We start from the raw sequence: 55646 nt of genomic DNA, 5'->3' as shown, positions 1-55646 counted from the left end.
CTAACTAGTTTGATGGTTCCTCGATGCTCAAGTCAATATAAGAGGTTGGAGTGGAAGTTTGATTAAAGCTGAGAAAAGAAATTTAAATGGTTTATTATTTTTATGCTAACTAGAAAGACACAATGCATGCAGTTCCAATAAACAGATCAGCTTCTATAACCTAGAAATCACATTGGCTGTCATCATTAATTATCTTGGTTATTTTTAAATATATATAATTTAGACTATAGGATATTCACATTAAGATATGGTTGTTCTATATGTTATCTATACATGGCTTCAAGAATAGGTTACATTTAATAATTATTGAGAAATGCAACGTACATGTCTTGTAGTTCTTAGTTTTTTTAATTTATTTACAAACGAGTGACAATATAGTTAAATAAAATGGGGTGTGAAAGAAGATACGCTGAAGATTATAACCAATATCATATTTACTTATCTAATTACCAAACTTAATACTTATACATGTAACAATTTCCTTAAAAATTACTATAATTAGTTAAAAATGTCATTACCTTGGTGTTCATCAACTAATGGGACACATCTAGGCACCACACCGATAAAACAACACATGACTCTTCAAGCATTCACCAACGGTAGCTATGGGCAAGGTAACCTCCAATCAAAGTTGATTAGCGCTAAAATCATTATCCACCGTGATCAAGTAAAGTAAGTAGGGATGAGCAGAACCTGACCCTACATGTTCATCGAGTTTGACCCAATCCGAATATAGTTGATTTCATCGGGTGTAGGTTTGGATATAAAAATTAGACCCAGACAATATTTAGGAGTGATAAGGGAAAAATATGATCTAGCTTGACCTGACTCATTGTCTCTTATTTATCATGTTTGTATGTATATCACGTGCGTAAATCACCTCAATTCATAAGGTTAATTTAACACCTTTTAATTCTAAATGCTAACATTATGCATTCACAGTTGGAAATTTGATGAATCGTTGCATTAATCTTTTGATTTAAGTTTCCATCACATTTCATGATATTATAGGAGTAAAACAAGTAATGATTGGTGCCAACTAGCAAAAAGCAAGCAAAACCACAAATCAGCTGACATGTGTCCAACGCAGAAATGACGCTCAATGCAAGTCGTACTGAGCATAGAAGGTGCGCTAAGTGCAACTTGTCAAGGTGAAGTCTCGGGTCAGACGAAGAGTTTGCGCTGAGTGCACCGCCCCTGTGTCCCACACAAGCACCAAAACTCAGAATGTTAAAAGGGGTCGAAAAAGCAAAAGATGAGGATGAATAATTCGATTTTTAGTTTCCAACTAAGTTTCAGTTAATTTTAAGATTATTTTAATTTCCCTTAGTCATTGAGATAGTATGTGCTCCATATGAGATGTAAATGTGAGAGTATGAGTGACGAGATTGATATATGTTCATAGAGGATGTATTACTTCTTTATGAATTGTAATTTTCTACATTATTCTGTAACTTAGTTTTGTATGCAAACTCTTTTGTTTTGTTTGATTGTAATGTTCATTTGACATAATGTTTGGAATTGATTTATGAATAATTTGAAGTATTGATTTCTATGAATTACTTTGTAGTGCTTGTGAATACCCAATTTTGTCCGGCCCAAAATACATTTTTCAAAAAAATAACAATAAGATAAACATTTTGGGTTTATATAAAAAATAACATTTTTATGTGTTCCAAAATAAAAATGATTCAAATTTGAATTTATGACTTTTATTAAATTTGAATTTTAAACATCATAATAGCATAAATCAAATTTTTGAATTTTAATTAAAAGCAAAAATCAAAATCTCCTTAACTTTCTCTTTGAAGTTAATAGGGGATTTGATTTGATTTTCAAACATGTGTCAAAATTCAACTTTAAATAGACATATGAGACATGAAATCAAGGGGCTTGAAAAAAATCACCATCCTCTAAAAAATCATTCATCTAAAAAACTCCTCCATCAAATTTCATCTAAAAAAATCTTTCATTCATCACCTATTCCCAAGAATCATCAACCAAAAGATAACCAGAACCATCCAAAATGTATAATCTACTACATCACAACAATCCTCTCAATCAAAAACAATTCGCTTTTCAATCCTTTCTCTCTTCTCTAGACATTATCTTTCACATATTCATCCAACAAAAAACCAAAAAATCCACAATAATTCAAGATCTCTCATACACAAGAACACCGCCCAAAAAATGAGGAAAAAAATACAAAGAAACTCAAGAGAAGTTATAATTGCATTAGTATACATTGTAGAGAAGGTTCATATACATGTCCAAAGCGATGTCTCTGAGTCTGTGCTACACAAAGTCCCTACCTCCACTATATGTCTGTTTGCATTGGTTAGCCTTTTTTGCACCTTTTTCGTGTTGCAACATTTCATTGTTGTTGGATTCGCTATGAGAGGTATGTAATTTTCATTACTTTCTTGTATAGTTGTTTTATTTTTGTTATCAATAATTGCATTAGTAATAATAATTATCACGATTGTAACATATAATTATAACTACATAAAAAAGGTAAATGCATAAAAAATATACTCTTTGTATACATACTACAACATTTTTTTAATAAATATTTAGTTTTGAAGCAAAATATATAATTAATTAGTTTCTCATTATATATTAGTTTAAAACATATTAAAAAAAACAAAAACAACAAGCATCCATGAGTCAACAAAAAAAAATGAAATAATATTTAACTCAGATTGTAAAGTAAGATGCGGTGTCGGACGTAAGGGCTACACTTCACTTCCTTATGATTAATAGGACTAGTTATATTTTCACGTCTTAAAAAGATTTTATTTTTTAAATAAAAAAACAAAAATTCGAATTTCTTAACCAAGTTTTAGTATGAGATGCGGTATTGGACGTAAGGGCTATGTTTCGCTCATATATTTTTTTCAAAAAAAGAATTTAAACTTTACTATTTTTAATAAATAAAATTAACCTAACCAAATAAACTTTTTCTACCTAAAGAACTACGTAAGCTTTGATTCCCTTAATAGGGATACGTAGGACCGGGGTCAATCTTGTCAGGCACAATAATAAAAACAATTTTTTTCTTCATAATAATTAATTAATTAATCACACAATTAAATAGAATAATAATAACACAATTAATAATCCATGCAATATAATAGGGTACCGTTCAAACGGGCAACTAGGGTGCTAATACCTTCCCTAGGGTGTAACCGACTCCCGAACCTGGATATCAAAGTCCAAGGCCCAATGTGATTGGGCCAAAAGATTTTTCTATATTTTTTACTAAAAAAATGTAGTGGCGACTCTAATGAGGTCGTGCAGCCAAAAATCGGGGCGCGACAGTGCTTAATGCTTATGTTGTGAATGATGATTTAGGTCTATGGTCGAGTTCAAGTTCAAAAAATGATACAATCAATATTTGAATTGGGTAAGAGACAAGTCTTATCCAATTTAACTTGATCTATGCTCACCCCTAAGAATAAAGATCATTTCTGATACTTAAGAGAAAAGTACTATCAAACATAAAAGTGAAAATAACATGTCAAAACATTTATATTATTTTATTTACAATAAAAGGACATATTTATCCAAAATGATATAGAATTATCCCACAATCATAGAGAACTCTCAATGTTAACTGAAGAATCTATTTATAGCATTAATTAGAAATTGATGTAGGATGGTTGCTTTTGAGTAGTGTGAGACTTCAACTTGGTACTGTTGTGTTTCCTAGTGAACAATCGTAGAAAGATCATGGATATGCAACATCCATCCGAGGCTTAATCCTTTTTTGTTGCTGATTTTTATACATTTTCGTCATTTTTCATTTTCCTTAACTCGAGTTTCCATTTTTTTTATCAGCAATGAAAACTTTATTAATCAAGAGGTAAAATATTAGGAGAACAAGTGGTACTCCTATCCACTGAATTCCTGAAATAAACAAATAGAAAGACAAGTTGATGGATGTCTCATCCAATCAACATAAGAGTAAGAGAATAAAAGAAGTCGGACAATAATAAGGTTCTACCAAAGTTTAAAGGGTATATTCTCATTAGCAAAAGAAATTTTATTACAAATGTATTGAAGTTACATAAAATTTACAATAAATTATAAAATTACAGAAGAAAGAAATGAAAAATAGTTAAACCATGTGAAAGTCTATATTAATTATCAGTTTTCTTTATCTAAAGTCATGTTTTAATTTTGTTGAGTTAACAATGTGTTGAATGGAAGACTCTTTAAAATTGAAGATTGTCTAATTTCTAATTAACTAGATAGACCAGAGTATTGCTAGCCAAATAATTCACCAGTAAGAAAATAATGGTAAGATGTTTCTAAACACAATATCGAACCCTAACCAATTATAGAGAATTTACCACATCAAATAGATAACCTTACCAAATCAAAAGATTATTTTCAAAATTATCACACTTGACTAGTAGACTTAGACAAGATATTAAAACTTATGACTTATATGTTTGAGCTTGGATTTGGATCAAATTGAAGGTGCAATGACAAGAAATCCTTTGTTGTTTAAATCCTTTGTTGTTTGAAATTATTGTATGGCAATAAATCATAATTGTTATTCGATTAGTTTTTTTAAGGAGATAAATTTTGTATAGAGGTAAATTATGCTTGTACTTATTACTAGTATATATATGATAAAAAAGATAGATATACCATTACTTTTTGTGTTAATTAATAGTATTCTTCATTTTCTTTTGGAACATTTGATTACTCCTACAACAAGTATCACTTTCTTCTTTATACTATTATTTTGATGAACTCATATGCATTATTTTGATTTATCTAAAAAGACATGCATCATATAATAATAATATGTATATGTATCTTCTTGTTGCTTCCAATATTGTTCCCATTCCACGAGGACAAATCATGTACCAACCTATATTCACATGTGTGCCCATTAATCATCACAACAAAACAATATCCTCCATACACATATATTTCGTTCCTACATTATATTGTCTTTTACCTTCCATAAAAAATTGTTTTTCTAACTCTCCAAGAGTACTCTTTTATATTCAATTTACTCCTCAATCTTCATCCTCACCCTACAATCATAATGCTTTCTTTGGAGCCCTATGCATCAACTATAATGTTATTTCTCATGATAAAGATTATATTCTCTCTAGTACTTTATAATGAAGTTTTGTAAAAAGCAATAGTAAAAATATGTTAAGATAATTTTATTATTTTATTTTTAATGATAAGACAATTTTATCCTTAAAGTTAAAATTAAAAATAAGAACGTGATACTTGAAAATATATCATTAGAGAAAAAATTATACATGTATAAATCTTTACCCTATCAAATCTTTAGAGAAAAATTTATTTAAAAAAAGTAATACAATGAATGGTGGAAAATGAATTGACTATATATAAATTTTTACACTGTCAAATCTTTACACCGACAATGCATAAATATTACATTCATATCTTTATTTGCTTCAAAATAGGTTTAGTGTATTGATAATCTATTATTTGTGAATTAAATGACTCTTAGGGGCGGTTTGGTCGGGCATAATGACTTTTATTTATAATTTTATGTTTTTATTGATAATTTCAAAATTGGTAAATTATTTTCAACCTATTTCTTGTATTAAATATTTATACAGAAATGGTGAAAACTATAAAAAGTTTGTTTCAGTCAATTCCTATATAATGTTTTTAAAATGGAAACAATATTATATTTTAAAAGTATTAATAAAAACTGAAAATAGAAACAAAGAACATTTTTGTAAACTAACCAGGTGTTTAGATTTTTTAAGGGCTACCATAGAAAGTGTTAAAATAAAACAATTTGTATCTTCTTAAGTAAGCAATAAGGGTCCTGATTAAGAACTTAAACTTATAAGTGATACTATAGCTTTCAATATTGTTTATAATTAGTGTTTTCTTATAAACAAATAAATAAGTGGACATGTATGGAGATTTCTTTTCTCGACATTACCATATAGCATTAAAATATTAAAACTTTTTGCATAGCTAGAGGATTAAGGCAAAGTGATTTAATTGCACCTTTTTTGTTCCTTATTGTGGCTGAAGGCCTTGGTGGTATTATGATATCAGCTATGTTCAACAACATTTTTAGAGGTTATCAGGTGGGCAAAGATGATGTTATTATCTCTCATCTGCAATATGCAGACGACACCTTGCTTATCGGGAAGAATTCTGCTGATAATGTCATGGTTCTTAAAAGCATTCTAAAATGCTTTGAATTGGTGTCTGAGTTGAAAATCAATTTCCGTAAAAGCAATTTTATTGGTGTGAAATCTAAGCGAGACTTCGTCCAGATGGCGATTGAAAAATTATGTTGTGAAGCGGGAGCCATTCCAATCAAGTTTCTAGGCATTCCTGTTGGTGCTAATCCGAAAAGGCTCTCCACTTGGTCTCCTATTATTAATTCTTTAAAGAAGAAACTCTCTCTTTGGCATCATAAACTTATTTCTTTTGTTGGACGGATAACTCTCCTTAAGTCGGTACTATGCTCTTTATCTATCTATTTCTTTTTCTTTCTTTAAAGCACATATTTCTGTGATAAATGATATTAACAAAATTCAAAGACAATTTCTTTGGGGAAGGGGGGAGAGTAAAGGTATACACTGGGTGAGTTGGAAGAAAGTGTGTAGGTCTACAGAGGGAGGAGGACTAGGAATAAAATCTATCTTTGTTTAATCTTGCTTTTTTAGGCAAATGGAGGTGGAAAATATTATTGGAGAGAGATTCTCTTTAGGTGAAAGTGTTAAGGTCTAGATATAGGAGGAGATCTTTTGTAGTAGTGGGTTTGGAGACCATGATTAATTCAAAAGGGGATCATCATGGTGGAGGGATTTAGGTAAACTTGGTAGGTGCACGGAGTTAACACTAGTTGGTTAGTTGGTTGGGGGATGGTATTAGAAGGAATGTGGGTTTTGGTCAGATCTTTGGGTGGGGGAAATTTACTTAAAAAACTCTTTTGTAAGATTGTTTCAGGTGACTTTGGACAAAGAGGCAACTATTAGCTCTTTGGGCGAATAGAGAAATGGTATTTGGTTTTGGAATCTTAAATGGAGAAGGAGCTTGTTTCATTGGGAACAAGAGGAAGTTGACAAACTTGTAACAGTTATTGAAGTTGCAAGACTTGTTCAAGACACCACAGATGGTTGGATTTGGATGTATGACAAAGGAGGCCTATACTCAGTGAGTAATGCTTATAAGGTGCTTGTTCACGAGAGTGTACCTTATGACAAGGACTTCTTTAATCTTTTATGGTCTTGTAATGTACCGTCAAAGATGAGATGTCTAGCATGGACAATTGCTTTGGAGGGTGTCCCAACAAAATTGAATCTTGTTCGCCGAGGAGTCTTAGGAACTCAAGACCCACCATCTTGTGTTCTTTGTGGCATGGTGGACGAATCAACAAATCACTTGTTTTTCTCCTATCCTAAATCTTATTGTGTTTGGCAGAATTTCTACTCTAGGTTTGGTCTTCTTTCAGTTATCCCTAATGATGTCAAGAGCAACTTATATTTACATGTTAATATGTTGAGGATAGACAAAAGGTGCAAGAAACAATGGATATCACTATGGTTCGTCACTATATGGAATAATTGGCCGGTTAGGAACAAACTATTATTTGAAAATATTGTGGTCCACATAGATGAGGTAATGAATTTAATTTTTATGCATTTTTGGAACATTCTAAATGCATGTTTCCCTAGCTTTCTCTTTTGTGGAATATTTGTCAAACCCTTCTAGTTGTCTTCTTGTATGTAATATTTAATCAATTTGTAGATAGGAATATCACTTATTCTCCTAATATTTTCCTCTTTTTATTTAATGAATATTATTGCTGATAAAAAAAACTTACCTACATATATTCACCTCATAAACTCAATGGCACATCATGAAAAGTTGACAGTACCAAACAACAATTGAATGACCGTGACTGAGTTATTATCCATACATTTTGGTTGTATCATGAAAATGTGGCAAAAATACAAAATTATACAGGTAAGAATTTGTCAAGACACTTAAAACTTTATTCTAGCAACCTTAAGCACTGTATATATACTTTGGTGTTTCAGTCAAAATCACATTCCATAGCTTTGGCTCAGCAATCAATAAAAAAATTTGGTACTACTAAAGGTATCTCTTTACTTTTTTTGGGTAAGGAACTAACCCCTTTCAGAATTAGTAGCTGCCCTTCCCAATAAGTATTGTTCACAAGAATTAAACCATCAACTTTAGAAATCTAATGAAACCTTATTTCACTAAACTAACATCTTATTCATACAGTCAATAATTGAATATATAATTTTGTGGGACAATTAATTAATAAAACAAAAAGTGTACATACCCATCGATTAAGTTAATAATTACAGGAGTCATCGCTGGAGTCAAATCAGGTGGTTAACCTCCAAAATTATTATGAAATGCAATGAGTAGGGCTTAAAAAATATTTTTACATAAAAATTATTGTATGAATGAAATATATGTTGTACTTTTTAATAATGATATAACTTGATTTTTTATATGTTATTGTTGAATAGACATATATGATGTTTTAAATTAATCATGTCTCTTACAACGTCGAACCACAATAAATAAAAAACAACAGTATTAATAATTATTGGACCTAAGTTATAATTGAAGAATCTCTAATTATTATAGAGTCTCATTGTTATTTATGGGAAGACACATTTTGAACCAAAACATTAAGATATTAGTTTTATGGACTTTTTCTATTATAAACTTTTTCATTTCTCCTATTATATTCAGTGTGAAACTTCATACTTGAACAAATCAATTGTAATAATAAAAGTTTAAATTTTTTGATTGATATAATATATTTTTATCACCACTAGACATCGAATGAATGAGACAACATGTTAGTCCTAATTAATAGCTGATTTTAGCTGGAGTGAGAGGCAGTGTTCTTCTTGGAGGACTTATCGATCAGTTGCAATAAAGTTGGAAAGGAGAAGATTCTGTTTTGGATTTGATTGTTCTTACTCACATGTTCCATGAATGATGAATATGATATATGGTGGAATATTGCTTTGGTATAATTGGAGACATATATAACATTTTATATTAAGTTGATTTGATGCAAATTACACATATTAGAGGGACCTATTATTGAGAACATTATATAAAATTTAAGTAAGTGATATGTTATGATGAATAATTGAATAATATTAATATATGATCAAAACCAATATTATGTATGTTCTTAACCTCCATTTGTATAATAAGAGCATCCAACCAAAGCATATTCCTCAATTTAGGAAAAAGGTATCAGAAAATAATTTGATTATTGACACAAAAAAAATGAATTCAGCTAATACCAAACAAAATGTATTATGGACAGTCTTATTAAATTAGGATCGGTCAATGACTTAGTTAGAGCATTGAGTTAATAAATCATTGGTTGGACAAATAGGTCAATGATTAAACTGATTGACTCAGTTTACATTACAAATTCTAAAAAACTCATAATATTATTCAACATTATTTAATAATTATATACTCCAAATTTAAAAACATTATAAAATCTAATTAAAAAATCAACAAATAATATTCCACTACTAATAAATATAAAAAATAAGTTAAATATATCATTAAACAACACATGTTATGCTTTAATTGCAACAAAGTCACACAAAAAATTTAAAATTTAACTAAACAACGACAGTTTTGCTATAACATATGTTAATAAGTGACAAACGTAATTACAAGTAAGTTAAAAGTGTTTGTTTTTCTATCTCAAAACGGCATCGCTTTGGTTGTTTTTAAAAAATATTTTTTTTATTTATTAAGTTGGTCCAACTAGTCTAACTATAGATTTTAGGCTTAAATCGACTGAGTCGAATCAAGTCAAACTTATTTTGATGCAAAATCGATTAAATAAAAGGTGCGGATTAATTCGACGCTAGGTTCACATTTGAATGGATTGGACACACCGATCAGAGTCAAGTTTTATAACACTGGTTGTACATTTAGTATTTACCTTGTAGCTTATGATTCTTCAATTTTGATTTTTATCTTTTGTCACCTTCTTATTTTCTTGTTACTCAATATGTAGTGTTGTAATATTGTATAGCATTATTCTAGGATTCATGTGATTTGCTAGCTAGCAAAACTCACGTGAATTGCACTTTGAAAAAGTACATTCACATGCCAATATATATATGACAATGAAAACAAAATATAATTAAAGTATAAAGTTAAGTGATATATGCTTCTATAGTTCATGGACAGGGTGAAAAGACGAACGTGTTGCATTTGTGGCAATTCAAGAATATAATAACAAAGATAATATATACCAAATAGCCAAGAAAATGGGTTGAATTGATTTATGCATGTACATGTAACAAATATGTGTTAATGAGTATTGAGATAATGCTATGTTTGGCTAAAATTAATGAAGTAACATGCAAATAATTTTCATATCCTTGCCTTCTTATACAGAAACATAGAATTATACTTATATTATATATAGGAGGGGATCCACAACTTTAGAAGTAAGTTAAAAAATTTACTTTATATTTTAGTAATTTATTTAATGAAAATCTAATGGTTTAGATTTACTAACTAATTCAAATCATGTGAAACATTAGATTTTCATCATTAAGACGTATAGTAGATTTTTTTAACTTATCATAGATCTCTCTCAATATATATATATATATATATATATATATATACTTTCATTATGGTTTGTTGTTGTATGATGTTGATTAGGAGAGTGTTAGCTCTTTAATTATATAAAATAAAATATAGTCTTTGCACTTTGGACAGCTATACTAGTTTGTCATTTGTCTATCATATTTTTGTTTACATCAATATCAACTTTGATATTTATTTAATATTGTAAAGACCCTTTGTTCTCTTCTATATCATTATTCATTGCCTACAAATTCTAATCTATAGACCTATGACCACAATATTATATTTCAAGCTTTTAAGCTTAATGTGTAGCTATTAGTAGGATGGAAAATTGCATCCATAATTGGGGATTTGGGTGAGAACTAATAGAAATTTCAAGTGTGAGTGAGTAATGAGTAAAAAAAGTATTGGAGATGAATGCATAAGACAAGAGCATATAAGTGGAAATACTTATAAATCTAATATCTTAATATTTAGACTTATGCAATATCATATGGTAAGATGTAATGTCGTATTCACATATTGCAAATTTCTTTATTCCATAGTTACATAATTCACTCCTTTGTCTTTCCTATCCTAACAAGTAGCATGAAAGTTAATACTTCAACTAAGCAAGTATTATGGAGAACCATATATGTGGCCCGATATGGAAGCAAGTTGAGTTCTTATCGAGACAATCAAATACATTAATACTATATTTAGTTAGGGAGAGAAAGTAGAAAAAAAGAAATATAGTAGTAAATAAGATAATAATTTTATTGTTTGGTATAATTGAAAATGAAAGAAAAGTGAGAGAAATAAAAAAATGTATATTTATACATAATATATTTATATAATTTATAACGAACAAAATATAATGTTTAAAATGTCTAATTTTATTATTGCAAATTACATAAATATAATATGTTAAAGAATTCCACATGCATCTTTTCTATACCCAACATGTAGTTTTCATTAATCTTATGCAAATCAAGAATATATATTATTGGGTTTGCTAACATAACTAATATTTTTTAGTTAGGTACATGTTAGTCGTGTGTACCAAAAAAATGGTTAAAAATATCATTCATTTGTTTAATTCAACTAAATATGATTCTAAGGTTAGTTTAGCAAATAAATTAAAATTTATATACCTTCCAAACTCAATTCATTCATTAATTTCTCTTCTGTCAAACTCAATCCATAACCTCTCACCCACCTTCTACGAACTCTTTAAATTAAGTAACAGATGATATTTTTGACTCATTTTTTGATATACAATGCTAACATGTACCTAATCAAAAAAAGATTATCCATATTATCAAATCTCATCTATGATATAGGAGTTAACTACCCACATGCATGTATCACATAAATTAGGTTAAAATCCGGTTAAAGTAATATCTATATACTGACAGTGTACATTATCAGTATATCATCCATTATTTATTTACAATGTTTATTTATTCAATGGTTAATAATGATTGAAAATAAATAGTAGACTATGCACTAATAGTATAAGAAACTCTTACCCATGTTTTTCTCCCTACTTTATTGCACGATTACATTCTCTAGATTTTTCATGAGAAAAGATATACTTATTTATGAGATTTTCCACACTTTAATTGGTCCATCTCCTCTGATTACTTATAATCTGATCCAGGCCAGGCTTATAACTCATCGGAGCCCAAGTCCAATCATATAATCACTATTCTAAACGGGTGAACATCTTTTGTCCCAAGAAAAAAAAAAGCGTATCACTCTATTGTTTTACGATTATTAAAAAAATAATTAATTATTAAAATTTTAATTTAAAAATATTTATACTATTTATGGGACAGCAGATGTGTCGTCCGGCCCGATAAACAAAAACTAAACACTTGTCTAAAAGAAAAGAAAGCGTTGGCACAATACTGAATGGATTAATTTCATATACATAGTTGATATCTTAATTATAAGAAGAAAAAAACAATTCTGAAAGCATTTTCCATAAGCAGTTTTGGACTTGGTCGTCAACAAAGTCTATCTTTGAATAATTTCCTTCTTCTTATTCTTTAAGCAACAATCTAAGCTTAGAGATTATTGATTAATCGATTAATTGAAAATCTGGTTTGAAATGGGCGATCAGTTAGCGAAGGCAGAAGAATTTGAGAAAAAAGCAGAGAAAAAGCTAACAGGTTGGGGCTTGTTTAGTTCCAAATACGAAGACGCTGCTGATCTCTTCGATAAATCCGCCAATTCCTTCAAACTCGCCAAATCATGTTTCTTACTTCTCTCTCTCTCTCTCTTCGACTTTGTTCGCGATTTCAATTTTTCTATGGATGAATTAGATATAGCTCTGTTATTATTATTATTCTGTTCCTTTTTTATTTATAATTATTGTTAAGTGTTGATTTTAGATATGATGATTGCCAATTTTGAATGCTGAATTGTTTTCCTTATGATTTTGGAGCAGAAAACTTCAACTAATCTGATTTTTATTGATCAATCAACTAGTTGCAAGCAAATTAGAATCACAGAATTTGTTATGTTCTGGAATTTATTAATGTTTTGAAATTTTGTGAAACGTTGTGGAATTTTTAACTTTGGAATAGTTGTCATGCTTTATGATAGAACATTGTGGTGTCGTTAGCCGACTCAACCTAGTTGGATAAAGGCTTGGTTGTTGATAGAGTATAGTTGTCATGTTCGATTGTCGTCTGTGTATTAGTGTTCGAAATGTATGTGTATCAGTGTACCATAGTTGTGTCACTGTGTCTGTGTCATATTGTATCAGTGTCTTATGTTGTATTCATGCTTCCTCTTTTTTTTAAAATATGATTGTGTTACAAAGAAAATGTGTTACGTGATGAAAAAGTTCTGTATGTTGTTCTTGATTTGATCTGCGGTATTTTTTTGGTTAGGGGACAAAGCTGGATCTACATACCTCAAGTTAGCCAATTGTCATTTGAAGGTAACAGGGTTATATTTTTAGGAATTTCTCTTCTGTGTTCAAAAACTTGTCTTTTAAATTTGTAACGCCAATGCTGTTTTCTGCTTTTAGTTGGAAAGCAAGCATGAAGCTGCACAAGCTTATGTTGATGCTGCGCATTGCTATAAAAAGACTAATATAACTGGTATGTTGGGATGTGGTGTTACATACAATCCTTCTATGGTTGCTAATTATGTCACTTTATTTTCGACCTGCTATTGTGTTGAAATCCTATGCAAAAGCAGCTTTTGTGTGAGATATAATAATCAGTATTATTGGCATTGATCATCCACTTCAAGAGAAAACGACATGTGGTGTCAATTCATAATCATTTTGGTGGTTTCTCTTCTTTTTCTGGGTTCCTAATATGTTCTTTTGCTCGTTTTTTGGTTTCTGTTTTAAATGTTGCTCTTGCCTCCATGCAGCATGGCCAATTCCTTTTAGCCTCAGTATTTCTCTATACTAGTTTTAATAAAAATCATATTAAACAATTATAGCTTTTGAGGATAATTGAATGATATGAGAAATCTTTGCGTTATCTCATTCCTTGAGCTTTCCATGTTTACGAATCAAAAGCTTGGCTTTACATGTACTGCATATGAGCTCTAGGTAGTGATTTATACTATTATTTCATCTTGATTTGTTTAAGTCGGATGATGAAATGAATTTGTACATATGTGCAGCTTTAAGTTGCTTACGTTTGAGTACCATCTTTTATGGTTGTCCATGTGTCATATTTTGATTTTTTATTTGCTTGGTTTTTTAAATTGGAATCCTTGCTTTACTATAGTAAGTTATTTAGCAGTCTAGCTTGTTATCACTTGAATTAGTATGAACTATGAAGATAATAGCATTTTAATATTAAGATCCTTCTTTGTCTTTGAATACAGAGTCTGTATCTTGCTTAGACCATGCTGTAAATCTTTTATGTGATATTGGAAGACTCTCTATGGCTGCAAGATATCTTAAGGTATATCACTTTAGATTTTTATTTCAGTGTGTCTTTTAAATTAATGGCTTGAAATGCATATTTGGTTATCTATGGTATCCAGTCTCTTGGGTATCCTTTTGGAGGTGTTCCCTTATCCATGACATTGATTGTGTAATTGAGTACATTGAAATTGATGAGGTTTCCGAATCACCATGAACAATTCATAACTGTGTTTTAGTAATATACACACAGGAAATTGCTGAGTTGTATGAGTCTGAACAGAATATCGAGCAAGCTGTTGTTTACTATGAAAAGTCAGCTGATTTTTATGAAAATGAAGAAGTGACAACATCTGCAAACCAGTGCAAGCAAAAAGTTGCTCAATTTGCTGCTCAGCTAGAACAGTAATATAGACTCTACTTTTTATCTCATAATGTTTGCCTGAGACATTTCTTCAACATGTTTTCTTTGTTTTTAGTAATAAGAAATCAAAACTAATTTTAAAATGGGAAAATTTTATCATAGCCCAATTTTGATCATAAATTGAATATTGACTGTTTCTATTTTATGATAATTATTCAGATATCAGAAATCAATTGTGATTTATGAAGATATAGCTCGCCAATCTCTCAGCAACAATTTGCTGAAGTACGGAGTCAAAGGACATCTTCTTAATGCAGGCATTTGCCAACTCTGTAAAGGGGATGTCATTGCTATAACCAATGCATTAGAGAGATATCAGGTCAAAAAAATTTCAAAAATTTACATTGTGACAGTTGAGACTGGATATCTTACTCGTTGTTTAATCCGTTGGATATGTATTTGTTTTGCAGGAATTGGACCCAACATTTTCAGGAACACGTGAATATAGATTTTTGGCGGTGGGTTACTGGTTTTGGAATTTCATTTAGTTTTTAATGACCAAGTAAAATGAAACAGAATATTTTTCAACAGCTACCTCTATCATATCTTTTTATTACCTTTTTGGACTTTTGGTATTTATTATGTCATTACTGAAGTATTTGCTGGATGTAATACTGACATGTTGTTTTGTTTGTTCTGGGGGGTGTTTAGGATATTGCTGCTGCAATTGATGAAGAAGATATTGGAAATTTTACTGATGTTGTCAAGGAATTTGATAGCATGACCCCTCTGGTAAGCTCCGAAAGCTGTAAAATACGACATGTTTTAGTTGGTATAATTCCATTCTAGTTTACATTCAACTTTTATAGCAGAATGAACATACCTTATCATGATTGAGACGTCCATTTTGCAGTTACTAAATAGAAGTATTTTCATCAACTTAAATCTGCTTTGGAATTTTGAATTTTCCTCGGGAACTGATTCAATTGGCTTCTTCTTCGTTTTTTTTTTTTTTTGCAATTCCCTTATTCGATTCCCTAGACTGAAGTTTTGGTATTCTTTCGCTTGGCAAGTATACCATGTATTTTGATTCAAGCAGTCTTGTCTAGAATGCTAAAACAATGTTTCATGAGGTCACCAAAATTGGTCATTTATACCATGTCACTATGTCAGCATTGCCATGTTTTTCTGTTATATAGTAAAATGTTCAACTTAACTGTTTAAAGGGATGACTTGCAAGACAGTGTTTATTTACGAAACTAATATGATTTCGTTTCATCAAATTGTACATATTAGTTGTTTAGTGGGATAGATATTTTAACTAATGGTATGAACTGTTGGTTTTTTATAAGTGAAAAGAAAACCAAGGAAAATGATGATTAGTTTCATTTGTCTGTGATCAACTATGTATTAATTGTGATTATAAACACCTCTTTATCCTCCCAGTAATTTTATGCTTGTTATCAAGTGCTTATGCTTGTTGGATGTGAGATTAGGTTTTCTTCTTCAAACGTATCTCTGCTTCTTTTATAGTAATAATATCTATGTATCCTTTGATGAAAAGAGAAGGCTATGTATTAAATTTTAAATTAGTAATTTATTTATGGGTCTTTCTAGACACTAGTTAAGGAATCAAAGGTAGAAAATCTTTACTTTCTATTGGTAAGTGCTGTCTTTAGAAGTTGTGCCCATAGTACCGTACCCGAGTCATACTTTTCATCTTTTGATTCCTTATCTAGTGCCATTTGCCATATATCATTGCTTCTGGAGCAGTGGATGTTGTGCTCATAGTACCGTACCCGAGTCATACTTTGTCTGGATTCGTTAAGATCCGGTTTTGACTTATAAATCCGGCCTTATTTGCCTGTGCAGGATTCTTGGAAGACAACACTACTTTTGAGGGTGAAGGAAAAGCTGAAAGTCAAAGAACTTGAAGAGGATGATCTCACTTGAATTGCACCTTACCTTAGTCTTCTATTGGTTGGACTTCATCTTTGGTGAATGGTAATTTACATTGTACTATGTATGCCTGTTCAGTTTTCATGGTAGGTATCTACTTCTTATAAACTGTACTTGCATTGGTTTCAATTGAAGTGGAGAAATAAGTTTTTGAGGAGGTTTCTTGCTTGAGTTTTATTGGATTTGCATATCACTGCTACTGCATATTTAGTTATTTACTAAAGATTTGTACTATGTATTATGTATATTTAGTTATTTACTAAAGATTTGTACTATCTATTATGTATTTAATTAGCTTGTTTGAATGGATAACTATATTATCTTCAGTACTTCTCATAGCTTTATAGTTTATACAGTATTAATCCATGAGTAAGGAATTAATTTCCTTGCTTTTTCCAAAAAGTGCCTATTCTAGGAATTGAATAATTGACTTTTTAGTCTATCTGTATATTTAATGAGGTCGTACTTTACTATACCAACGTCCTGATAACCGCATTTTATTTATGGGTATATATATATATATATATATTATATAGAATTATTTAAAAGAGGACCGTAGTAATTGTAGTAATTATATGTGAGACTTTATGATGATTAAATATGAATTATGGATAATGTAATAGTAGTTCGAAAATTTCATACTTTTTTTTAGTATTATCATAGGTATCATTCATTTATCTATTCAGGATTTATATGGTTGTCTCTCCCAATAAATATAAGTGTTTATATATCTTAAGGACATGTTTAGGAGCTAGGAGAAAAATGAAAGGAGAGAGATCAAAGGATTAGGAAGTAGAAGGAAGAGAAGAAGAAAGAAAGACAAATCTCTCTTTGTTTTGGAGTATAAAATTTAGATAAGAGAAAAATAAAATAATGATAATATAAGAATATTTTTTTATTTTCCTTTAAAAATGAAATTAATAATAGGACATCAACAACAGTTTTATCATGTAATTTTATTAAAATTATTTAGGTATTTTGTCTCTAGAAAACCCTAAAATTAGGGGAACTATGAAAATAAACACATAGACGGTTTTAGAGGGCTTGAAAAACTCTCCAAAATTTTCATTTCTCCTTCCTCCAACTTCCAAACAAGAATGAAACTTTTCAAAGTCATCCATTCTGTTTATCTCCGAATCACAGTCCCAAACCAAACTGTTAAAATAGTATGATTTAAGAATTAAATTAAGAAAGATAATTTTTTTTGTCTAGTTTGGTATATTTGGTTTTTTTAACAGCCTGACTCGTTTTTAATATGTAATTTTTTTATATGTAATGTCTTGTAGCTTATCCGTGTGAACACGAGGTCTTTTGTTTCTCTCTTAAGAGTGAATTATCTACATTTAATTTTTTTTCTTCAAGAAAATCATTTGAAAAGCATGTAAAACATATATAAAACGATTGTAGAGGAGAATAATGCTTATGTGGTCACTTGCATAATCAATCATAATTTAAGAATATATTTTTATTGCGCTTTTAAATTACTATTTTAATAACTCGTTAAAATCTAATTGGTCGTGTATGAATAAACCCTTATTCTACAATTTTCGCCCTTATTGATGCATTTGATCAGTTATTATGAAATAAGAATTTTAATTTATTGATTAATTTTTTATTTATTGATTCGTTTAATAATTTTTAGAAAGAGTTTAAAATTTATATACTGGCAGTATAAAAAAATTTATATTGTCAGCACATCATCCGACATTGATTTCTATTACTTTTGTTTGAGAGTCAACGATAATTAATAAATCAATAATGGATGATTAACTAACAGTATAAAAAACATTATTTACAGTGTCAATGTATACATACTAAATCAAATTCGAAAAAGTAATGCAAAACGAGTTAAGCAAGCCCATAAAAAGAGAAAAGAAAAGCAAAACGAGTAGCGGAAGAAAATGACACGCAAACGTAATGACATGGACTTGTTTGCTTTGTTACCATGTTTTTGGCTTACTGTTTCTTCATTCAACCCACATAATCTCTAACTTAAACTCCACCAATCAATAACCGCCACATCATCACCATGAATTACTTCCTCACCCAATTGAAATAGAGATATGCTTTCTCAAATTATATCTCACTAAGTTATTAAACAATGATAATAAAACAAAATATCTATGTTTAAATTGTTATTTCATGTTTTTATTGGTGTGAAATAGCACATAAATAAAATAAGAGACAATCGATTTATCAAGAATACTTATGTGAAAAAATATCTATATAGAGATAAGAAATAAATTTTTAATAAAATTTTAATCCTAAATGATTATATTTGTTTCTAAATATGATAAGTTGGATATGTTAGAAATCTCTCTGCTGCAATGGGTCAACAAAAACAAGCTCACAGTAAAACAAACGCACCGAATCAAAGCCCTCCCTCTTCACCTTTCCTATAAAAACCCCTCATTCCTTATCTTCCTATCAAGTAAGCTAATCAACTTTATAAAAAATCACTTTTTTTATACAAACCGCTTAAATCCCCTCAAGAGCTGGCTAATTCTTCAGGAGAAGCTGATTCCAGGAATCAGAAGCTAGTTCTCACTCTTTATGAAGCCTTAAACTCTTCCGATTCCGACACCGTCGTTAAAACCGTCGCCTCCGATCTAGAGTGGTGGTTCCATGGTCCTCCCTCTCACCAATTCTTGATGCGATTACTCACCGGTGAAACCGTCAACGATTTCCGTTTCGTTCCACAATCCGTTGTCTCGTTCGGTAACACCGTTATCGTTGAAGGCTGTGACGGTAACCGTAAAATCTGTTGGGTGCACGCGTGGACCGTGTCGGATGGGATAATTACTCAGGTTAGGGAATATTTCGACACTTCCCTTACCGTTACTCGTATCGGAGATTCCAATTCTGATTCTGATTCCGATTCCGGTTCGGAGATTGATACTTCTAACTCGGTTCGGTTCGCTTGTGTTTGGGAAAGTAGTGTCTCGAACCGGGTCGGGAAATCTGTTCCCGGTTTAGTTTTGGCAATTTAAGAATTAATCATAATTTTGGGTAATCAGGTGTTGCCGGTTCTAGTAATAAATAAAGAGGGTGTACACGTGGCAGTTGGTGACTCGTCCAGAGAGATGTGAGATCCTTTTGATTTTAATTTAATTTAATTTTCTTTCTTATTTTGGGTTGTGTTTGTGTGGAACTATTATGGGTTTATTTAGTTTATGGTATGGTTATAAGTGTGTGAGTGTCATGTGGTGTTGTAATAATGATGCAATAAGAATATCTATGAATGTTTGTTTTAACAATTGTGTTATAGTTACACATGTTGGGAAAAAAACATTTAACTCCTTTTAATATGTTTGAAAAATGTGTCGGCGAATATTATAATCATAGTGGCTGCTATGACCCATGAGTATTAGATCCAAAATGAAATAGTTTAGGAAAAAACTATTCTTATTCGTTGTTGCATGAAGCCTCCATTTAAGAATTAGTGAGGAAAGACATTCTTGTGATTACTTTAAACTTATAATTTGTATTTTTCTTTTATGAAGAAAATATCTAGTCCACTAGAATATGAGCATTTATACATCAACAATCTCAACATCGACAATTATTACCAATCTTCGTCTTCTATGATCTCATTGAGAGCGATCCATAATCTAGCATATAAGTAGCACTTTCTAAAATATAAACCTTATGTAATAATTCTTCCTACAAATCACTAACTCTCTGATTTTGTGAAATCTTATATCAACATGTTTGACACTGTTCTTTATTAAGAAGATAACACTTTTAGTTGTCACATTGCAATGTGATTACACATTACTTAATGTCCAATTGAAAACTCACTTGCCCGCCATTGGAAACGCCACTTCTCGTCTAACCATATATTTTGTTTTAGCTGTGAATATAACAACAAAAAACTAAACTAATGATCACTTAATTAATACTATTATAAGGGTCCATGTTGTGGGCCTTCTATTATCCAAGTTTTCCAAATAGTCTAAATCAACATAATTAACAACAACAAAAAGTTCACTCTATTCGCTGCAAAAATGATATTGAGACAAGTAGTCTCATTCAAATATCTTAATCCCTTAATTAGTTTTATATAAACAAAAAAGCAAAGTAGTGGAGTAATGGTCGGTGCTAAAATGAATGCACATTCCACATTGGTTAAAGTTTATACACTCCAAAAGTCTTGACCTAATTAATGAAAAATGGGTCATAGAAGAAAAGTAGAAGGTGATAGATGATTCTAGTGGAGCACTTGCATGCAAGGGTTAAAGGTGACCAATAATGTAATGAAAGTGAGATCATACATTACACTACCATGTATTTTCAAAGGAGATGAAAACATAGTAGGTAGACCTACCTCCATGCGTTGAATGCAATAATGCAATAACAACGTGTGATTGATTTTTGTATGCATTTCTAAAATTGTTTAAAAAATGTTGGATTGAGTTTCACCTATCTCGTATATTTTTCCGTCGAGTAAGACTCATCTCTATTACTGATAAGGATAGTTATATTTTATAGTGTATTATATTTTAAGACTAAAATTGTAACTTCAATATAAATTAAAGGATATAAATATTATTGTTTTTGATTTTTCATTACATTTTCTCACAATTGTCCTGTCTAGAGAGGAGTTTGACTCCATTTTCCCAAGTCTCCAATAATTTTTTTAATGTCTAAGATCTTTCAATTCCAAAATATTTGTTAGTGATCCTTCATCCAAGTATTTGCTAACAAGGCTAACAATAATCCACATCAACAATATATATTTGACATCATACTTATATATGCACCACTATTGAAAATATTTTTAAATGAAGGGTAATTATTAGATTATTTATATAATTTTTAGAGATTATTTATAAAAAAATATACCATTAAAATAATTTCAAAGAATATTCAAGTAATGTCGAATGCAAGCACATTTATCTTTGTTGATGTAGATTTTTATCATTCATATATCACTTAGCTTTAACAAAGGAACCTCCAATAAATGCTTTACGATAGTGATGACTCCACCATGAGATAAAATTTGGATAAAGAGAAAATGGCACCTACTTATTGTCTGGTCATTAATTACCTCACTCATCAAATTATTTAGTTATCATTATTCCTAATTAAAATGATTATAATTCTAACATTATAATCATTCCTTTAAAAAATTATACTACTTACAATTCAAGTATTCCAATATTATTATATGTAAACAACTATTGTTCATCTTTTATATCTCTTAATTTTTAATGTTAAGCACATAGTTTAATAAATTATTAAATGATATAGAATTTGATGTAATTTGACTAAAATAACATTATTTAACACATATTGAAAACTATATTAAAAGTAAATGAAGAGATAAAAATGAAAAAAGGAAGAGTATAAATAATGATGTAATTGAAAAATAAAATATAAATTTCTATTGACTACCATTATTAATGTATAGTTTGTTCATTTTTTAAAGTTATTTTTACTATGCAAATTTTGTGCATTGAATATCAACTGAGTAATTCAATGATAATTTTTTTGATCATTTTGAGAAAATTGAATGACTCTATTAAATGAGGATAATCATCTTTTGCGTATATCTCTCTATGTACTTAAAGTATATTTATTAAAAAAATACATCTTTTATACAACCCTCACTAAAAAGGTATTTTTTTACAGCTGAAAAATACTCTATTAGTATATTGTAATTAAATCCATAAAAAAATTAGAGTTCCAAAATCATAAACGTAATTATATAAAATAAAAAGAAAGTAGATTTGGTCTTTTTTCCGAAGCAAGGTGATATATATTTTGATAATAAACTACTTTCTTATACCGGAAAAAAATGTATCATTTCCAACCAGTAAAAGTATAATATGTATACTGTTTTGCTTAGTTTTTAAAATATTTTTGTAGAAAATAATTAAGTAGGAAACATATCATGATTTTATTGGTTAGAAAATATAATTTATCTCTTTATATCATGAGATACATTATTCTCATGTATTTTTTGGTTGAGTGTGATATTTATATATTGTCCATGTAAAAATTTATACATATCAATATATTATTCATCATTCATTTGTATTACTTTTGAAGAGTTAATGATATATAAATCTTATTTTGTCTGCATATATTTTTTTCACTTTTGGTTTAGGGAAATATACTTTAAGAAAAAATGTATATATTGTTAATATATGAGTTCTATACACTATTATTATATCATTTACTATTCATATTTAATCATTATTTAATATTTATATTTAATCGTCATTTTATTCGAAGTATATAGATAATAGATATTAGATTATATTCATATACTTTTATGTTTAGGAAAGAGAAGAAGCTTTACTGTAGAATGAAACAATGTCTCATGCATGAGTCGACAAATTCAACACGTGTGAGTCGTTCACTGAATTTGAATTCCAAGCTAAGACATGAAGACATAACCAATAATTCACCGATTCTTATTTTTTCTTTTGTCCCATATCTATCTTTGTATCGGAGATAATACTGTCCGAGTCGAGAATAATTACAAATATGTACGGTTAACTTTTTTAGCAGATATTTTTTTATTCACAAAACTTACCCAAAACCTTCATTAAGAAAAATCAAACATGTATTACTTTAACTAAATATTTCTTCACCGATTTTTATTATGGATGAGTGCACAATTCCAACAGTAGATAGTCATGGACCTGGAATTCAAAGAGAACACCACAAACAAACAAGGCAATGTATTCAATCCATATTTTAGGATAATATTCATGCATTTGAATAATTTCAACCATTATTTAAACTCTATTCATTGTCCTAAAATCATTCTTGATATTTATTATTTTTATTTGAGAGAAAAATGTTGGGACAACAGTGTAAAAATTCCTATTCCTAGTGTCAGGGTATAATAAAGATTTTGTCAAAATAAAAGATATTAAAGAAAATTCATATGATATCAAATCGCAACCACAATTATGACATTAATGGCTTGTGCTTGTAGAATAAAGATATGTTGTCTTAAACTATATTTTGTAAACACTTAGTTGCTATAAAAGTCATTCCCACATTATATTTTTTTCTTTTGGATTTGGTCCTAGCATGAAGTTTGGATGAAAAACTAACATTACCTAACTTACTTAAATATAAAATCCCAAATTAGAGGCATTAATTAAAATCAAATTTCTCCTTCTATTTAAAATAACATTTTATAAAATAACATATTTTTAAACCAAAAACCTCTTTTTTCTTCCTCACCTCCCTCATATTTTTTTATTTAAAGTCTCTTCTTAGGTGCATAATGATTGCAAGTCTCAATGATAATAAAGGTTAGGTGGTGATTTTGTTGTTGAAGATTGAGTGAGCTTTTTTGAAGAATATACTAATAACCAACATGAAGGTATGTTTTGTTGATTAGTTTATGAACATAGATTACAAACCATGCTACTTTTTACAAGAATATTCGTAGATTAGTTAGGAATGCATGTGCATGTCAATATTCCTTGTGTTATTCCTTACTAGTGGGTGCTCAAACTTTTGGAGAGAGATCACATGTCTTAAATGTTGTTTCGGTCACTCTATGTCTCAAGTCAATTAGAGTGTTCCATTTTACTACTTTTTGTTTTTTAAATTTTCTTTTATCCACGTGTTAACATATGATTGGTTAGAGATAGAAAATAAAACACGGTTAAAGACAGATGATCTGAACCTTTTTAGCATATTGGCCTAAAAAGTGAACTTTTTTTAGAGGCATAGATACCATGTTTGTGATGAGTACTTTGAGGGATGTACATGAGATTTACTGTGAGACCTTTCTCAGTATCTTATAATTCAAAACGTGTATTACGCAATCAACAACTTTGGGCAAATTTGGTAGATATTAATTAAAATTTTAAAGTAAACATAATTTATACCAAATTCCCCTAAATCTAAATTTTAAAAAAACGATAGAAAGCAACCCAAACTTTAAGGCCCAATGGTGTTTACCCCGGACTTACCTAGTCCATTAACAGTAGTCACTCGATCATTTATGGGTCATGAGTCATGACTTGTGGATGGAAAAAATATTCTCTAAGAGAGTTAGCACATATGCTTATTGATGTTCCTAGCTCGGATATGATTGCCTTCAGTGCAAGGATAATTGTGGGAAACAAAAAAAACATGTCATATCGCATCTCATTAAGACCTATATAAAAATATTCAAGAGATAAATGTGTGTGTTTTTTATTTTAGTTTCATGGGATATGTTCTAACCTAATAAATGAAAGGTTTATATCTTGGAATATAATCAAATGCATTGATAAGGACACTTCTTTAAAGTGAGGGGAAGAGATTTTGGGTTTGATATATCATGGGTTATACTTTGTCAACTAAACTAATTCTTGGGATATAATGACACCTATAAATAATGTCTTTAATACAAATGAATTCATAAATTGTATGAAATTGACATATGTAAGAGACTTGAACCCCTTACATGATAAAACATTACTTCCATGGTTTTTGTTACTTTTCATGCTAAAGAATTGTGATATGTAGAAAAACATATATTTAAAATATTATTTTTTACAAATTACATGTCACTCATATGGACAAACACACATTAGAAACCAACAAGAAGTTGGTCTATAGTGTAAGGCATCGTTGAATCCTCAAGGTTGATGGTTCGATTATTGGGAGTGACATGGTTTGATCCTAGGAGCGACATTTGTTCAATTTCATGGGCTATGAGCTGTGATTGGTTGAAAAATGTATTTAAATTAAAAAAATTAATTATTAAGTATTTTCTGATCAAACACATAAGGTGACACATATCGTGATAGAAGATATCTTCCTACGACTTAAAGGGTGCTTGTGTCTTGAGTGGAGTGGGCAATGATGTAAAATTAGACTTGAATTGAACATAGTATGGGATTGTATGGTCCAAGAAATTTTGTTCAAATGACTTGAATTAAACCAACAAATACCATACCAACCATAACTCATCTTGCCTCATCTCTACCAACTAGTTTCCACCAAATGAACCATATATGTATGAGGTGGTCCCTTCTAATATTCAATAAAGGGAAGATCTTCACATTGTTGTTGATCACAAAATGTACTTACAAAAAAACTCAAAGGGAATGTTGAGGCATTATGGGGCAAAACTAAATATTAACCAAGTGATGCTAAATAGGTCTAAATCTTAATGTTGGTTATGTCAAGTCTCTATACTTTTTGGAATTGTGGAACATGTGATTAGGTATCTCTATCACCACCACCACAACCACGAATACTCTAATTACACCCACTATGGCCACTACCCTAGTCACTTTCATAATGGATGTTATAACCTCCACCACCACCATTACCATCCAACCATCATAACACAAAATACCACTTCTATCCATGGGGCAAAACCATTATCATATCAATGTGGTGGTAGTACACAATAGACAATGATATACTGTCTCAAACTAATGAAAATATATTATATTAATTAAAAAAATGAAATTTTTATTATTATTTTTTTGTTTTTACTTCAATATCATTAATCCAGGACATGATTTGAAACACTATTTGAGAAAACATATCTTTGTCCATAGATAATAGTGTAAGGTGTTATCGAGGTGAGCTCAATTAAGTCATTCCATGTGTTACTTAATATAATTAGTTAAAAAATATATTTAAATTAAAAGTTTACTAAATAAGTAATTTTTTAACTGATCATATCAAATGAGAAATGAAATGATATATTTAAAAAGATAGAAATGTACTCCTTGGTTAAGGAGGTAAACATTAAATAGTGACATTGTAGTAGAAATAATAATTTTGAAATAACATTTAAAAACTAAAAACCACCAAAACTTGAAAACTAAAATTATAAAACTAGAAACTAATTTTTTATTTTAAATTTAAAACTAAAGACAAATGAACATGTGTTATTACCTAACTTTAGTATCAACCTTATTGTTAAGCAAAATCTATGAATAAATCCCAAAAATCAGATCCTCAATTAAGTTAATTTATTAATAGATTAATTTAATGAAAAGATTAAAAGCTCCTCCTCCTATATGTGCCGCCTCCAACAAAAATAAAGAATAAAAATTGAATCTTTTTTCCAATTCTCAGTGATTTTATGGGTAAATCACTTAAATCTGCGGCTAGGCTTCAAGCATTATCAAGAATTGTCTCATCTCCAAAACCCCATTTACATAATAGGCCAAAACAAACCAAACATGTTGATACTGTTAAGGTTGAACCTCCAAAGAATCAAACTTTTGTTGTCGGGGAACAGTGTCGGACACCACTAGCCACGGTGGTCGGTGATTGTACAAAACGGTGGTTTCAGGATACACTCAAAGAAGCAAAGGGTGGTGATATTTCTATGCAGGTTTTGATTGCTCAAATGTATAATAATGGTTATGGTGTTCCCAAAGACCCTCGAAAGGTTCTTCTTCATTCTATTCTAATACAAGATAAATATACTTTTTTTCTTATCTATGTAAGTTTGAATTAGATGTTTTTTTTTTTACTAGAACCCCCTTTTTTTGTTGCAAAATTATGTAATTATCGATGTTGATTTCGAATCCTGGAAACTGACTCTTCGTTTATGAGGTAAAGCTGTGTACATTTATACTTTTCGGATTTCGTGCAATGGGTTGCCTGAACACCCTTTTTGTAGGATGTTAATTTTAATTAGATTGTTATTATTATTACCTTTTAAGTATGCATAGATTCATCTATAATTATTGGGTGCAATTGTAAGCAAGTTGTGCTCTCAAGGAGGACCTAAGTTCATAGCAATTGTTAGAAGGGCTTCTTAGGTCGCAATAGCGCGAGATAGTCTTCGAGTAATTCTTGTGAGGATACCCTTATCGAAGACTAAAGGTGCGGATTACACGAGGCTCCGACCAACAAGTGGGATGTTGGGAGGGTAACTTTATCCAACCTTATCCCCATATGCCAACAGGCTGTTTCCAGGGTTTGAAGCTCTGACCTCGAAGCCATAGACAACAATCTTACCTTTGCGCCGAGGCCGACCCTTGCCACAGACTGAAATAAATTAAGACCTACAGCTGCAGTTAGTTAGAATGTATATAACTTGTATTATGTTCCCTGCAGTTAGTTTGAACTTGTGGTTACGACTGTCACAAACTTGATTTACAGGGACTTGCTTGGATTAGTAAAGCATCTAGAAACCGAAATTCAGTTTGGAAAGTAAGCGAAAAACAGCCAGGTAATCCTTATCTTTTGTTGGATTAATGTATTGAAGCTTTGTATGTCCTAATTGATCTCTATTTTGTTGACATGTAGGTTACAGAGCAAGCGACTCAGATTCATGTGATCCGGAGAACAAAGCAAAATCCTATCCTTGATTTGAAGTATAAGGGTAATGGTAAGACTTAGCCAATTCTCCAGTTTTTATTTTTATTTTTTCATTATTATCAACTTATGAGATTAAATTTCAATTCTATAGTGCAGTATGTGATAGCTTATCGTTATTGTTGGAAATAGTGATAGTGTTTCACGGATCAATGGAAATCATGAGAGTTCAATGTTCTTAAGAAGTTAGGAAATAGCATTAGAGTTACACGAAATAGCTAATTCTTTATATCATTCTTGTAAATGTTAATTGTATTTGTTTTGTGTCTATAAATATTAGTGCTGAGTTCTGTTCATTCAAGCAATTCAGTTATTTTTCAATCTCAAGTTTCACCATTGCTTTGTTATAACATCGAAAACATGTCAAACATTATTAATTGAATGTTGTTTTTCTAGTTTAGTGTTGTCTCTTCTTTTAAATGTAGTTGTTGTGTTCAGTTTGACGAAGGTTTTATAATATCCTCCAATTGTATGCCAAGAAGAGTATTGTTTTCTTTCATATTGTTCCGACAGGCCACTAGAGTGTAACAATTGTCTCATCGGTTAAGGAGAAGTGGAAACCTTTTCCTCAACAGTCACTATAGGATGTGGTTGCCGGAGTTACTCTGGAGGAATAATCCAGTGGCCTAGTCTCAGCAATTAAGGAATGAAAAGTTGTGTGATGTGTGTAGTGAAGTAAGGGAAAAACTCTTCGCTTGCGAGAGTAAGACTGAATACATCTACCTTCCTTAAATCTCGCTAGGTGGGAGCCTTGTGCACTAGGCCGAGATTATATGCTTTTCTTTGAAATCTTGGATGGCCAATTGGCCATTCCACAATACGACTCTCTCTCGGGCATGTAGAGTGTCGGGGGATAGCTACTCCATTTGATCTTAAGGTATTGAAAACATTCTAGAATTGAAAAGTTATAGATCATATGACGTTAGCTATAGAGCACAACCATGCCGATCCGGTTAAAATACCAACACAACGAAATTATAAAAAAAGAAGATGAGAATTATTTATTAAATGTTAGCTCTAAGTATCACATGTAATACTGAACTAGTTGTAGGTGGTGAGCACAAACTGGTATGATACTGAGAGTGAATTTGTGTCAATAGAATGTGAACATTGTAGATCGAGAAATGTATTGCCGTATTTGCCATGACATAAAATTGCTCGGCGAAAACAAATGCATATTTCCTGTGAAGTTAGCTTAGCATGCTATCATGGTAGTTCTAGCTGATCGGGACCTGCTTCCGAGACAATCTAGGGCGAGTATAGGCTAGTAATTGGCATCACTTCTTCTATTGTCTTTGCTCCTGCTATTACTTCTCAGCTCTGAGTAGCATTTCCTTAATATGCTTATCTCTTACAAATCAAAGATCACTTCAGAAGCATTTTCTTTATGTTAAATTTCTTCTGATATAAGATTATTCATTTTTTGCAGTGACTTGTTGAAGGTCAATGACTTGGTCCTGTTTCTGGTTTTATGATATATACAACCTCATTTCATATTTCTAATGCACACTGCATTTCTTTTACATTGTTATTTCATAAATTGGTTCAATTGTAAGTATTTATAGTTCTCCATAAGTGTAACCATAGACCATAATCTTTGATGTGTTCTTTTGTTTGTTAATTTTGCACAGTTGAATCCTTAACATTCTTCTCTTTATCTTTGGTTTTGTTGCATTTAATAGGCATCACTTCCATGCTGGTGAAGACTAAGTGTTCCAAATTCTTGTTTGAGTTATATTTGCTGCATTATACTTTCAAGATTTAATATTGATAAAATTATCAAGCTTTTAGTAAAATGGGTATTATTTCCATATTTATAGTAATAACTACAACACTTTGCTAAATAAAACTTTAAAAAGGACCTCAATAGTATAAGGTTTCATTGGATCCCCAGAATAACTAAAACGCGTAAGGTTCGATTCTTGCGAGCCATATTTATTGACAGGGGAACAACTACATATCCTGACAGAAGGGGATGTACTTACTAAAATGAAATCATATAGCTTCTGTTTTAAGCAGGAAATAATTGTATATAATGTTCAAAATTAATTTTGTTATACTTGTAGCTAATTTGTTAGGACAATGATACATTAACATAAACTACACTATTTTAAGCTTCTCTTTGGTCCTTTCTCCATTCCCATGGTTTCTGAGGATTTGATAAAGCCCATAATCCAACTTGCTTTTTTCTAGCCTCTCTTTCCCACTGAAATATAAATATTATATCAAAATTATTTAGTTTTGTATTTTTTTTAATAACCAAAAAAATATGAAAATTATTTAGTACTTACTGTCTCCAATTCTTGTCTTTTGTCATAAGCTCTGTAGTGCCATGCTAAACCCTTCTTTAGCATCAATTCCTTATTATAAATTAAAGGACAAAATGAGATACATGTAAAATAATAAATTTTAAAGAAAATACTCATTTTAGTTACTCATATTTTTCAACCTTAAGTAGTTTGTTTCTTCGAAAAATGAAAAACCCAAAATGGACTCAGAAAGTTTTAAATGTGGGTCAAATTAATCATTTTTAGGTCAAATTAGTCTCTATCGAGTGTTGTAAAACATGTTAAAAATGACTAATTTGACATACATTTGAAATTTTTTTATCCCAATTTCAGTTTTTTTATTTTTGAGAAATTAAACTGGCTAGGTTGAAAAAACATAAGAAACTGAAATGTATATTTACTCTAAATAGGTAAAATAAACTTAGAAAATGTATAAAATACCTGCACAAAAATGCCATTACTATAAATATCACACACCCAACGACCATAGTAATCTTCTTCATAAACAAGGAGCCTCAAAGATTTGCCTTCAATAACCTTTGTTAGTTCTTTTTTAGCTTCTTTTCCATATGGCATTAAACCTTCTGGTGCATCAATTCCCCTATTTTCTTTTCAAACAATATTAATACTTCAAAAAAATAATTAAATATTACAACATTATTAAAATTTGATGATTACCTTAACCGAATTCGATACTTTCTAGCAAGGACTTCCTCATTTTCAAAATTAAGCACCCTTAATCACAAATCAACAATAATAAAAAACAATAAGTAATTTTGAATAATAGTAAACAATAAGAATTCAGCCAAAATTTAAGGTTGGTTGTTATAAGTTAGAGTTATAGAGGTAAAAAAAAAAAAAAATTGGTTTCCCACGAGTATTCTCGCACCGGAGGTAATCCTGCCCGAGCCGGGAACATCCACATGTACGTGAGGCTAACTCTCCCAGCAGACATTTTTTCTATCCACACAACTCCAACCTGAGATCTTGTTTAAGGGAAATCAAACGTGTACCACTTGAACCAACGTCCATTGGTAGTTATAGAGGTAAAATGTTTAAGCAAAAGTTAATAATAATAATAAATAATAATGTCAATATACCAAAAATCTTATGAGTGTTTTTTTTTACTTTGTCAGATCATTCAACATCCATATGTTAATCGTAACATACTAATTATCTAAATAAATTTATGCCGATAATGTATAGATATTAAACTCAAAGTACTAACCGATATCCTGCATGAATAATTTGTTTATGAAATGAATCTGCTTCTTTATAGTCCTTAAGTGCATGAGCTTCTGATCTTTGCATCATAGCTATGCATACATTGCTAGGGACAAATGATAAATCACAAGGTTTTGTTATACTAACATATACTGTTAAAGTATCACCATCTGATACTGCTTTTGCATCAACCTAGATCAATGAAATAATGAATTAGTCCAAGTGGCCAATTACTACCACTTTTTCAGCATGATATTTGATCATTCTTACCGGTAAGGTATGCAATTCAAATTTTACTCCATTGGGTATGGAAGAAGAGGGTTTGACTTTAACTTCGATCGGGTTATTTGGTTGAGGAAGATCATAGAACGCCGACAATCCCTATAAGTGTAAAAACAACATATTATGAAAAGAATTTTGAATAAATTTCTATCCCTTATAAACCACACAATGGCACTTATTTTGGATGGTCATTGTAATTTTGTTTGATTGTTTAGCTATTCATAATATGAGATCTTTAGCCAAATGTTTACCCAAATCTCCAAGGTTGAGGATTCGAAAGGGGCAGCCACAAATCTCGAAAGAGATTAGTTCCTTACCAAAAAAATATGAAGAGATACACTTGGTAGTGCTAAAAAAGATGTTTAGCCAAATATGCGAATAACCTTTCACACGTGAGTAAACAAACCAAAAGAGCTCTATCAAAGTATATTTTTTTTTGGTTTCCCAAAGGTATCCTCGTACTGGAGACAATCCTGTGCGAGCCGGGAACATCTACAAAGTATTGATATAGTAGTATAAAGTTTTATCAAATCTATAAGTCAATAAAGTTCAATTTCTATGAGCTACATTTGTTAGGAGGAACAAACACATATTCTAAAATCTCGGTTGTATTACCTTTATCTAATAATAGGCAATTATAGCCTTTCAAATGAACTAAAATTATTATTATTTAAAATAAAGAAAAGTTTAAAAGATGAAGGCGTTAGAGTAAATAATTACCTGGTGCAGTTTGAGTAGAGATTTTTGAGTATCTAAAAGAAAGAGAGAAAGAGAAAGAGAAAGTGATGAGGCAATGAAGAATAAAGTTAAAGCATTTGTACTTGTAGTTTCTGATTTGTTGCCTCTCACCATTTCCAACCCAAACATTTGTTTGTTTGTTTTATGATGTGGTTGGGAACAAACAAAAGAAATAATTTTTTGGTTTCCTACGTGTATCCTCGCACTGGAAGCAATCTTGTCCGAGCCGGAAACAGATACGTGAGACAACTCTCCCAACAGACAACAAAAGAAGTAATTAGATTGATGAATGAGTGAAGGATAATATATGGAGATAATTTAGGTCTTCAAAGAGGTAGAAGAGAAACAATAGAGCCGTTTGATAAATTTCTCTCTGAGCCTCACTTATTTTTTTATTATATAAACACATATTAAAAAAATCCCAAAATATAAAAGAAAAGGGTTTATTATCCACAAAAGTGTTATACATAACCACAATGTGTTGAATTAGTCACCCCATGAGTTACCAAAGACAAAGGCCCAAGCAGTGGAAATCATTTGTGTCAATTGATAGTTAAATTTCCACATTTTGTTAAATTGTTTCAAATGTATGCACTGTCGGCACATCATTTTCACTGTTGATTTGTAATACTTTTATTCCAAATGAATGATAAATAATTTACTGACAATGTAAAAAACACTTACACTATTAGTATATACATATTAAATCGTTTGCTCAATTGTTTTCATGTCCAAACATAATGCTTAAATTAAGAATAAAGTTTAACCTTTACTTACAAAAAGTAAAAGTTTCCATAATTCATGCAAGGAATCCAATTCCATCTTCTTCACCTTATTATTTTTTCTATACAATATTGTTTCATTATTTCACACACTTCAAAGAAAAATCATTACAAATATGCTCTTTTCTCCCTTTATTTCTTTCCTCTCTCTTGTAGCTCTTTGGAACCAATTTTTCTTCTATTTTCTCACATATATCATAAATCAAAATGGCCAGTGTAAGAGAAAATTAACCAAAAACCCACTTCCAATTTGATATTTTTGTATTGTTTTCAGTTATGTGACTCAAGTTTCTTCTTTTGTTTCATCAGGTGGTGGAGGTCAAAGTTGGTTTGCACTGTGATGACTGTATCAAGAAAATTCTCAAGGCCATCAAGAAAATTGAAGGTTTGTTAATTCCAAAGATTAAAAAATAATTAGTTTTTATGCAAAGTTTTAAATATAATTAGTTCACCAACAAGGTGTTAGTCTAGTAAGACTCTGCTAGATCTCCAGAATGATCAAAATGTCAAATGTTCGATTATTGAAAGTAATACTTATTAGAAGGATAGTGAACCTCTGAAATGAATTAATTCCTTGTCGTTTACTAGTTATGAAGTCACAAGTTCAAAATAAAAATCGTTATATTAGGTAACTTCAAACCTGATTAAGTGGAAGTTTTATGCCATTTTTTGATTGTGCAATATTAAAGTTTAGTTGCTTTACAATTCCAACTTGTTTGATTATGTTGATTAATTTAGAACTGTGTTTGGTTTTGTAGATATTGAAAGTTATAACGTGGATACAAAGCTGAACAAGGTTATAGTTACAGGAAATGTTACAACAGAAGAAGTGATTAAGGTCCTTCAAAAGATTGGAAAGAATGCAACTTCTTGGGAAGATTCTCAAAACAATAACTGAACAAGTTGAGTCTAGCTACAACTTTCCCTTTTTCTAAAAAAACCTATAACTTATGGTTATATATTTATACTTGAGCCTATGAGAAGTTACTGTGTTCCATTATTTATGATAGAGTATCATTCGATCTACGTAGTCGATCGAACTTAGTGGGGAATAAGGTTCAATTGTTATTTTAATTTGGTTAAAAACTCTTGAGTTTGTTTATAAAAATTCATTCTCAAGCATGGTACTATTTAATGTGTTTGAGAAGAGACATCTATCTATGAAAGAATGTTTATGGAGAGAACATGTCTCATCTTTAATGTATTCAAAGAATAAAATCTCAACCAATAAATTTTGACTAGAAAATGATTAATCTATAACGATTGACTAGAAAATGTTAAAAAAAATAATCAAATTAAAGTACTCACATAACCTCCATTGAAGTAATTCAATCGAAAGATGTTGTGGTTTGAGCATGGCCAAGGGACATTGAAGCTTCTTACCTCAATCAGATGAAAAATCCAAGTCCATTCTTCTGGTAAGTGAAGCTTAAATTTAATGTTATTTTGTATCCATACCATATTGAGCATAAATGCATAATATTAATGCATTGCCAATTAAAGGTTTTATATACACTCAGTACATTATCCACTATTCATTTGTATTATTTTTTTTTGAAGAGTTAATGATTACTAAACATAAATGATTATTTTTTGTACTATCATGGGCACCCTTCATCTATGGATAAGGAATCAATCACTTCCAGAGTTACGTGCACTATGGTGAATGATGAATCTAAATCTTCTCCTATACTATAGGGTTCAATATTAAATGAGACGATGGCATGTGTTGTTTAAAAAGTTTAATTTTAAATTATCAAATGAATCTGAGCATTATATTTCTATACTGACCTGTCCAGTGCAGGGGAAGATCTCAACTCATGAATAATACAGTAATAGTGTGTAAAATTCATACACCTCCAATACATACATTTTTTCTCCTTTTATCTTTGGGTGTGAGTAGTAATATATGGGTGCAAATAAAATTACCATTTTTTTTGTGTTGTCATTATTTCATGTCTCTGTATTTGTTTGGAAATTAAGTAGGTCTTTAATTGAGTCCCTTCTAAACTTTTTTTGTTGTTGCATGAGAGTGAATGGTAGGTATCTTATAACACAACCATACTTGAAGGCCAACCATTAAATAGTCAAATCCAAAATATGAGGTAAGCCTCTTATTCTCATTTCTGAGTTTCAAGAGTTTAGAACTCTCTTCTCTTCTTCCTCTAATTTCCTCATCCTCTTCTTACAAGCAAAACAAACAAGTTTTTCTTTCTTCTTCTTCTTCTTCTTGTTCAATTGCTCCTTAACATTCACAAATATGGATCCTAAATTTCCAAATAGGACAGCACTACTTGTATGTCAAGATCCTCATAGCCATGAAAGGGATATATGGCACTTAGGCAACCCTCTCTATTCTCCCACTTCTCTTCTCTTGATGCAGATTTCTTTGATTGCCATAGTTTCACAGTGCATTGATCTTTGTCTCAAGCCCCTAGGACAATCCTCTCTTGTATCTCAGATTCTTGTAAGCTTTCTAAGCTTCATATAATTAACAAATTTTGCTTTATGATCATCATTAATATTAATTGTAACACCTTTCTTTATAAAAAAAGAACACAAACAACAAACTACTAGAGAAATTTTTAGAACATTGTAAACAAATTTGTTAGTCCATATTAGAATATTAAGCAAAGGCATAGTTTTATCATTACAAGTAGGAGACGAACTTTATTTAAGTAATAAGTACTACCAATAATCGAAAAATATAGTTTATGATAAAATACTATGGCGTCATTCAATCTATATATCTGATACCACCTAGTGAGATTAAAACCTAATTGTTATTGTAGGAGCCACAACTTTTGTCCCAAAGTTTGTACAATTTCATGTACCCTTGTTTCTCATTTATCAGAATAGTAAAACGTGAATTGAATATATATATTATCTTTATATTTTCTCACCAATGAGAATGAAAGGGTACATGAAGTGGTACATATCTTGGGACAAAAGATGTGCTCCCGTTATCGTATATATCAGCAAAAAAAAAAAGGGGTAAGAAAAAGATAGATAGATAGATGATTGATGGATGCAGCAATTAGTATTAACAAATGATGGTTGATAACAACAGGGTGGAATGCTATTTGGACCATCAGGTTTGGGGCGTGAAAAGGTGTTGAGGGATACATTGTTCCCTATGAGAGGTGCTCTAGTGTTTGAAACAATAGCATCATTTGGCCTAATGTTTGTATTCTTCATAATGAGTGTGAAAATGGATCCTGCAACATTGGTAAAGACAGAAAAACAAGCCCTGACTATTGGTCTTTCTGTATTCTCATTGACTATCACAATTCCTACTGGATTATCCTTTCTCTTGAAGAAATATGTTTCCATGGACAAAGGCCTCAGAGATTCTATCACATTTATAGCTATCTCACAAGCCTTGACTGTATTCATTTGCATTCAGATCCTCTTGAATGAACTTAAAATCCTTAACACCGACACCGGCCGACTTGCCTTGAACTCTGCATTGTCTGCTGATGTTATTGGCTTTTCTATGACATTGGTTATGTTCAGCATAATGCAGAATGAGGGTGGTAAATTTTCATCACTACTATTGATCATTCTAGCTGTAGTTGCACTCTTCCTGCTTATCGTGTACGTAATGCGGCCACTGATATTATGGTTCCTAAAGCGCTCAACTGGGAATCCCCTTGATGAATTTGTCATTATTGGTATACTTATCTTTCTTCTTATAGTTGGATTTCTGAGTGAAATTGTAGGACAGCATTTCCTTATGGGGCCAATAATATTAGGCTTGGCTATTCCAGAAGGACCGCCTTTGGGAACAGCTTTGTTAACTAAATTGCAGACACTTTGTATGGGATTTCTGTATCCAATGTACCTTGCTGTTTGTGGACTACAAACTAATATCTTCCAAATCAATTTCCAGTCATTGTGGATTGTGAGTATCATAGTGATAACCTCATGTGCAGTGAAGATTGGTGCTGTTATGTTGGCAGGGTATTATAACAATATACCCATGAAAGATTGTTGTGTGATGGGTCTTATTCTAAATGCAAGAGGTGTACCAGAGCTTTGCATGTTCAATGTGTGGAAGGCAAGTAAGGTATGTATGAGCACATACCTATATATGACACAACCAATGCAAATCTTAAGGTATATCTAGAATGAGCTAAACTCCTCTAATATACACTAAAATATGATGTTGATTCATTAGTTGAGTATAATGGTGTCAACCACCATTCATCATAATGTTCTAATTGATAACATTAGAGGAACTTAACCCATCTAGAATAAAGGTTTTCCTAATGTGAGTCTAGGAGAACATTTTTTTGGTAACCAAGGTGTTGGGAAGTAAGTCTCACATTGTCTGCCTTGTTCTCCTAGGCATGATTTAAATACTTTTAGGCTACTCCTCTCATTGCTAATTGGTTTTGAGATGGAACCTTAACACAAGGGTATCCTCTCACCCATAGGTAAGTAACTAATCTCTTTCGGAGTGTGTAGTTACTTCTCATAACAAATGTCGCTTATAGGAATCGAACCTTTAGCCTAGCACCTAAGAGTACATTCTAACACGCCAAAAAGGATAAGTTTATATTGAGAACTAATGCATTAACACTTGAAACTTTAATGCAAAGTTTTTTAAAATGAAATGTAAATATCATTACCATTCTCGGTGTGCCTGATAGATATTGTCAGTATAGTGAGATTCAAAGCTAAAAATGCAATCATATATTGATTTCTTCTCTTCTCTATGCCAGATACTGACAGAAAAGGAATTCACTTTAATGGTGGTCTCCATTCTAGTGACAAATGCTATCTTAGCACCACTATTAAGATTCATATATGACCCTGCACAACAATATCATTCCATGAGAAGATGTTCAATTCAACATACTAAGCAAGATTCTGAACTTCGAGTAATGGCATGCATTCTCAACAATGAAAGCATCCCTACAATCATAAACCTCTTAGAAGCATCCTATGCAAGCATCGAGAGCACAGTTGTGATTATAGCATTGAGCCTAATTGAGCTTCGTGGGAGAGCCAGACCTCTTCTTGTTGCTCACCAACCCCACGATACGTTGCGGTCAGCCTCATGCAATTCAACTCAAATTGAAAATGCCCTAAGGCAATATGCACAGCATAATGAAGGCTGTGCATCTGTATACTCCTTCACTTCAATGTCAGAATATGACACAATGCACGGAGACGTGTGCCGAATATCACATGAAATGGGTGCCAACATTTTGATCATGCCCTTCCACAAAAGGTGGGAAATAGATGGCAGTGTTCAGGTAATTAGTAGAAGCATCCAAACCATGAACATTAGAGTCCTTGAGAGAGCACCTTGCTCAGTAGGAATTCTAATTGATAGAGGTATCTTGAGTGGTTTTCCGTCGCTCTTAGTTGGTAGAGTAGAATACAATATAGCTGTGCTCTTCATTGGGGGTGCAGATGATGCAGAGGCACTGGCCTACGGTACCCGGATGGCTAGGCATGCTTGTATAAGGGTGACAGTAATTAGGTTCCTCCTATTTGGAGAAGAAAACTCTAAAGACAGAAAAAGAGACACTGATCTTATAGATGAGTATAGGTATTTTAGTGCTGCGAATCACCAATTCGATATGATGGACCAAATTGTGAGAGATGGGATCGAAATGTCTACATGTATTAGAAGATTGATAGATTATTTTGATCTGGTAATAGTGGGGAAGGACCATCCAAACTCTATTATGCTTCAGGGGCATGACCAATGGAGTGAGTGTAAAGAGCTAGGGATCATTGGGGACATGCTAGCTTCAAAGGATTTTGTAACCAAGGCATCAGTGTTGGTGGTGCAACAACAGAGAATAAGAAAGAGGCTTATTAAGCACATTGTGACTCCATTAACAAATCATAGAGATCAGTCCATACATAATATTCCAACTGATGCAGGACCAAGACCCTCAATTGCTATTTCAATGTGAGAAAATGTACTTCCCTGTCTATATTAGTTCAATATTTTTTATCCTCATCTTTCTCCAATTTCCCTCCACTGAACTTTTCTTTTCAGCAAGAAATTAAATCATAGATTTTCATTTAAAAATAGAAAATTGCTAACAACAATAAATTCATAACAATAAAAAAAATCAGTTCATTATATGATATTCTATTGTGGTCACTTATAATTACGAATTACAGAAAATGAAAAATAAGATCTCAAATGATTTTTTGTATAAAATTGGCAACAAAAAACATATTCACCTTCCTATCTATCCGCCTGAGAGACATCGGTTTTGTAAAGAGCCTCACCCTTGATCAGCCATTGACCCCATCCAGGTTTGAATATGACCAAATAACATCTCCAATCTTCTCTTGATATTATATTCACCTTTGATATCATCTAAAATACATTATGACTTTAATCAATTAAATAATTTAAAGACAGGTACACCTTACCTAAACTGCCAAGCAGTAGCTAGGATATTGTGCCCCAAACCACATAGACCAAAATCACAAGAAAACCTGATTGCAATGAGTGTCATGCTAACTTCCTTAAGGGTAACATAGTTGGGATTTTAACTTTCAAGAAAAGTTCTTTTAACAAATGAAAGATTTTAGCTTACATTCAGTGCCTTTAGTAAACAACTTTCTACATAAATTTTTTATATTACGAGCATAGTTGTTTGAAATGTCAAGCACACACCTTAAAAATACTTAGTTCTTTACGTATAAAATAAGGGATATCCTTAGTTTATACAAAAAATCAGGCACGAAATATTAAAAATGCGGAATTGGGGATAAGAAGTTAAGAAAGGGAATTTTGTATCCTATCATAACTCGAATTTCATAATTGAGAAGGGGACTTAGTTTCCAAATATTCTTTCATCTTTAGACCATTATCGTCAACCCTAAAAAATGAATATCATTTGAATTTGTATAGATAAAAATGTATTTGTATTTGTTTTATTCAATATATTTTTAATTGTTTAAATTATATATTGCCTCTCCTAAAGAATAGAAGCATGTATTCAGGTAATTGGACTTATGATAAGATATATTAATATTACTTTAAGGTTTTTATTACCTTTTAGAAAAAGATTAAGCAAGAGACATCACTGTTTTTTTAAGGGAGCAAGAGAGATCATTTTAACCAAAAAGTAGTGATAAACTTATATTGGTCTCATATTGAGACCTATCTATACTTATTCCTCTTACACATTAAGACTAATGCATTCCCAAAGTGGGATAAAAAATAGCGGCTCAGTGCACAAGGCTCCCAGTTAGTGGGATATTGGAGGGTAGATGTATACAGCCTTACTCATGCAAACAGAGATGAGAATGTTGCACAGGATGAGTAGACAAACCAGACAAAATAGGATTGAAATGAACGCATTAGGGAAAAGTTGGAGTAGCACCTACTGCAGAAAAGATTATGAAATTGCGTCTTTGATGGTTTCTACATGTGCAGAGGAGACCGATAGAAGCCTCAATAAGGATAATAGATCAAATGGAGGCTAGTCAAATTCCTATAGGAAGAGGGAGGCCAAGAAAAACTATAAGGAAACAACAAGGAAAGATTTTGAGATCAATGTTTTGCCAAAGAACATGATTATGATAGAACATAACAGCATCGTTTGATCCATGTAGCTGACCCCACCTAGTGCGATCAAGGCTTGGTTGTTATTGTAGCATGGAAGGAAATGTAAGCAGGCCCATCAGAGAGAGAAGGGTGAGATTATGGTGAAAACAAAAACCTATTCATTTGTGCCTATTGTTATTGTACCAGCTTTTGAAGAATAATACGAATTACCTAGAAAATGTGACAATGGTATTTTACCTCATTCATTTTTTATCTCATCAATGCTAGCCTCTTCTGTTTTGTTGCATGCCACTGCAATAAGAGACTCTTGTGCAGGTGACTCTGTCTTTCTAACTTGCAGTCCGGTAAAGCGGGCAAGGTCAATCCATTGCTGCAGCAAGTTAGGGGAAAACAAAATTTGAGAAACGACACTCAAATTATCAAATTAAATAGCAGTTGACTTATCCAACTTAAACTAAATTATATATTGTAATATCAATATTGTGAATTACAAGACAACCAAAAATTAGCCATTCTCTTTCCATAAAAAAAGCTTCATTTCTTAGATTTGTTGTCTTGCACCAGAATAAGTGTTGACAAAACCATAACTCCCCTGTCCCCGAAATATATATTCCCATATGAAAAGCGCTTGTATAAGTATGTGAAATGGCCCCACTATACTTGATTATTTTAAAATATGAGTGTTCAAAATATAAATAAATAAAATTGGCTTAACTAAGACAAGGTTATGAAAATGAAAGAAATCAGACAAAAGGAAAGATAAGAAAATAAGCCTAACCTGGGTTCCCCAATATGAATTGATTGTCCTTGTTACAAATGATAGCATATTTACAAGAAATGTTTCGGATGCAAACTGATCAGAAATCCGATGCTCCACTAACCCAGCAATTATCTGGATACCAAAATAATATTAGTATAGAAGGTAGTTGCAGACCATAACTGGATGTAAATTCATGGTACAATAAGACATAATAATTATCCAGCAAAGTGCAGAGGAAGATGTAGAAAGGAGGATAAAATAGTAAAATAAGACAATTGTTATTGTGCCAGGATAACAATCACAGCAACCATCAAAACATAAATCATCAACATGACAATATTGATGACATCTACTGAAACCAGGTCCAATCTTCCTACAAGTCTTTTATGACACGTTAGTTACAACCAAATATTTAATGCAACAGATAAAATTCCCTATACCTGATAGCGGAGATTTGCAGACACTCCAAGAAAGCATGCATAAACAACTGCTGTTTTGAGTATTGGTGACCTTAGAACTTGTTGATTAGTGACAACTGCTGGATTAAAGAAGTTACGAATTGCAAACAGAGAATTTGATGAAGCAACAGCTCCTATGCTTGAAATAAATCCAACAGAAGCAAGTTTTAAACCACCAAATACAACTGATGCAACTCTATGATTTAGATTCCAGTTAGTTCCTACTGGATTCTCTTGAAATGCATTGTCTGGGATGGAGCCAAGAAGACCTATTAATGAATCAATGTTTCCAGGTGCATTCGTCTCATCAGCATATGAAAGGAATGACAAAGTTGGTGCAGGAAGCCACACTGTAAAGAAGTCAACAACTGATCCTCTGACACTGTCTGTAATAACGTAGTCAAGCTCTTGGAAAAAGTTTTCTTTCCGTTTTTCATATTGTGCTAATAGTGTAGTAGTTACTGATATAGCTTCTTCTATGGCTAATCTGTGCAAGAATTTGGGATCTGCCAATAATCGTTCCCTGAAACCCTGCATCAAGAAGAACCAGATGGAGGGAACAAAATGATGAAAAAATCTCATAATAATAAGCACAGGGAGCAAAATGCTGAAGATTTCTCATAATAATAAACAAAATGATGAAGATTTCTCATAATAATAAACAAAATGATAAAATATTCTCATAAAAATTTACCTGGAATCGGTGAGTGAGTTCTGAAATCAGAGGATATTGTTCTAGATCAAAGAAGTTCTGCAATACCTCTGGTGATACTAAACCAAGATCAATTCCTTTTTGAAGATCCTGAAACCAAAGAGAAAATATTGTCTATATTTGATGATGTCATGACTCATTATCAATACTATCATTTGCTACCCTGTCTAAAGGATGATCGAATAAAAGTGGAAATATATAACGAATAAAGACTTCATGATCACTATTTGCCCATCTCAAAGTTTAAAATTCCTTAAATCATGTTTTTGGTGCAATAAATCTTAACTCAAAAGGGGTTCGAAGTCAGGGGGTAAGAGAAAACATCACGAAATGGTAAGTTCAAGTGACATCCCCTCTTAGCACCTCTTTTTAATGTCAATTTACAAATACAAAACATAGATATCAATTTTATAGAGATAAATGATTATGGAATACCAAAGCCATATTAAATACACTGATATGAGAGACCTAGTAAAATGCAAAATCTCTCAAGTTTTGGACAAGTGAAGAAAATAAAGAAGTAATATTTGGAAGGGGTGTACAGAGGAAGGAAATGAACGATTAATAAAATAAGTAAATAGTAGTAATGGTTGGCTAACCTGTGGGAGGGCATCTCGCCTCCGCCCAGCAGCATTCATAACACGAGCAATCTCAGCACGGTCAAAGCAATTTCTACTACAGGGTCTGGCAGCAGAATACCACAGAAAATCGGCAACAGGAACTTCTCCCTCTCTGCGAATGAATTGTCGTTCAGGGTCAAGTAATATAACTACTTGGTTTTTCTTTTGAATTTTTCTTGAAATTCTTGCTGGAACTCCAGTTCCTCGAGATCCATATGTAACATGGCTTGCACCAGTCACAACTATTAACATACCAGTGGCTCCCCCTTCAAGCACATTGCGCAAGATGGTCTGCGACATAGTATACTCATCAACTACTCTAGCCTGTGCGGATAGATATGAGCTTGGGCCAAAAGGAACAGACGGATTTAGAGTACTATCAACTTTTGATCTGCGTGTGATAGAAGTAAAGCCTGATATGAAGCCTGAACCAGCCGGAGGTGCATATGCTTTACGATCAGCCTTTGAAAGCCCACTAATTCCTTCTGCTTGGACAGTCCTTAAGATCTGTTGATGAGAAAATAATCAATTCTTAACAATCATCTTTATGTATCTTCAAGTCGGGATATACGAATTGGACATATCAATTAATCAATTTAATATAAATGAATTAAACCTATTGTTTGATTTGCGAACTTCAGGGATTATGAATTCATTTACAAGTCAACTTTAGGGACATGCTTTCCTATTTCATATAGGACTTGAACTATTTAGACTAGGTTTCTCTTGTCACAATGGAAGTAAAATCCTTGGGGGCTACTCTTCATTGTTATTAAAATTTGGGCGTATTGTAAGTTAATTTGTGTGTAGCATTGAGAGTCTACTATTTGTCACTCCCTCCTAATTTAGCCTGCACCAGAAATTTCAGAGAAAAATGAACATTTGAAAGATTTGCATCACTTAGGATGAAAATTTAAGCATACCGCTAGTGGGGTGCCACAAGCAACAAGACGAATTCCATTTTCACGACAGTAATTAAGAATAGGTTCATACTCCTGCCAACGTTCAGGCGGCCAATGCAACGTATATGACTTCAAAGCTTCTCCATCTATCCTGCCATGAAAATAAAGTACTAATATAAGTTATAGAGAGAATATAGGAAGCGACCTAAGTCATATTAACATAAAAGTAGTGAAACCGGACTGGATTCTTAATTTTTGTAACATGGCTGGCTATCTGCAAATGAAAATGAGTAGCAAATATCAGTAGTTTGTGCATTTTCATGCCCATGTGGCACAACTCTAATCTAATACTTCCATTCATTTTACAAGGAAACAAACAGGACCCCAGTATTAAGAATTATATATATATACATACACATATATATACATACATATATATATATATAACTTGAAGTTTCTTCTTCAAGCCAAACAATAAATCACCTTACTTTACATGTTCATAATCAACTGCATGTTAGTTTCCCCATTTCTCAAGTTAAAAGCTAAAACCCAGAAAAAATTCCACCTATCTATCATCTTGTGATCAACTTTTTCTTTAGTGTTAAAAAGATTCTGAAGAGGTAACACTGAATTCATGCGAGCCATCCTTGCTACTCTTACTAACTATCATGACAACCAAATATAATATCAAACATTGGTAAATTCAAAGTTTCACACAGTAAAGTTTCTATCCAAATATTGATTACTTGTTCTTGAAGATTTGAAGGAAAGGCTTCACGCCAAAAACAATCGCGTATCATTCTCCGAAACTGCTTATGCAAATCTTAACACTATTGATTGACTATCTATTATCTATTCATCCACCTTTCTTCAATGTTAAATTGATTTTCTAAGTTGTAAACAAGAATAATGCAAACAGATTAATTAACCACTTATTTAATAAACAATTTTCAAATAAGATATAAAGAGATATAACTTATTTTCATAAGTTCATTCTCACAAGTTATTCTTTAAACTTTAAAGCTCAAATAAGATATAAGTTATTGTTAGCAATTACTAACTATCATGATAACTAAACATTATATGAAACGTTGATAAATTCGAAGTTTCGAAAACATACTTGTTATCCAAATACTGATTAAGCTGTTGTTGAAGATTAGAAGGAAAAGCTTCAAGTGCCAAAGACAAAAGCTTATCATTCTCCAAACACATTTTATGCAACTTCTTCACAATCTCAAGCTCCAATTCCTTATCATCACGAACCGGAACCTGCTCTGCTTCACCTAAATACACAACTCTCGCATTCATCAACTTCTCCCACACTTTCCCTTTGTCCTTCCCTATCGCCAACGGTTCTCCGATAACCGTCGCGTCATAAATCCTCCACGTTATCACCTCCTCCTTCTCCTTCTCCTTCTCCTTCTGCTCCTCCGGCTTCGGAACCGTCAATTCCGTCGCCGCCGGCGGTGTTGACGGCGGCGCCGGCGAATTCCTCTCTTCTGCTTTTGCTGATAGTAGAAACGACGCGGCGGCGGCTAAAAACGGCGCCACCAACACGGTTCTTCTGGTGCTTCGAGGAGCTTCGGAATTTACTGTTGTGCCATCGGAGTAGTTAGAGTGTTCGGAATTTCGCGCTGCGGTTACGCGATGTGATTGGCGCGTGGATGGTACGCTGATACGGCGGCGTTTTGAGGTGCAGACGTAACGGAAGTGGTGGTGGTGGTGGTTAACGGCGTGGTGTAACTGTGACGTGGTGGTTGTTGTTGTTATCATGAACAACGTGAACATGGCCACGTCACCTTTTAGAGAGAGAAAGAGAAAGAGAGATAAATAATGAAGTGGTTGTATATAATGTATTCTTTGATTTTCAGCCTTACAAAGATTAGGGTATCAAATAATTTGTTATGTTTCCCAAGATAAATTTGGTTCAAGTGATATATATTTGATTCCTCTTAAGTAATAATCAGATTCAAATCTTGTGGATAAAAAGTGCACATTTGGAGAGTTAACCCCACATACCTGTGAATGTTTCCGACTGAGACATGATTACCTCCGGTGCAAGAATACACGTGAGAAACCAAAAAAACATCATTGTTATGTTTTCTAGTTTTCATGTTCACAATAAATTAATTTATATGATATTGCTGCTATTTCTTTTTTTTTTTTAGAATCTTCATAAATGCATTAAATATATTGTTTAAGAAAGAAATATAGTTATATGGTCTTTAAATAATAATATTCTCACAAATTGAAAAGAATGTTTCCAAAACTATTTTTTAATTTTATTTTTTAAACAATATACTTGGACAGTTAAAAATGGAAGAAATGTCTATATTTGGATTTGTCTCTTCTCCATCTTATCACAATAGAGAGTGAATGAGAGAACAATTGTTAAAGTAGAAAATAGAAAGAATTGATATCAAGATAAATGTGAATAATTAATATGAATCATTAAATTTTATTTGAATGTAAAATTGAATTTAATGAGTCTACATTAATTAGTTAAATTGATTTGCTTATAAAAATAAATGTATAATCAATCAATATATATTATTATATAAATTATAAATAACATACTAACAATATAAAATCAATATATAACTTGTTTTATAGAAAACAGACAAGAATGGTTTAATTAAACTTATTCTACTACTATATTTTATAATATACCCCCTCCATAAAAATGATAAAAATGTATAAAAAAAATCTTAAATTAAGGTCCACATAAAAAATAAAAATGCTTGAAAAAATACATATTATAATTTATGGTGTGTGATTAAGTAAACAATGAAAGATACATTAACTCATAATGTTCATTTCTTTCTTTCCAATCACACTTATACAATCAACTTAACAAGTATTAAATTATTAATAGTTTTTTTTATTCAAATGAATGCTAAATTTATTTCTTTTGTGGTGAGGTTATCTCTCTCAATAAATATTTTTTGTTAGATATCAAACTTTGACATTGTATAATATTTAAAAATTCAGTAGACTTTATGTTACTGGATCAACTATTTATTGGCAAATTATTAATAGGTTGATAATATATAACACAAACAATGATTTTCTTGTTAAATACATTTGTGAAGAAAGTTTGAGAAAGACTTAAAATTGGGCTTATGTGTGAATCACTGACACAGATGGATAGATACTGATGCCAAGTGTTTTGTTAAAATAATTTGAACATATTTCCCCAATTTTCTTATAAGATAACTATGGTGTGAGTCAGATATGACTAAGCTCAGAGAACATAGTTGATGTTCACTTTTTATATCACTCTATGTACCATTATTTATAATTGATTAAAAAAATATATTTAAGTTAAAATTGCAATTATTAAATATTTTCCTGATCAATCATATTTTATAAGCCGCAAGCCATCTAATCCTCAAACAAAACCATAATTATTTTCATATTGTATAAAGACATATACAATACGTCATATTTAGAAACAATTGTATTTATATTTTTTATAATTAAATTAAATTTTTAATGTGTTGTCAAGATTTTATCAATTATATCTATATACATACATCTTTACACAAATCATTCTTACATACATGCATGAGCATGAGAGTGTAATGTGTATGTTCGGATAGGGAAACAAACGATACAACATGAATTCATAAACTTAGGCATTCTAAGCTAGAAGCTTTAAAAAAATACCAGAATGCATCATTATCATTATAAAGGATCTGTATCTGATAAACACAATCATTGTTGGGGCTACATGTTGCACCAATTGTGAAATTGCAAACGTGACTGATGGAAGCCCAAATGCAAGACCCAACAGAGTGAAACAACAACTCAAGTGGATGAAGAATTTTATTTAAAAGTTGTTAGTCATATGTTAATTTCTTATGTTAATTAAAGGTTGAGTAAACTTTGGGCTTGTGATCTAGAAGCCCAAATGTTAAACCTAATGCTACTATCTTACTATTTAGCATCAGTAGCAGCTGCTACTATAATATAGGATGAATTTCCATAAATCTCTTTAGGTTATTTTCCTTATGCTCTCTTTTGTTCACTGCACAAATTTTAATCCTTATTAATTGGTGCTTTCGTTCATGCACTATGCCTCCCAAAGTTGCCAACAAAGACATTGATGAGACCTTGATGCAGATTTTTGCTGATAAATTGCAAGAGCACAAAGACCAATAAGATGCAAGACATAAGGTAATTACTATACTTTACGCACTATTATAGATAAGTTAGTTGGAATTTCGTTTTTACCCCCCAACTTTCCCAGTTCTTCTCATCTCACAAACCCTAACCCACAATTTCCTACTGGCCAAAATGCTACCCCACCCCCTTTTCCTATACCATCCCAAATACTAACTTATACGACCTATAATACTCCAGTTCCTCCATTTTTTTAATACCCAATAATCCCACATACGTCCCCCTACTCAACCACCACACACAAACCCTAACCATCCTAGACCCCCTAAACTACAACTGAACCCGTTTGATGGTTTTGAACCCTTGGATTGACTTTTCCAAGCTGAGCAGTTCTTCCAACTATACCAAGTTCCACTAGATCAAAGATTGCATATCATCTTTTTCTACATGAAAGGAGAAGCTCTCAGCTGGTTTAAATGAGTTTTTCACAACTCTTCGATAACTAACTAGGATAGTTTCATACGGTCCTTAGAAAACCGTTTCGGTCCTTCATGCTATGAGAACCACCACACAGAGTTGTTTACCCCGCCAGACCACCGCAATGGCAGACTATCAACAAAGGTTCGAAAAGCTATGTAATAGAATCTGGGGTCTGTCACTAGAGGCAATCCTTAATTGTTTTATTTCTGGCCTTATTTCTGAAATACGCCGTGAATTAGCAATTTTAAGGCCTCATCATATTGATGAGGCACTTGGTTTAGCAAAACTTGTAGAATCCAAACTCAATGATTCGAAGCCAGTTTACCAAAGAAACCCTTGCTTTACTTATACACCACACACAACTATGCCTAACCGAGTACAAAACCCACCTAACCCACACACAACTATGCAAGTATGAGACTAGAGCTAGCCCAGGGTTGCTATAACCCCTACCTATTCCTGTTGGGGTCTGGCAAAGCATATCCATGGACTTCATTGAAAAATTACCCAAATCCCATGCCAAGGATACTATTTGGGTGATTATTGATAGACTTAGCAAATATGTTCATTTCATTGCCCTTTCTCATCCTTTTACTGCTTCCAAATTAGCTGAGATTTTCATTTATGAAATCTTCAAACTTCATGGGGCTCCAGCCAATATTATTAGTGATAGGGATCCATTCTTTACTAGCAACTTTTGGTCATCATTTCTCCAACAATTGGGCATCTCACAAAGTTTATCTACTGCATATCACCCATAATCTGATGGGCAAAGTGAAGTCTTCAATCGTTGTTTAGAGCATTATCTCAGAACCATGACTTGGCAACATCCTAAGGAATGGGCTTTATGGTTACCATTGGCTGAGTATTGGTATAACACTACTTATCATACAGCTATTCAGGCCACCCTTTATGAGGTTGTCTATGGCCAATCTCCTCCCTTACACCTTCCTTACTGCCCTCAAAGCACATCGGTGGAGGCTATGGATATGAGTTTCATTGTAAGGGAAGAGATGATCGTCAAGTTGAAGAGTAATTTGACTCGAGCTCAAGCAAGGGTGAAAAGGTTGGTTGACACGCACAAATCTGATCGTGAGTTTAAAGAGGGAGATTGGGTTTTTCTTAAGCTTCAACCCTATAAGCAATATTCTACAACACACAGGTCTTCATAGAAGTTATCTCCTGGTTTTATGGACCTTATCAGGTTGTGCATCGAGTAGGAGCAGTGGCATGTACACTGAATTTGCCATCTTCTTCAAAGATACATCCTACATTCCATGTTTCATTATTGAAACCTTGCCCTGATGGTTCTATTCCACAACACGCTTTACCTGATGTTTGGGGTAATCTTGATAATCCTAAAGAGCCTTGCAAGATCTTGAAGATACGGTCCTTTGATGTTTCTGTTGCTCCTTGAGGACAAGGAGGATTTTTAAGATGGGGAATTTGATATGAATAATTGTATTAGTAAATGAATAATGGATTATGTAGTTGGTGGGAAAGTTTGTTGTAAAATCAGTTTGGTTAAATACCAAACTTGACAGTTGTAGAGATATTCTTTGAATAACAAAATTTCATTCTTTCCAATCTATCTCATTCTCTCTGTTTCTGTTTCTTCATTCTACTTCTTTTCTGCATAACAAAATCAAGCGAGAAAAACAACATAGAAAGATTAAAAAAAATCGTGTTGAGAGAAATAGACATTGAATAAAGATATAGAGATGATGTGAGTGAGAGACTGATATATTGTGAAAGGATCGAGTGGCAATGGTGGTGTCCATGAAATGGAAGAGAGAGAATGAAATGAATGAATTATGAATAAATGAAAAGAGTTGAGTTTAGTTCATGAGTTACGTGTTTGAGACTTCTTTAGAGTCAGGATGTTCTTTATTAATGAAGACGCAAGTGCTCCAAAAAAATAAAGGGAAATATAATTTCCAATGACACATTTATCTTTTGATTTTATAATGAAATAACATTTTTGTTATTAAAAACAAATACAAAAACATGCACTTGTTTTCTCCAGTAATGAGAGCATCATTGTTCATTTCTTTCATTCTCATCACTTTCTCTTGCTACATTCTATTTCTTAACATGGGTCGGGTACTCACTTACATATCTCAAATTTTGGCATACGATATAAATGTTTTTACAATGTCAATATATTTGGAGAATGTCGGCATGATTAACACAAATGTTGGTGATAATCCAACGCCTTGAAAATCTAAGGATTCTTCCGCAAGGTTCATCCATAGAGGGTGAGTCAGAGCTTAAGATCAGGTTGAAAGGTTTAATCGATGGACAACTCCTGAATATTCATGTACTACCTCTTATTGGTCCCGAGGAATGGAGGAGACTAGGTTAGCCGAAAGATAGTTATCAGTTCAAGGACGCAAGGTGTCCATACTTTTTCAGGGTAAAAAGTAGAGAAAATGTCTTGAGCCAATATTCGAGTACCCGGCGCTAATAATTCATAACTCCTCTTAAGCAAAACATATTAAAGAATGATATAAGGTGTATTGCATCCTGTTCTCAATGAATGGTACATGGTGTTATAAACATAATCATATTTCGTACCAATAAAAATATATTATATCAATTAAAAAAATTAAACTTTTATTATTATTATTGTTTTTGCTCCATTATCATTGGACGAGATATCATTTGAGATATGATTCACGAAAACATATCTTTATTAGATGTTAAGACCTAGCATATTCTACTAGCCATTTGAGACAAGAGAATAAAATATCTCCTTATATCATGAGATAACTTATCCTTTTCCACCAATAAAAGTATGATGTGTACTGTTATGTTTAGTTTGAGAAATATTTTTATAGAAAATGATTAAATATGACATATGTCATAATTTTACTAACGAGTGGATATAATATAATATAAAATATTGATTTATTTTTTCCTTAATTAAATGATGCATTTTGGTTGGCTTGAAACACTAGTATGAACATTAATGAAGACAAAAGGTCTTCATCTCTTGACATGAACCTCATCAAGGTCCAATGTTACAAAATTAGTATTGTACTAGACAAACCTTCCAAGTAAAATACATGAGTAAGGATTATGAGCATATAAAGATTCTTAAGGTAGAGTCGTACGATGTCATAATTATAAAGATAGATAAAGGAAACAAAATAAAATGAAAGAAAAGAAAAGAAAAGAAAGAGAAAGAAAAGGGAAAAATAAATAAAGCAGATGCAATATACAACAATGTCGCGTAGTTGGGAACAAACCTATGTAAGCATAGTTGGAAGAAATATCTAAAAGTAAAATGATAAAGAAACTATGATTCATAATGGGATTATTATTTAGATGATGGTGGTAAGTGGTAACTATTCTAGTTAGTGGGGTTGCACTTGCAACATTAACATAAAAGCCGTTTCATGTTAAGTTTTCTTAAATTCAACGAGTCATAAGGGCGAGTGAAATAAATTATGAGACAGAGAAAAATAAATTTTAAATAACTTTTAAGCTTAATCTATTTGGTCCGTTGGATTTAAAAAAATTGATGGATGTGATTAAGTGTAAGTAGTGTAACTTAACTTGGATGTAAACAGATCTCTCCTCATATATATATATATATATATATATATATATATGATGTTTGACCCAACCATGACGACCAGGAAACCTCTAACTATCAGAGAGTTCTATTGTTATCGTGACATAAGAAAAGTGAAAAGTCACAAATAACATATCACACCTTGAACTAAAACTTTATAGCATTAGTTTAATAAGTCTTTTTTATTTATAATTTCTTTCATTCATTATTTTATATTCAATGTGTGACTTTATACTTCAATACACCCAAATATATAAAGTATGATGATAACTATGAATACACTTGGCCACTATATATTGGTACAGAACTAAGAGAAGTATATATAATAACAACAATCTATCACACTTTGAAGTAATATTAGTATTGTTTTACCATTTATGGTGGCAACAATTCACATTAAGGAAAGTGGTAGAGGAGTTAGTATAGATATAAATTGGTATATGAATTGAGAATAGAAGTATAAGATATAATAAAATTGTGGGTCCATAGGGTAGTAAAGTTGGTATATTAAGAAATAAAATTTGATGGCAAGTGAACAATAAAATAAGGATTGATGGAGAGGGAAAGTTGCTAGTTTGAAATAAAGGAAAATGGATAATTGATAAAAGCAAGTCCAAGTACATTTTGCAAGTTGATGATCCACTTGCATGGCCTGCGTAAGCTCCTTTGCCAGAAATCAATCAATCAATAACAACCACCTTTGCACCTCACATTTGGATTCCGATTTTCTTTCCTGTATTAGATAATCCAGTATTAGTTAGTCCAAGTATTGAACAGACAAAACTTGACATGTGTCAAGAATTGGCCAATAAGGTAATGTCATATTAGATCTAAGTCGATCAAAATGTCAAATGTTTAATTCATATACACAATATAAGAGAGATAATCATATAACTAAAATAGATTAATTCCTTATTTACGAGACAACTTGATGATACCTAAAATTTCCTAAGAATTGAGTAGTGGAGAGTAGTTTTGTCCCTCACATTCTCTCTCCCTTTCTATTTACTCATTGAAGGGAAAGAAAGAACAACAACAACATGAAAGAGAAAAACCCTCAAACAACACAAAACTAATACCAAGTTGTACTACAAAAATATTAACACAAAACCCTTCATGCCTTCACTCCCACACTTCCATATATATGCTTTGCTTATATCCATCATCAACAAATCTATACAAACATAAACTTAACAAATAACTTTTCTAGAGAGAAGAAGAAAGATATATATTTTTTTTGTTTTTATTTATTTTTATAAAAATAGTAGAAAAGAAAACATGCATTCTTCTCTTCAATATGAGAGGTTCAACCCTAACACCGATGCTACCGCCTCCGCCGCCATTGCTACCGGCATCAACTGCCGGAGACAGCCACAAACGCCGCCACCTGAAGCAGCGGCACGGCGTCTCACGGTCCCTCTCTCTCTAAAAAGCCTCGCTGACACGGTGGCTTGCTCACATGCACACGTAGTGGGACCCAACCAGTGCTGCTCCGTCGTGACCCAGCATATCTCCGCCCCTATCTCCGCCGTGTGGTCGGTGGTCCGGCGCTTCGACAATCCACAGGGGTACAAGAACTTCGTGAAGACATGCCACGTGGTCGCCGGCGGTGACGGCGTTCGCGTCGGCACCGTGAGGGAGGTCACGGTGGTTTCCGGTCTCCCCGCCGCGTCGAGCACGGAGAGGTTAGAGATTCTCGACGATGAACGCCACGTCATCAGCTTCAGTGTGGTTGGTGGGGACCACAGGCTTAGAAATTACAGGTCGGTGACGACACTCCATGCTGACAGTGAAGGAAATGGGACACTTGTCGTAGAATCATACGTCGTTGATGTACCGCAAGGTAATACTAAGGAAGAGACATGCGCGTTTGTCGATACTATCGTACGTTGTAATTTGCAGTCCCTGGCTCAGATCCCACACAAAAATCACTAATACTTAATTCTTCGGCCCGATTATGGTTGTGGAATACAATTTAAAACACCGAGTCTTAATCCTTCTAATATTCATGCATATTTAACATGCGATATGTTGAATGAGTAGATCAGAAGGGGTTAATGTATGTTCATATATAAAAGATTAATGTAGGTTTTTTTTTAATTGTATCATTTTGGTCCAGCATTGCTGGTGTTCTAATTGTACTAAACTTAATGAGATACCATCGTATCCATAATATTGATGTTGTTTTTGTAACTTCCTTTTTTTAATTTGTAGCTGGGTAAATATTTATGAATTAATAGTTTTTTGGTAACTCTTTTATGTTCCTGTTTTTGTGTAATTTGAATAGGTAATATTACACTTCAACGGTTATGCAGAGTGAATTAATTTTGGGCCAAAGAGAAAATATAAATCCCTAAATTTTAATACATATATTCAATCACACACTAATTTTTGGTCTATAGTCTCGTTCAAAAGATGAAGATGAAAATGAATTTGAGCAATAAGTTCACCAGATAAATTATATATATTGTAAATAATAATTCTTTTGAGTTTTATTGAGCATTAGGGAAAGAAAATTACTATACTATGAGTCTTTGAATACTTAATCATTTCAATGAGAGATTAGTGTTTATCAAGATTAATATATGTGGTGTTGTCTTTTGTACAATAAGTTTCTTCACGTGTTTTGAAAATCTGATTTATATATAATTAATTAAATGTGCACTAAAATTCTCACTTTATTAATGTAGTTCAATATTTTTTGTTCTTTTGTGGAGTTAATATTTTCTTTCTAATGATCAACAAATGTTAGAATAGTTAACTTCTCTAAATTATTACATTTGTACTAGTAGTAGAACAATGAACCGAGCCAACTCGATATTCGTTCGAAACTCGACTAGCTATTTAGCTTAATAAACTTGTTCATGAACCAAATAAACCGAACTTGATTTGAAAATTGAGTTTGTTAATAAACAAAAAAAATTGAGTTGAATACAAGTTAACCCATTATGTTCAAAAGCTCACTAAGTAACTA

At 31.8% G+C, this 55646-nt stretch overlaps 8 protein-coding genes across 14 annotated transcripts in view; 6 read left to right on the top strand and 2 right to left on the bottom strand.

The window, feature by feature from the left end:
• LOC109326836 (alpha-soluble NSF attachment protein 2-like) lies at positions 12598-17067 on the top strand. Of its 2 annotated transcripts, XM_019559700.1 has the most exons (10): positions 12598-12893; positions 13536-13585; positions 13676-13748; positions 14494-14573; positions 14787-14938; positions 15117-15276; positions 15368-15415; positions 15609-15689; positions 16770-16862; positions 17027-17067. In XM_019559700.1, the coding sequence occupies exons 1-9, from the start codon at positions 12749-12751 to the stop codon at positions 16848-16850; spliced, it is 870 nt and encodes a 289-aa protein (XP_019415245.1). In that variant the 5' UTR covers positions 12598-12748; the 3' UTR covers positions 16851-16862; positions 17027-17067. The 2 variants fall into 2 exon arrangements, with proteins under 2 accessions (XP_019415245.1, XP_019415244.1); XM_019559699.1 differs by lacking the exon at positions 17027-17067 and having other exon boundaries at positions 16770-17013.
• Positions 18204-20113, top strand: LOC109326840 (wound-induced protein 1-like; the record flags this gene model as incomplete). Its single annotated transcript, XM_019559705.1, has 2 exons — positions 18204-18221; positions 19331-20113. Coding segments are annotated over 2 exons (534 nt in total), but the record flags the coding sequence as incomplete, so codon positions are not given.
• LOC109326838 lies at positions 26850-29827 on the top strand. 2 transcript variants are annotated; one of them, XM_019559703.1, is made up of 4 exons: positions 26850-27234; positions 27954-28023; positions 28101-28176; positions 29599-29827. In XM_019559703.1, the coding sequence occupies exons 1-3, from the start codon at positions 26923-26925 to the stop codon at positions 28160-28162; spliced, it is 444 nt and encodes a 147-aa protein (XP_019415248.1). In that variant the 5' UTR covers positions 26850-26922; the 3' UTR covers positions 28163-28176; positions 29599-29827. The 2 variants fall into 2 exon arrangements, with proteins under 2 accessions (XP_019415248.1, XP_019415247.1); XM_019559702.1 differs by having other exon boundaries at positions 28101-28182.
• LOC109326837 (staphylococcal-like nuclease CAN1) lies at positions 30188-32875 on the bottom strand. Its single transcript, XM_019559701.1, has 7 exons — positions 32684-32875; positions 31952-32062; positions 31809-31873; positions 31136-31180; positions 30899-31058; positions 30461-30529; positions 30188-30375 (listed from the first exon to the last, which is right to left on the bottom strand). Exons 1-7 carry the CDS (start codon positions 32828-32830, stop codon positions 30280-30282), a joined length of 693 nt encoding a protein of 230 aa, XP_019415246.1. The 5' UTR covers positions 32831-32875; the 3' UTR covers positions 30188-30279.
• LOC109326839 (copper transport protein CCH-like) lies at positions 33590-34416 on the top strand. Its single transcript, XM_019559704.1, has 3 exons — positions 33590-33699; positions 33793-33868; positions 34242-34416. The coding sequence occupies exons 1-3, from the start codon at positions 33691-33693 to the stop codon at positions 34379-34381; spliced, it is 225 nt and encodes a 74-aa protein (XP_019415249.1). The 5' UTR covers positions 33590-33690; the 3' UTR covers positions 34382-34416.
• LOC109326810 (cation/H(+) antiporter 15-like) lies at positions 35128-39825 on the top strand. Its single transcript, XM_019559652.1, has 3 exons — positions 35128-35950; positions 36554-37552; positions 38211-39825. Exons 1-3 carry the CDS (start codon positions 35744-35746, stop codon positions 39417-39419), a joined length of 2415 nt encoding a protein of 804 aa, XP_019415197.1. The 5' UTR covers positions 35128-35743; the 3' UTR covers positions 39420-39825.
• On the bottom strand, positions 39563-46362 carry LOC109326811 (protein RETICULATA-RELATED 5, chloroplastic-like). 5 transcript variants are annotated; one of them, XM_019559654.1, is made up of 8 exons: positions 45608-46362; positions 44509-44638; positions 43565-44092; positions 42948-43055; positions 42236-42784; positions 41814-41927; positions 41246-41405; positions 39563-39835 (listed from the first exon to the last, which is right to left on the bottom strand). In XM_019559654.1, the coding sequence occupies exons 1-7, from the start codon at positions 46273-46275 to the stop codon at positions 41274-41276; spliced, it is 2229 nt and encodes a 742-aa protein (XP_019415199.1). In that variant the 5' UTR covers positions 46276-46362; the 3' UTR covers positions 39563-39835; positions 41246-41273. The 5 variants fall into 5 exon arrangements, with proteins under 5 accessions (XP_019415199.1, XP_019415200.1, XP_019415198.1 ...); XM_019559655.1 differs by having other exon boundaries at positions 39567-39823; XM_019559653.1 differs by having other exon boundaries at positions 39567-39835; positions 41273-41405.
• LOC109326812 (abscisic acid receptor PYL4-like) overlaps positions 53796-55646 on the top strand; it is a 4898-nt gene continuing 3047 nt past the window's right edge. Inside the window, exon 1 of the mRNA XM_019559658.1 lies at positions 53796-54632. Coding sequence (XP_019415203.1) covers positions 53951-54607 — 657 coding nt within the window. The 5' untranslated portion in view covers positions 53796-53950 and the 3' untranslated portion in view covers positions 54608-54632. The remainder of the gene's footprint in view (positions 54633-55646) is intronic.

This window comes from Lupinus angustifolius, chromosome LG14, assembly GCF_001865875.1.
Source record: "Lupinus angustifolius cultivar Tanjil chromosome LG14, LupAngTanjil_v1.0, whole genome shotgun sequence".
Taxonomy (NCBI): domain Eukaryota; kingdom Viridiplantae; phylum Streptophyta; class Magnoliopsida; order Fabales; family Fabaceae; genus Lupinus; species Lupinus angustifolius.
This window is presented reverse-complemented; position numbering and strand designations above follow the sequence as displayed.

What these genes read in the sequence shown, in the direction of transcription:
- LOC109326836 (XM_019559700.1), top strand. Translation starts at nt 12,749, where the DNA reads ATGGGCGATCAGTTAGCGAAGGCAGAAGAATTTGAGAAAAAAGCAGAG. An exon ending in CTTCAAACTCGCCAAATCAT is followed by an intron (nt 12,894 to 13,535) that starts GTTTCTTACTTC and finishes TTTTTTGGTTAG; the next exon opens with GGGACAAAGCTGGATCTACA. An exon ending in TAAAAAGACTAATATAACTG is followed by an intron (nt 13,749 to 14,493) that starts GTATGTTGGGAT and finishes CTTTGAATACAG; the next exon opens with AGTCTGTATCTTGCTTAGAC.
- LOC109326838 (XM_019559703.1), top strand. Translation starts at nt 26,923, where the DNA reads ATGGGTAAATCACTTAAATCTGCGGCTAGGCTTCAAGCATTATCAAGA. An exon ending in TTCCCAAAGACCCTCGAAAG is followed by an intron (nt 27,235 to 27,953) that starts GTTCTTCTTCAT and finishes CTTGATTTACAG; the next exon opens with GGACTTGCTTGGATTAGTAA. An exon ending in AGTAAGCGAAAAACAGCCAG is followed by an intron (nt 28,024 to 28,100) that starts GTAATCCTTATC and finishes GTTGACATGTAG; the next exon opens with GTTACAGAGCAAGCGACTCA.
- LOC109326837 (XM_019559701.1), bottom strand. Translation starts at nt 32,830, where the DNA reads ATGTTTGGGTTGGAAATGGTGAGAGGCAACAAATCAGAAACTACAAGT. An exon ending in GTAATGGCATTTTTGTGCAG is followed by an intron (nt 30,530 to 30,898) that starts GTATTTTATACA and finishes ATTTATAATAAG; the next exon opens with GAATTGATGCTAAAGAAGGG. An exon ending in AAAGACAAGAATTGGAGACA is followed by an intron (nt 30,376 to 30,460) that starts GTAAGTACTAAA and finishes TTTATATTTCAG; the next exon opens with TGGGAAAGAGAGGCTAGAAA.
- LOC109326839 (XM_019559704.1), top strand. An exon ending in GGCCATCAAGAAAATTGAAG is followed by an intron (nt 33,869 to 34,241) that starts GTTTGTTAATTC and finishes TTGGTTTTGTAG; the next exon opens with ATATTGAAAGTTATAACGTG.
- LOC109326810 (XM_019559652.1), top strand. Translation starts at nt 35,744, where the DNA reads ATGGATCCTAAATTTCCAAATAGGACAGCACTACTTGTATGTCAAGAT. An exon ending in CTCTTGTATCTCAGATTCTT is followed by an intron (nt 35,951 to 36,553) that starts GTAAGCTTTCTA and finishes TGATAACAACAG; the next exon opens with GGTGGAATGCTATTTGGACC. An exon ending in ATGTGTGGAAGGCAAGTAAG is followed by an intron (nt 37,553 to 38,210) that starts GTATGTATGAGC and finishes TCTCTATGCCAG; the next exon opens with ATACTGACAGAAAAGGAATT.
- LOC109326811 (XM_019559654.1), bottom strand. Translation starts at nt 46,275, where the DNA reads ATGTTCACGTTGTTCATGATAACAACAACAACCACCACGTCACAGTTA. An exon ending in AATCAGTATTTGGATAACAA is followed by an intron (nt 44,639 to 45,607) that starts GTATGTTTTCGA and finishes TTTTCATGGCAG; the next exon opens with GATAGATGGAGAAGCTTTGA. An exon ending in AACTCACTCACCGATTCCAG is followed by an intron (nt 42,785 to 42,947) that starts GTAAATTTTTAT and finishes TTCTTGATGCAG; the next exon opens with GGTTTCAGGGAACGATTATT.